Source organism: Hippopotamus amphibius, chromosome 1, assembly GCF_030028045.1.
Source record: "Hippopotamus amphibius kiboko isolate mHipAmp2 chromosome 1, mHipAmp2.hap2, whole genome shotgun sequence".
NCBI lineage: Eukaryota > Metazoa > Chordata > Mammalia > Artiodactyla > Hippopotamidae > Hippopotamus > Hippopotamus amphibius.
In genome coordinates this window covers 127,220,389-127,291,929 of record NC_080186.1, presented here as the reverse complement: position 1 = coordinate 127,291,929, position 71,541 = coordinate 127,220,389, and the positions used below count along the sequence as shown (strand labels likewise).

Genomic DNA, 71,541 nt, shown 5'->3' with positions numbered 1-71,541 from the left:
CCAATCAGAATAGCCATCATCACAAAATCTGGAAACAACAAATGTTGGAGAGGGTGTGGAGAAAAGGGAACTCTCCTGCACTGTTGGTGGGACTGTAAGTTGGTACAGCCACTATGGAAAACAATTTGGAGGTTCCTTAAAAAACTACACATAGAACTACCATATGATCCAGTCATCCCACTCCTGGGCATATACCCAAAGAAAACCATAATCCCAAAAGAAACTTGTACCATAATGTTTATTGCAGCACTATTTACAATAGCCAGGACATGGAAGCAACCGAAATGCCCATCAACAAATGAATGGATAAAGAAGATGTGGCATATATATACAATGGAATATTACTCAGCTATAAAAAGGGATGAGATGGAGCTATATGTAATGAGGTGGATAGAACTACAGTCTGTCATACAGAGTGAAGTAAGTCAGAAAGAGAAAGACAAATATTGTATGCTAACTCACACATACAGAATCTAAAAATGGTACTGATGAACTCAGTGACAAGAACAAGGACGCAGGTACAGAGATTGGACTGGAGAACTCGAGGTTTGGGAGGGGGTGGGGGTGAAGGGGAAACTGAGACGAAGCGAGAGAGTAGCACAGACATATATATACTACCAGCTGTAAAATAGTCAATGGGAAGTTGTTGCATAACAAAGGGAGTCCAACTCGAGGATGGAAGATGCGTTAGAGGACTGGGGCAGGGAGGGTGGGGGGGGACTCGAGGGGGGGGGGAGTCAAGGAAGGGAGGGAATATGGGGATATGTGTATAAAAACAGATGATTGAACTTGGTATACCCCCCCAAAAATAATAAATAAATAAATTAATTTAAAAAAAAGTACAAAAAATGTTAGCTATGAATCAGATATTACAGTATAAATTCACTAATTTATAACTAACAGTTAGAATAATTTAAATTTAAAAGGCCTCTTTTCCTTTTTTTTCCTCTCAGTCCCAAGAATTGGATATGGACTAGATAAGATATGAGTTCCTGAGAGCCCTGGTAGAGCATGAACATTTCAAGGCATAGGGAGAGAAAAACAAGTTCTTAAGGTCAGAATTCTGAAAAGATGTTTTATCAAGCTGGCAAAAGCAGTTTGGGATTGCCATATGAGCCTCATCTTGGGCATTTTTCTCCAGAGTCTAAAGAATATTGTGGTCATGCAGTCTCTCTCTCTCTCTTTCTCTCTCTGTACACACATACACACACACACACACACACACACACACACACACACACACACACACACACACACACACACACACCCCATTATGGCTTTCATCATAAAACTGTAACTAAAGGTGGTCTGATTTGGTAGGATAGATCCTAAAGGGCTATTTTTAGGAGCTGAACTCTTGTTTCCCACCTCTGCAAATTAACACATAATTGACCAGGGGATTTTTGCAGAAACCAATGCCTGTGGCCATAATATGTCTCTGGTCAAAAATGTGTTGGAACTTCCCTGGCGGCTCAGTGGCTAAGAATCTGCCTACCAATGCAGGAGACATGGGTTCAATCCCTGGTCTGGGAAGATCCCACATGCTACGGAGCAACTAAGCCCGTGTGTTGCAACTACTAAGCCTGCACTCTAGAGCCTGTGAGCTGCAACTACTGAAGCCTTTGCACCTGGAGCCTGTGCTCTGCAGCAAGAGAAGCCACTACAATGAGAAGCTCACACAATGAAACAAAGAGTAGCTCCCCCTCGCTGCAACTAGAGAAAGCCCACATGTAGCAACGAAGACCCAAAGCAGCCAATAAATTAAAAATAAATAAATTTAAAAAATGTGTTCATACTGTGCCTTCTCTAACACAAATACGCACACACGCACAAGACAAAGGCCAAACCAATTCCAAAAGCAACCTTAGGCTTTTACCTTTCTCAAATCCAATCCCTCCCCAAATGACCAGCAATGGGCCTAGGAGGGCACCAATATACAAGGATAAGTTTTCAGCCCACAGCATCATACTGGTTGCTTGCTGATAGATGTCTTCCAATCCAGAAACCATTCCTTTACTGCAAGCCTAAAATATTGTCTACGGTTGCTGATGCTTGGCTGAGAAGTGAACTCCCCAGCTGGATGCCTGGGCCAAAGGGGCCTGGGCAGCTGCTGGATCTGCAAAGGGAAAGCCCTGCACTGGCAGAGGGCCAGCAGACCACAGGCACTGACCTCGGAGAAACTGAGAAGTGTCTTCATGGTCGCCAAGTTGAGCAAGGGTTCTTACACCCATGGTACAGAAAGCCAAACTCTGACAACGGGTGTTTGCAGAAAAGTAAAGGTTTATTTGCAGGATGCCAAGCCAGGGAGTGGGAGACAAGCTTCAGATCCACTCTAACCTGGTCTTTAAGTTGGGGATGTTTTTAAAGGGGAAGAACAAATAAGCTGGGAATAATCATCCTGTGACATTTCTTTTTTTTTGTTTTCTTTAAAATTTTTAAAAATTGAAGTATAGCTGATTTACAGTGTCTCAGGTGTACAGCAAAGTGATACACATATGTATATGTGTATATGTATTTTTTCTTTTTTAAAAAATTCTTTCCGTTATAGATATTGAATATAGTTCCCTGTGCTATACAGTAGGTCCTTGTTTATCTATTTTATATATAGTAGTGTGTATCTGTTAAATCCAAATTCCCAATTTATCCCTTGCCCCTCCTTTCCCCTTTGGTAACTGTAGGTTTGTTTTCTATATCTGTGAGTCCATTTCTCTTTTGTAAATAAGTTCATTTGTATCATTTTTTTATGTTCCATATATAAGTGATATCATATATTTGTCTTTCTCCGTCTGACTCACTTCACTTAGTATGATAATCTATAGGTCCATCCATTTTGCTGCAAATGGCATTATTTCATTCTTATATATATATATACATAACTCAGCCATAAAAAGGAATAACACACCCTTGTATATATATGCGCCACATCTTCTTTATTTATTCATCTGTTGATGAGCATTTAGGTCGCTTCCCTGTCTTGGCTATTTTAAATACTGGTGCTATGAACATTGGGATGCATATATCTTTTTGAATTAGAGTTTTCATCTTTTTGGTATATATGCGCAGGAGTGGGATTGCTGGATCATATGGCAACTCTATTTTTAGTTTTTTAAGGATCTGTGACATTTCTTAATCGTAGTTTCAGGGATCAGGATGTCTCCAGTTTACGATTCTCTAGCCAGGTGGTCCATGACTCGGGAGCCGGTTCACTCATCTTGCCCTGGAGAAGCAACCTGAGTTTGTACATTAATGGTAATATCTACAACAGCAATATTAGTATACGAGTGCTGTTATTGACAATAGCAATTTTAGTCATCTGACTCTGGTTGATTAGTGTTCAGTTAGCACAGCATTGTGGTCGGAGGGGACAAGAAAGGTTTAGGATAGAGAGATTAATCATAAACTCAGTAAGGGACTCGGTTTTAGGGGAGCTCAGTTTCACATATGCAACATATGGTCTTTTGTGTGTGGCTGCTTTCTCTTAGAATAATCTTTTAAGGTTCATGTGGCATGTATTTGTACTTCCCTTCTTTCTTTCTCTTTTTCTCCACGCCACGCAGCTTGTGGGATCTTAGTTCCCCGACCAGGGATCAAACCCATGCCCACTGCAGTGGAAGCACGGAGTCCTAACCACTGGACCACCAGGGAATTCCCAGTACTTCATTTCTTTTAATGGCAGATTAATACTCCATTGTGTAGACAGACCACATCTTATTTATCTGTTCATCAGTTGGACATTTGGGTTGTTTCCACTTTTTAGTTAGTATAAATAATGCTGCTGTAAAGAAAAGAATGTTGGCTGCCAGTCCAGTTCCATGAGGATCAAATCATTAGCCACTGCTGTTTCCCACCAACAGTGCACCTTGAGATGAAGTCAGGATGGAGAAAAATGGGACGCATTCTGTCCTTTGGGATACTGGCCCTAGGTAGTTGTATGATCAGGCCCCCAGGATGGCTGTTCTCTCTGTACATCCCCTGCTCAGCCAGTCCCTGCTTCACATACACTCTACTCACCTGACTGACTGACCTTTCCTCTTTATCATAGAGCCTAATCAGTAAATGCTTAATCAGCACCTTGCCCCCGGCCCCGGCCCGGCTGGTGAGTGTTCTAATCTTTATATCAGAATGTCTCCACTGTGATAGTTCATTAAAGCGGCAGTGAGGGGGCATGCCCCTCTGATGGTTTCCCTTGTAACCGATGACCCAACCTGATGTCATTTCCCCCATCACTGGTCACCCCCACCCCCCGCTGCAGCAAAGACGGCTGCCATGTCCTGCCTGCTGTCTGCCGTCTATGGTGGGGTGTCACTCGATGGCCCTTTTGCTTTGGACGTGTAGGACTCCCCTGTCCATTGATGTCTCTGTCATTATCTCTGGGCTCTTTCTGCAGTCTTGAGACTGGACAATTACAAGACTTGTAAGCCTGGAGAATGCAGTCCAGTAATAGTTAAGATGCAAATCTACTGAAAAATTTCAGTGATCCCAGATTCTTGCATCTTCCCATATGTAGAAAAGCACTCCCCCCAAAAAATAAAAAAATTAAAAAATAAATAATTTTCCAATAGTAAAAAAAAAAGAAAAAGAAAAAAAGAAAAGCACTAGAGGAAATTCCCTGGAAGTCCAGTGGTTAGGACTCTGCACTCTCACTGCCAAGAGCCCAGGTTTGACCCCTGGATGGAGAACTAAAATCCTATAAGCCAAGCAACATGGAAAAAAAAACCAAAAAACCAAACCAAACCAAACAAAAAAACCGCTAGAATCATCAACTTGAGATGTCTGTTCTTTTTGGTTAGCAGTAATCTTTTGAGGTTTGACTACCTATTTTTTCCAGGAAAAAAATTCATATATATCCTGGTTCCTTCCCTACCTCTTTGGAGCAGTTCCTCAGAGCTGAGAGGCTATCTCCTGGGCTATAGTCCTCAGCGAGATCATCTCAAAGTATTGTCTACTATCTCTTGTGATTTATTTGACTAATCGGTTATTTAAGCATGTGTTGTTTAATTTCCACGTCTGTGAAATCCCTAACTTTCTATCTGTTACTAATGTCTGCTTCACCCCCACTGTGATCAGAGAATATACTCTTTACAACTCAAGTCCTTTTAAACTTACTGAGGCTTATTTTATGGTCCAGGATATGGTCTCTCCTGGATAAGGTTCCGTGTGCACTGGAGAAGAATGTATGTTCTGCTGTCATTGAGCAATTCTGTCATGTTTTTAACCCACAGCACACGTGGACTCCTTGGACACTTAAAAACAATTAGTGTTTACCTAAACTAATTTCACACCCTTCCAGATATTTACAAACTCTCAGAATCACCTCCCTTCCTTCCTTCCTTTCTTTTTTTGGCAGGAAAGTGGGGTTTGTTGGTGGGAATGAGAAAGGAGGAACAATGCCAAGGCTCTCATGAGTGCAGGGCCCACCATTTGTCCAGGGGGCCATGATTAGGGATGTATTTGACCCCACAGTCATCCGGGCTGAGCTGTTTTTCTGCCACCATGTTTTCAAATTCATCCACGTTGAACTTGGTAAGTCCCCACTTCTTGGAGATGTGAATCTTCTGGCAGCCAGGGAACTTGAAGTTGGCCCTGCATAGGACTTCAATAACACACTCCTTTTTCTCAGCTTGATGGGTGGACACTGTGTCGTGGCCATTGTGGACCCTGGCCATTGTGCCCTGGGGCTTCCCAAAGGCACAACGCACACCTGTTGGAGACTAGATTGGGGACAGCATGCCAGACATGAATATCCACTGGCAAAGGCTGTCTCCAAGGTCCCTTAGGGCAACCCGTACAGGCAGCAGGCTGCATATATTACCGAGGAGGCTGGTGTCTGCAGCCTTCGAACACTGGGCCCCCACGGGGAAAGAGCATGGTCGGCTTAATTGGCTGCAAACAGAATCACTTTTCATACAAGGATTTATCCAAGTGTCCAGTAAAGTCAAATGAATCCTGTTCAAAAAGTCCTAGGATGCTCCTCTGTTAATTGCAGGAATATCATTGAGAAACGTAGCTATCTCCTAACTCTAGTGAATTCTAACACACAATACTGTACAAGCTTTCTGATCTTGAGTGGATTACTTAACCTCCATCTTCAGCTTCCTCATCTCAAAAATGTTGCAACTTTGCTTCAAGGATCATAAACGCTGCATAAAACACCCATCTCGATGTCTGGTATGTGGTAATGCTCAGTAAACAGTAACTATATATATATAATCACTATTAGGCTGTTTATATGCATACTGTCTAGCTTAATATGTATTATACTGTAAACTAGATATTATTAAATAAATGACATTATTTAATCTGTATTTTCTTCCTTCATAAACTAGATATTGGAAAAACAGAGTGTTTCGTTAAGTGACTTGCTGGCGTTATCTACCCAGAGAGTAAATGGCAGAGGCTAAATTTAAACTTTTGTTGATTTGATTGAAGAGACAATTTTCCTACCGCCGTTTTGAAAGTCTTTTCCTCTAGCACTTCTTTGCATTTGGAGTTTGAAAGTGGATAGAGGAGAAACTTCAAACAAACCAAACTGAATTACTAGGGGAGAAGATTACCAGCGTGTAGGAGCCCTTTCTTACTCCAAAGACGTCCAAAGGCCATTATAACTCCACTTAACCACCTTCATGCAGACTTTTTTTGGCCATGCCGCACAGCTTGCAGGATCTTAGTTCCCCGACCAGGAATCGAACCTGTGCCCCAGCAGTGAAACTGCTGAGTCCTAACCACTAGACCGCCAGGAAATTCCCCTTAATACAAATTTAAGTGGCATTTGGTAACTACTTATCTTCAGTGGTTAGTAAAGTTTCCACAGTAACTAGAGTATCTACATGTAAGGAAGATGAATTACTGAAAGAAGTGATTTCCACGAGGGTCTCTGACTTCAGGCAACCCTTCACCTACTACATATCCACCAGCATTGACCTTGATTCAAAGGACTCCTCCACACCAGCCCCTGTGAAAGCTCTTCTGTAACCCACTGGTGATAGTGGAATGCTTTATAAGTATAGAACAGTGATTCTCAACCTAGGGTGATCTTGTTTCTCAGGGGACATTTGGCACTATCTGAAGACATTTTTGTTGTCACAACCAAGGGGATGCTACTGGTATCTAGTGGATTTATGCCAGGGATGCTGCCAAAGACCATACAATGCACAGGACAGCCCCACAACAAAGAATTATCCAGGCCAAAATGTTAGTAAGACTGAGGTTGAAAAACCCTAGTCGAGAATCCCAGCCTTGCTGTTCACCAATTATATGACTTTCCCTCTCTGAGCTTCAGTCTCCTTATCTGTAAAGGTAAATAATATGATGTAGATATGAAGTACCTAGCACAGATAATAGGTGCTCAAATTTAGTTACTTTTGACATATGCTGAGATGTTGGGGGCCTAATTGTTCGTGAAAAGTGAGAAAACTTTTTTTCTTTTGAGATCTTTTCTTGCTTGCATTTCACAGCTTCTGCTAGTCAAGGCACTATTATAGCTGTTGAGAATTAAAGGGTGTTGACATTTGTTTCTCACTCAGAACAGCTCAGAGCCAGTACATTCCTCCACTGCTCCTGAATGATTTACACAATTTGGACGAGCTAAACACAAAGGGAAGCCTGGCTAAGTTGGGTCCAGATGTCTAGATAAATGCGGAGATTAGAACATAAGATATTTCTGGCTTTTAGGTCTGAACTCAGACCTCTACTGTAGAGGGGTTTTCTTACATTGTACGCTCTCATGAGTAAATAATACCAATAACTACAGCATTTCCCTTACTGAGTGCCAGGAAACACCCTCCCCACTCACTCTGCAGTTGGGTGAACAGGTTCAGGGAAGATAAGTTCCTTCCTTGCCCAAGTTACCGACCACTAATGAGTGGTAGGGGCTGGGATTCCAACCCAGCTGTCCTGCACTTTTCTACGGCTCTGTGTTATGTGTCTTTACCTAAGACTTAGGCCCTGACTCATCAGTCGGGAGATATCCCCCGGTAACAGGGCCCTGTGTTGGATATGTTCTCTTTGATAGACCCTCACGTTGGCTTTCCTTTTCACCACTTCTGCTCTCTTCCAGAGAGGCTACCTGATGGGATTAAGTATGTTCCAAACAGAAAGAAACTCTACGGAGAGTTTATTTTTCTGGAACAAATGGAAAAAAATTCTAAATTTGTTGGTCAAAATTAATTCTACTTACAATGTCCTATACTTTTAGTTAGTTAACTAAACTGTAGAGAGTCCAGGGTGACTGTAGACAGACTATACCAGAGGAAAGTGGTCGCCTTCAGGTATTTAATTTGACCACATGAGGTTTTTGGTTTTGAGGGTTTGGGGTTTTTTGTTTTTTGTTTTTGATTTTGATTTTGAATGCCTTTCTGTAGGGCACTACCACTCCCTGTATTGTATAACCCAGCTGCTTCATATTTTCTAAAGCCATTTGAGTTTTCAACCCTAAGCTACCTTTTTTTTTTTTTTTTTTTTTTTGCTGCGTTGGGTCTTAGCTGCAGCATGTGGGATCTTCACTGAGGCAAAAAGATCTTTTGTTTCGATGCAGGGGCTCCTCATTGCGGTGCACGGGCTTCTCTTTAGTTGGGGTATGTGGGTTTTCTCTCTCTGGTTGTGGTGCACGGGCTCCAGAGCGCATGGGCTCTGTAGTTTACAGCATGCAGGCGCTCTTGTTTGAGGCACAGGAGCTCAGTAGCTGTGGCACGCGGCCTTAGTTGCCCTGCGGCATATGGGATCTTAGTTCCCTGACCAGGGATCGAACCTGGGCCCCCTGCATTGGGAGTGCAGAGTCACCCACTGGACCACCAGGGATGTCCCATAAGCTACCCATTTTCTGAGGAAGCATTAAATAGAGGCTTGGAAGGCCCCGCTTCATTTCTAGAAGAGATTCAGAGTCAAACTTTTTTGTTTCGGCAATTTCTCACAAAGCTGAAATTTTGTTGATTTTGAGTAGGTTTGAGGCTCTGGGGAACACTGACATATATGTCTTGGCTGTGTGTTGTGCATGGGATAGTAAAACAGCTGGTTTTTGTAGAACAGCTCCTCCTGGTGGCCCTCTGACCTGAGTGTCTACAGCAAGAAAGTCTGTAGGACCCTAAACCTCTTCCAGGAAGAACAAAAGGAGGCAGCCCTCTTTCTGGAGGCCTTGCTGAGGCTGATCTGCACCTTCCTGAAGAATGGAATTTGAGTATGCCCTTCAAGCATCATGTACTCACTTTTGTGGTTTAGTTGAGACATGGTTATTTGAATGCAGTAGCAATTACCCAGAGCTAAGAGACAAAAAAAAAAAAAACCCCTACAAAAACTGATTGAGGTCAACGGGGTGGGGGAGGGTTGCAGGGGATGACGGCAGATTGGGATTGCCATATATACATTACTAATAAGAAAAAAAATCAAACTGTACACTTTGGATACATGCAGTTTATTGTATGTCAATAAAAGTTCTTAAAGAAAAAAATAAAGTAATAATGTAGAATAAAAAAAAAAAGAGGTCAACAGGACCCAGTTTTAATCTCTTTAGATAAAATGAGAGTACAAATGAGAGGTTTTCAATGAGAAAAGGAAAGTGAGCCATTAGGACACGTCCTTACATAGAGGTTCTGGTTTGGTTGGCCAACAAGAACAACAACAACGGAAGACGTTTTTACCGTTTCCGAGTAAAAACAGCAGCTCTCCAGGTGTCCCTATGACTCTGCACCTTTCAACGAACCCACGCACCTCACATAACACATGCCCAGCAACCCAGGATGGCAAGTTACAGCTTCTCTGAGTGTTGGCAGTAGGTGTCTCAGACCCGACTGGGTGTCCTGCCTGCTCCAGCTGTGTTCCTGATTGGCTTCTCACTCTTGATTATTTTCTTCATTGAAAGAGAAGGGCCGCCTATGTCCTTGCAGAATTACAGGACGTATTTGGACTCCACGGATCACCTTCACAGACTTGCCCTCCTGTTTCCAACACCTTTAGTAGATCAGGTTGTCCTCCCTGTCGGCTCAGGAACCAACCCCAGTGTGTGACTCAGGCCCTAACTAACCTGCTTAGTCTCTTACCAGCGGAAAGATTCAGAAACCTGCCGCTTTTCAAGGCCACCGGGCTCCATTTTTGCTCAAGGAGAGTGAAAGAAGCAGGTAATGGTTATTCCTTCAGTAAATGTTTGTTGAACGAAACACTGCATTTGGCCCTGGAGGTGAGCAGAGTGCCTGACCCACCTGATGAAGAGGGCAGCCTGATGAAGACTGAGGATGTCACACATTTTCACCAAGGTGCCCATGGTTACAGAAGGGAAGTATGGGTCCATGGGCTCATATGATGAGTGCAGCTAGTCTAGGAGGTAAGGAAGCCCTTTTCTCTGACTAACTTGCCCTTCCTCTGACTAACTTGAATTTCTTCATAAAGAGCAGACCCAGTGAGAGAGCTGTCACAAGCTAAATACTGAATCTTAAGCAAGTGGGTAACTCAGATAATTTATCTAAAATGGTTCAAGGTAGGGACTTCCCTGGAGGTCCAGGGGTTAGAACTCTGAGGTCCCACTGCAGGGGGCACGGGTTCAATCCCTGGTCAGGGAACTAAGATCCCACATGCAGGGCAGCGTGGCCAAAAAGAAAAAAAAAATGGTTCAAGGTATAGCAAGGGTCATGATGGGGACCCTAAAGTATGTCCCACCTGAGGGGCTCTGGGCCTGCGAAATCAGACAACTGAGCTTGCATGAAGACCCCCTCACCCCCGCCGACTTCTTAGTGGAAAAGGTATACTGCACGTTTGTGTGTCCGCTTCTCAGCATCCGATTCCTATCCTCCTCCAGCAACATACAGGAGTTCTTTTAGGGACTCTTCCTCTTTTCTCAGTCATGTGGTGTGAGGTGAACTGACCCTGCCGTCCTCTCTAGGGATAGGCCCTGATTGGTCTAAGCTCATCTGTATACACTGTTAACTTGGCCACAAAGATTGATTCAGACAAGGGCTATAACCTAATTTGGGCAAGTGAAAGAAGCTTCTCTATTCTGTGAGGGCTGATAGAAAAGAGCTCTCTGCTTGTGAGCATGTGAGGAGTGGAGGTGACTATGCTGGTCACTTTCTGCAGGCCACTTTTAGACCCAGAATACTGCGCTCCTCTGGGGAGCAGAGGCTGACAGAGGTAAGGGCAGCAGGAAAGCTTCAGTGACCAAGAAGCAACAAGTAGCCTCCCTGGGCCTGACTGGAAGGGCATTCCAGGCTCTCTTTTCGGGTGTTATTACTCTAAGACCGGGGTATAATTTGGAGCAACGAGGATTGCAGTTTCAAGTTTTTTCCGTAGCAGGCCCTCAGAGAGTTTTGAATAACTCTGTGGAATTATCTTTTGATGAACCGATAGAGTCTTCCGAGTAAATTGGAGTCTGTCCCCCAGGCCGGCGAGGTTCCTGGACTCCAAGCCTTCAGAGATTTCTTAGGTGGGAATCCATTAAGACTGCCGTCGTCCAAGGGCACCCAGTCAATTTTGACTAGCTTGGTGATGGCAGGATTTTTTTAAAATTATTCTCTCCAAGATAGGAATATTCCAGAAGACAGCGTCTGTCTTTAGGCACTATATATATATATATATATTTCAGTGATTGTGAGTCTGATCTTTGGTAGAAGAAAATTATATTTATTCTCATCTTCAAATACTACCTGTAAGCTGATGACTCATATCTTTCTACATCTCAACACTCTCCCCTGAGCTCCAGGCCCATACATCCAACAGTTTATTTGGAGTCTCCACGTGGATAGCTAACAGGCATCTCAAATTCAGCATGTCCAAAACTGAACTCAGGATCAGCTTCTTACAAGTTTTCTGCCTCCAGCCAGCGCTGACGAGCACAGTACCCCTCTCCACTTTGTCTACGTTGTGTCATCCGTGACGTTTCTTTCTCCCTTGGCTCCCACATTCAACAAATTTTGCCTCTTAAACTTCAGTTCCATCCACCTTTTCATTTCCATGTCCCCAATCCTACGCTAGACCATACGTGTAAGTTCCTTTTCCCCAACATGCACTGTTACCCCACCTCTACACAGCAGTGAAAGGGATCTTTTAAAGACCGAAAATTCAGCTATGTCACTCCCCTGTCCCAGCCCTTTATAAGTTCCCATTGTACCTAGAATACAACCTCAAATCCTTGTTACGTGGCTTAGAAGACCTCGCATAGTCTGGCCCCTGCCTGTGTCTGCAGCCTTCTCCCACACTCTGTTCCTGTTGCTCCAGCTGCCTTACTGCTGCTTGATCTCACCAAGCTTCTTCCAGTGTCTTCCTTCTGCCTGAAACTCTTCATTCTTCTACTGGCAACCCTTGTCCATCCTTCAGACTCAGCTTAGTGCTATCACTTCTTTGCGGAAGGCTTCCCTGACACCCTCCCCATCTCAGACTAGGTTTAGTCTCACTTTTATAAATACCCTCTATTGTTCCACAATTTCGTTTACACACTTGCTTAATTTTTCAAATGTCTATCATCTCCTTCTCTGGGCTCTAAGCTCTTGAGGGCAAGGTCTGTCTCTCTACCATCTAGGACCACACAGGCACACAGTAAGGACTTGGAAGCTATTTTTTGAAAAAATGAATGTATTAGAAGAGCATAGTTTCAAAAGAGGGGAAATATAGTGTTAAACTAATTTTAAAGAAAAGTTGGAGGGGGAGACGCTGGACAGATATGAAATAGATCGCTCCTGTTGATTCCTGTAACTCCAAGTGATCTGTCAGCCTTGCTTGCTTTACCTATGGGCTCACAGCTCTGGCTCTTTTATGTGTGGACATCATGTCCAGGCACAGATCCAGAATCTATTAGAATGATCTTTTTTGTTTGTATAAAACGTACGTTCTGACGAATGTACTCTCCTTAGATGGAGAGCATAGGTTTTAAGAGCCACTTACTACCGGAAGAAGCCTGGTCAGATTTTTTGATTCCTATGACCTTCAGTTTTTCCTTCTATAGTAGGTGATATTATCTGTCCTGCACATTTGACATGAAGGTTGTAATGAACTGCGTGGTGCACACAGGCATTCAGTACATACTGTCAGTACCGTCATCGTCATGTTAGGAATTTGTTTCTACCTACATAGCAATATTGTCCTGGTGACACGAAGCTAACAGTACTGATTTCCTTTGTGTATAGCCAAGGAGTGAAACACATTGCCCACGAGAAAAATGCTTTACCCCATACCTGACTATGAGTCCACCGAGGGCTGTGCAGCAACCGATACACCATGCTAACGTATATAACAAAGTCTGATACGACTTTGGCAAGCATTGGTTCAGAGATACTCAGTCTGAGGGACAGGGCATGATAACCTTTGCAGGAATTTGTTTCTCCATTCCTTCACTCAGGAGATGTTTGCTGACCCTTACTCTCTGCCAGGCATTTTCTTAGACATTAGGTACAGTGGTGCATAAGGCACTCGCTACTCTCAGGGAGCTTACAGTTGACCAGGGAGGCAGAGAGTATTGTTACCCACTGGTGGATGGTTGAGGTCAGCTGAGACCATTGCCTAGTTCACGCGTCTTTTGCCTTCTTGCTGTCACGAATGCGATTCTTCCTTGAGCATTGCCCCCACCCCTTTTACCTGGCTAACTCCTGCTTCAAGACTCACTTTGAGTGACACTTCCTCTTGAGGCATTTCCAGATTCCCCTCCTTCCCCCACCCCCATGTGAGGCTGGTTATGTGCTCTCTTCACACGTTATGCTTCTAGTATCCTGGCGCTTTCCTAGCTCATTGTAACCATCTATTTGCTCTCTACAGTAGCTGTTCCTCAAGCGCAAGAAGGTGTTTTATATAACCATATGTAACTGAAGTACGAGTTATATATAGTCTTAAGCTTTCCAGACTTTAGAAATCAGTCTTTTTTTTTCCCCCTGTGGCATGTGGAACTTCCTCAACTAGGGATTGAACCCATGTCCCCTGCATTGGAAGTGAGGAGTCTTAACCACTGGACCACGAGGGAAGTCTAGGAATCACTTTTTCTTTAAACCCCAGTAGTAACAGTCCAGATCCACGAACTCACTAGTCCGCACTCACTCCCTGTGGGTCATGTTGCCACTGCTTTGCCTGAGTATGGACATGAGACTCTCTTCTGATTTCCCCAAATACAAACAAGAACAGGACTTCAACAATTTGAAGTAATTTAATGAATACTTTAGGATAACAGAAAGGAACTTCAGTACAAAAAAGTTAACTTAAAAATAATAGATAGGGGGCTTCGCTGGTGGCACAGTGCTTAAGAATCTCTCTCCCAATGCGGGGGACACGTGTTCGATCCCTGGTCCGGGAAGATCCCACATGCCAAGGAGCAAATAAGCCCGTGCGCCACAGCTACTGAGCCTGCGCTCTAGAGCCCATGAACCACAACTATTGAGCCCATGTGCCACAACTACTGAAGCCCATGGGCCTAGAGCCCCTGCTCTGCAACAAGAGAGGCTGCCACAAAGAGAAGCCCGTGCACCACAACGAAGAGTAGTCCCCACTCACTGCAACTAGAGAAAGTCCCTGCTCAGCAACAAAGATCCAATGCAGTCAATAAATAAATAAATAAATAAATAAATAAAAATAATAGATAGGGGGCCTCCCTGGTGGCGCAGTGGTTAAGAGTCCGCCTGCCAATGCAGAGGACATGGGTTTGATCCCTGGTCCAGGAAGATCCCACATTGCCTCGGAACAACTAAGCTGGTGCACCACGACTACTGAGCCTGTGCTCTAGAGCCCATGAGCCACAACTATTGAGCCGGCATGCCACAATTACTGAAGCCCGAGCGCCGTAGAGCCCGCGCACTGCAACGAAGAGTAGCCCCTGCTCGCCGCAACTAAAGAAAGCCCGCCCACAGCAACGAAGACCCAACACAGCCAACAAATAAATAAATGAATAAAAATTTAAAAAATAATAGATATCCATTATTTTATTCAACACATTTAAAAATCTTTTGTGTCAAGCACTTTTGAAGACCTCGAGAAAATAGCTGTAAGCAAGACAGACAAAATGTCCCTACTTTCAGGCACTTGCATTCTTATGAGGAGAGAGATAGAAAACGAATACACTGCGATTTCAGAGAGTGATAAAAGCTATAGCTATGCTAAACCAGATTGATGAAATGGAGGGTAACAGAAATGGGAGTGCTTCTGTGGGGTGGGAGGAGGGATCTCTGGCCAGAGTTTCTCTTCAACCAAGATTTGAGAGCCACTTTGCCTGATGGTAGTAGCTTTGAGATAGGATCATTAAAAATTTGTTGGGCACACAGTTAAACTCCTATGGGGGGGTGAGGAGCAGGAGCAAATGCAGGAGAAAAAGGGTGGTCGGTAGGATTTTCACCCCAGCTGCTATCCAGACTGATGGGAAGGGAGACGTGGGTACAACTCATTAATGAGCATGGAGCTCAGAGCCTCTTAAAGACCGGCTGCCCTTGTGTGCTTGAGTCATCCATTTGACTCACCTTTCCTGAAAGCTATACAGAACACCTTCTAAAAACATCCTATGGCCAGCTCTCTACCTCTCCAGAGAAGTCAGCCGAGGTTACTTTAAGTGGTATCGGGAGCGGAGCTTGTTTTTGATTAAGTACCATCCCTATGTTAATTACAATTCTGTTCCCCAGGAATCCCAGACAGAGGAACAGAGAGAAGTGAACTGGCTTGGTTCTGCTCTCTATTTATACACAGTCCCACCCATGGCAAATCACAGCGTTTTTGCTTGAAAAAATATCTTAGTTATTCCTCTGATGTCTTCAAAAAATGACAGCCACCATCTTGAGAGATGATATGCTTTTGGGACTTTCCTGGCAGTCCAGTGGTTGGGACTTTGCCTTTCAGTGCAAGGGGTGCAGGTTCGATCCCTGGTCAGGGAGCTGGGATCCCACATGCCTCGCACCCAAAAAAACCAAAACATAAAACAGAAGGAATATTGTAACAAATTCAATAAAGACTTTAAAAATGGTCCATGTCAAAAAAAAAAACAAAAAAAAACATAAAAAACATGATATGCTTCTCACATGCAAATCAATGACTCATCTGTGACAGTTTTTCTTCTAATTCAGAGAGAACTTTGCATTTTAATTCTATTCTTTTCCTCTGTTGGTTCCAGCCTCATTTTTGGTTAAATACTATCCTGGACTACAAAAGAGGATGGACCTTTGAGATTCAGTGATTTAGGCATTTATCCAACTAGACTATTAAACATCTGCTCCTCAAGTTTCCTCCTTTCTACGTGAGATAATAGTATCTCTCAAAGTTCTGAGGATTAAACAAGACACCTATGATATAGAAAGTCTACCTACCTCTTTTCATGCCAATGAGCCCAGAGGTTCACATTCTGTTCCACAAAAAGGACTGAATGTAACTTTATATACAACATAAAGTGAAATGGAATTACATAGTTTTTCCAGTAACTGCAAACAAGTGAAGAAGAGATTTCTCAAAAAGCTACATATGGAATTACCACATGACCCAGCAATTCCACTCCTAAGTATATACCCAAAAGAAAATGAGGCCCCAAACAGACACCTGCACATGACTGTTCATAGTGGCACTATTCACAATAGCCAAAAGGTGGAAACAACCCAAGCGTCTCTCAACAGATGTGATCTGTCCATACAATGGAATATTAGCCGTAAAAGGAATAAAGTTCTGATACATGCTTCCAAATGGATGAACCTTAGAAACATTATGCTAAGTGATAGAAGCCAGACACAAAAGGACAAATATTGTGTGATTCCACTTACACAAAATATCTAGAAAAGGCAAAGTCATGGAGACAAAAAGTAGGTTAGAGGTTTCCAGGGCCTGGGAGTGGGGTAGGGAGAGGAAATGGAGAGCTATGGCTTAATGGTTACAGAGTTTCTGTTTGGGGTGATGAGAAAGTTTTGGAAGCAGGTGATGATTCCCCAACAATGTGAATGTAATTAATGACACTCAGCTGTATTCTTGAAAATGGCCAATTGTATGTTATGTGTATTTTACACATACACACACACACAGGGTTGCTTTAAAAAAGTAAGGAAGATAGGGGAATTAGGATGATTTAAAATTGGCTGCTGTATTTAGTTCTCATTTCACTTCTTCTGAGTACCGATTGTTCCTAAGAGGTATGGTTACATTCGCCTTTCTGCTATCCCAGTAGCATGGATAGATAGTGGGTTTTCTTTCCATATTTAATAAATGGACAGAGTGTTTGAATCATAGGCTCAAGGAGTGATGTGCTCATTCCTGTTGCGATACAAAGAGTTTGGAATAGAATTGAGACTAGGATTCAAATGCCATATTTTATTGATTTTTTTTAGATTTATTTTATTATTTATTTTTTAATTATTTTTGGCTGCATTGGGTCTTCATTGCTGCACATTGGCTTTCTCTAGTTGTGGTGAGCAGGGGCTACTCTTTACGGCGATGCGGTGGTTTCTCATTGCAGTGGATCCTCTTGTTGCGGAGCACGGGCTCTAGCTGCTCAGGCTTCAGTAGTTGTAGTGCACGGGCTTAGTTGCTCCGAGACATGTGGGATCTTCCCCGCCCAGGGATCAAACCCGTGTCCCCAGCATTGGCAGGCAGATTCTTAACCACCGCGCAACCAGGGAAGCCCTTATTGATTTCTTAAAAGTTATACAAGTAATATGTTAATTTCTCATTGAAAACCTATGCGTTTTTCTAGGAAGATTCAGTAGTAACAAATTTCCAGATCTCTCTGGATATTTGAGGTTTGATGAGCTTTGATCATCTGAAACCAGATTCTACCTTTCAATTTCCTTATTTTTTATTCAGTTGAGCTCCAAACCTCAGGACATCGTCAATGTGTTCCTCTCCTTGGCTTCACACTACAGTCAGTTCATAAACTCTTCCTTTGAAATGATTGGTCCTTAAGCTCCCCCCTCCTGAGGTGCCCCATCCTCACCACCTTGTGGCTCAGTCCTTTAAAAATTTTTTTAATTGAAGTATAGTTGATTTACAATGTTGTGTTAGTTTCTGCTGTAGAGCATAGTGGTTCAGTTATATATGTATAAATTCTTTTTCATATTCTTTTCCATTATGGTTTATTACAGGATATTGAATATAGGTCCCTGTGCTATACAATAGGACTTTGTTGTTTATCTATTTGATATATAATAGTTTGTGTCTGCAAATCCCAAACTCCTAATTTTCCCCTATCCCAGCCCCTTCCCCCTTTGGTAACCATAAATTTGTTTTCTATGTCTGTAAATCTGTTTCTGTTTTATAACTAAGTTCATTTGTATCATATTTTAGATTCCACATACAAGTGATATTATATGGTATTTGTTTTTTTCTCTTTCTGACTTGCTTCATTTAGTATGATAATCTCTAGGTCCATCCATGTTGCTGCAAATGGCATTATTTCATTCTTTTTTATGGCTGAGTAGTATTCCATTCATCTGTTGATGGACATTTGGTTGCTTCCATGTCTTGGCTATTATAAATAGTGCTGCTATGAACATTGGGGTGCATGTATCTTTTTGAATTAGAGTTTTCTCCGGATATGTGCCCAGGAGTGGGATTGCTGGATCATATGGCAACTCTACTTCTAGTTTTTTAAGGAATCTTCATATTGTTTACCATAGTGGCTGCACCAATTTATATTCCCACCAACAGTGCAGGAGGCTTCCCTTTTCTGCAAACCCTCTCCAGCATTTATTATTTGTAGGCTTTTTGATGATGGTCATTCTGACCAGTGTGAGGTGATACCTCACTGTACTTTTGATTTGCCTTTTTCTAATAGTGGGTGATGTTGAGCATCTCTTCGTGTGCTTATTAGCCATCTATATGTCTTCTTTGGAGAAATATCTATTTAGGTCTTCTGCCCATTTTTAAAAAAGTATATTTTTGGCCATGCCATGTAGCATGCGAGATCTTTGTTCTCCAACCAGGGATTGAATCTGTGACCTCTGCAGTGGAAGCATGGAGTCTTAATCACTGGGCTGCCAGGAATTCCCCTGCCCATTTTTTGATTGGGCTGTTTGTTTGTTTGTTTTGTAATTGAGTTGTATGAGCTGTTTGTATATTTTGGAAATTAAGCCCTTGTTGATCACATTGTTTGCAAATATTTTCTTCCAGGCAGTAGGTTGTCTTTTCATTTTGTTTATGGTTTCCTTTGCTGTATAAAAGCTTATAAACTTGATTAGGTCCCATTTGTTTATTTTTGCTTCTATTTCTATTGCTTTGGGAGACTGACCTAAGGAAACATTGGTAAGCAATGTTTTATGTCAGAGAATGTTTTGCCTATGTTCTCATCTAGGAGTTTTATGGTGTCATGTCTTATATTTAAGTCTTTAAGTCATTTTGGGTTTATTTTTGTGTATGGTGTGAGGGAGTGTTCTAACTTCTTTGACTTATATGCGCTGCGTGATTTTCCCAACACCACTTGCTAAAGGGACTCTCTTTTCTCCATTGTATATTCTCATGTGTTTTGTCAAAGATTAATTGGCCATAGGTGAGTGGGTTTATTTCTGGGCTCTCTGTTCTGTTCAATTGATCCATATGTCTATTTTTGTGCCAATACCATGTTTTGTTTACTGTAGTTTTGTAGTCTGAAGTCTGGGTGGGTTATGCCCCCAGCTTTGTTCTTTTTCCTCAGGATTACTTTGGGAATTCTGGGTCTTTTATGGTTCCATATAAATTTTGGAATTATTTGTCCTAGTTCTGTGAAAAATGTCATCGGTAATTTGATAGGGATCGCATTAAATCTGTGAATTGCTTTGGGTAGTATGGTCATTTTAACAATATTAATTCTTCCCATCCAAAAGCATGGGGTATCTTTCCATGTCTTTGTATCATCTTCAGTTTCCTTTATCAATGTTTTATAGTTCTCAGCATATAAGTCTTTCACCTCCTTGGTCAGGTTTATTCCTAAGTATTTTTTGATGCAATTTTAAAGGGGATATATTTTTTTTTAATTTCCCTTCTGATATTTCATTGCTAGTGTAAAGAAATACAACTGATCTCTGTATGTTAATCTTGCATCCTGCTACCTTGATGAATTCATTTATCAGTTCTAGCAGTTTTGGGGCAGAGTCTTTAGGGTTTTCTATATATAGTAACATGTCATCTGCATATAAAGACAATTTTACCTCTTCCCTTCCAATTTGGATACCTTTTATTTCTTTTTCTTGTCTGATTACTGTGTCTAGGACTTCCAGTACTATGTTGAATAGAAGTGGTGAGGGTGGTGAGAATAGAAATTATCATGAATGGATGTTGAATTTTAGCAAATGCTTTTTCTGCATCTATTAAGATGATCATATGGTCTTTGTCTTATGTGTTGTTGGATTTGGATTGCTAATTTGGTCTGCAATTTTCTTTTTTTGGTAGTGTCTTTGTCTGGTTTTGGTATCAGTGTTATGGTGGCTTCATAGAATGCCTTCGAAAGTGTTCCCTCCTTTTCAGTCTTTTGGAAGAGTTTGAGAAGATTGGTATAAATTCTTCTCTGTATGTTTGGTAGAATTCCCCAACGAAGCCATCTGGTCCTGGACTTTGGTTTGCAGGGAGTTTTATAATTATTGTTATTATTATTATTATTACAAATTCTATTTCACTTCTATTGATCAATCTGTTCAAATTATCTATTTCTTCTTGATTCAGTTTTGGTGGGCTGTATGTTTCTAGAAACTTCTCCATTTCTTCCAGGTTGTTCAGTTTGTTGGTGTATAATTGTTCATAGTTTTCTCTCTCTCTCTCTCTTTCTTTTTTTAATATTTTTGTGGTATTGGTTGTTATTTCTCCTCTTTCATTTCTTATTTTGTTTATTTTGGTCCTCTCTCTTTTCTTCTTGGTGAGTCTGGCCAGAGGTCTATTGATTTGTTTACCCTTTCAAAGAACAAGCTCTTTGTTTTATTGATTTTTCTATTGTTTTTTAATCTCTATTTTATTTATTTCTCAGAGAGATGCCTCTTAAGATGTCTGCAATGACTAACCTCATCCTCATGTGTTGATTCTTCCAAGATTCAGTCTTCAACCTTGGAGACCCTCTCAAGTTTGGAGGTTAATTCACTTTTACCTCATCTTTATTGACTACATTGTATTATATGTTTCACATGCCTAATAGAAATGTAAAATGGAGAAAAGAGGTGTCAAACTTATCTCCTCACCACAGACCTATTAAATCACATATGCATTTTGACATCTCTGGCAATTTGTAGGCACAATTTTTTTTAAGAACTTTTATTGAGATACAGTTAACATACAATAAACTGCACATATTTAGAGTGTACAATTTGGTATTTTTTTTCTTATTAGTAATGTATATATGGCAATCCCAATCTCCCAATTCATCCCCCCCAATCCTCCCCACTTTCCCCACTTGATGTCCATATGTTTGTTCTCTACATCTGTGTCTATTTCTCTGTAGGCACAATTTTTAATAGCTTTATTGAGATATAATTCATTTACATATCAATTTGAAGTATGCAATTCAGTGACTTCCCTTGGTGGTTAAGAATCTGTCTTGTGATGCAGGATACGCCAGTTCAATCACTGGTCAGGGAATTAAAATCCCACATGCCGTGGAACAACTAAGCCTGCGCACTGCAACTAATGTGCCTACGCACTCTGGAGCCTGCACACCACAACTGGAGAGAAGCCCACACATCACAACAAAGAGCTTGTGCGCTGCAACTAAGACCCATTGCAGCCAATAAATAAATAAATAATAAATATTTTGAAAATAAAGTATGCAATACAATGGTTTTTAGTATGTTTACACAGTTGTACAACCATCACCAAATCTAATTTTAGAATGTTTTCATCACCCCCCAAAAAGCTCCTTATCCATTAATAATCACTCTGCATTTTCTCCCCGCCATTCTCACTAGTCCTTGGCAAGCAATAATCTATTTTCTGTCTCTTCCTATTCACCTATTTTGGATACTTAATATATAGATATATAATATTTGGTCTTGGGTGACTGCCTTCTTTCACTCAGCATAATGTTTGAAAGATTCATCTGTGTTGCAGTATGTTTCAGTACTAAATTCTTTTCAGGACTGAATAATATTCTATTGTATGAATGGACAGAGCTGTCCATTCATCAGCTGATGGATATTTGTCTTCACAAAGCTATCATAAATAGTGCTGCTATAAGCATGTGTGTACATGTATTTGAACACCTGTGTTCAGTTCTCTTGGGTATGTAACTAGGAGTGGAATGGCAGGGCCATATGACAACTCTGTGTCTGACTTTGTGAGGATCTGTCAAACTGTTTTCCAGCAGCTGCACCATTTTACATTCCCACGAGCAATGCACAAAGGTGCTAATTTCTCCAAATCCTCACCATAATTTTTCTTATCTGTTGTTTGTTTTGTTTTGTTTTGTTTGCTGTGTCACACAGCTTGTGAGATCTTAGTTCCCCAACCAGGGAATGAACCCAGGCCACTCCAGTAAAAGCACTGAGTCCTAACCATTGGACCACCTGGGAATTCCCTTATCTTTATTTCTTTTTTTATAAATATTTATTTACTTGGCTGTGCTGAGTTTTAGTTGCAGCACACGGGATCTTAGTTGTGGCATGCGGGATCTAGTTCCCTGACCAGGGATCAAATCCAGGCCCCCTGCATTAGGATTGCAGAGTCTTATCCTCTGGACCGCTAGGGAAGTCCCCCCTTATTTTTCTTTTTGATTGTAGTCAACCTAGTGAGTGCAAAGTGGTATCTCATAGTGGTTTTTGATTTGTTGTTCCCTAATGATTAATAATGTTAAGCATCTTTTCATGTGCTTATTGGCAGTATGTGTATTTTCTTTGGAGAAAATCTATTTCAGGTATTTTCCTTTGCCTATTTTCAAATTAGCTTTTTATTATTGAGTTGTAAGAGTTCTTTATGTAGTCTTGATACTAAACACTTATCAGATGTATGATTTGTAAATATTTTCTTTCATTCTGTTGATTGTATTTTCACTTTTTTTTTTTAGGCCACACATGTGGGCTGCGGGGTCTTAGCTCCCCGAAAAGTGATCAAACCCATGCCCCCTGCATTGGGAGCATGGAGTCTTAACCACTGGAATATTACTCAGCCATAAACAAGAATGAAATAATGCCATTTGCAGCAACATGGATGGACCTAGAGATTATCATACTAAGTGAAGTAACTCAGAAAGAGAAAGACAAATACCACATGATATCACTTATACGTGGAATCTAAAATAAGACACAAATGAACATATCTATGAAACAGAAACAGACTCACAGACATAGAGAACAGACTTGTGGTTACCAAGGGGGGGGGAGGGGGAGGGAAGGACTGGGAGTTTGGAATTAGCAGATGCAAACTTTTATAAATAGGGTGGATAAACAACAAGGTCTTATAGTATAGCACAGGAATCTATATTCAATATTCTGTGACAAATCATAATGGAAAAGAATATGAAAAACTATATATATGCACATATATATGTAACTGAACCACTTTGCTGTACATTAGAAATTAACACAGCATTGTAAATGAATTATACTTCAATAAAATTAAATTTAAAAAAGGATACTACTCCATTCCTGACTGTATCTTTATTATTTTTCTAACCAATCACGACTTTTAAATGGTATTGTTGCAGAAATCGATCCGTCGAGAAACCAAGCCCCACACTCGGAGGGTTGGAGAACTCAGATTTATTAAGCCGGCGGCACCAGACCAGCTAACGCTCCAAAGTTCTGGGCCCCGAACTCAGGGTGAGCTTTACGTTTATAGTGCACATGTTTACAGAGCATGGAAGTTTCCAAACAGAAACTTACAAGAGCAGGTGTAGAACATTCCATTTTTTAGCAAAACATCTTAAAGTTACATTGAATTGTTAGGTCATCCTGTTTTTGTGTTTTTCTCAGCACAGCAAGCATATTTCACAAAAGCAAAACAAGCATGGAGTTGTTTTTAGCTGAGTGTAAGTTTCTAACTTTCTTCTTCAGTATGGTATCTCATTTTGATAAGATGTCTGAGAGTTTAAATCCAGAAAATAAGATAGAAAATGGGTGTTTTGACTGTTTTTACCCACGTTTGAAAAACACTTTGGGACTCTAATTTTAAGTTTTATAAATCTGAAATTCTTTTATGTATTAATACTTCACTTTTTTTTCTATCACCCAGAGTCATCTGTGCTTTCTGTTTGATCTAAAAACCAATTTTCACCATTGACAAACAGGCTATTGCAAGAGTAAATCTGTTTTAAATACAGGGCTGTTATTCATCAAGGCCTTAATAATATAAATTAGAACAGCATAATTTACAGTAAACATTGTAATACTATGTCACAAATCAAATTAAATCCTCATTATAGAGCTAATTTACCTGTTCAATTGGACAGAAAATTAAATGTTTCTGTTCATAAATACAGATTATTTCTGTATAAGTTTTCTCAGATAATGCTTTGAAAATTAATAATAGTTTTTTAACCCACAAATTTGGAATTTTTAAAATGCTTTAAAACATGCTCTGTGCCAAGTAAGACATACTAATGGAAATTATAAAATAATCTAAAGCGTAAATTAGAATGAAAATACTATATTTTAAAATCTGTGACTATAGTTAAAGTGGTACTTAGGGAAGTATCAGAAAAAAAATGTCTGAAAGCTATTAAGCTGAGTATCCAATTTTGTAACCAAGAAGGACCCCATGGGGGCCTTCCTGGGACAGACCCCTCCCCAACATCCTCTGCTTTAGCTCGTTTCTGAAGTAGCTAGATAACAGTATCTGCTGCACATTTCCTGAGCTGTTTTACAGATGCTAAAACCCCCACCAAATGGAAGACTTAACTACTTGATGAGCCTGAGCACACAGCCCCCAGTCCTGCTGGAGCCTAAGGGTTAACAATGTTAACTCCTGTGACATCTCCCTTTACCTCACCATCAACCAATCAGAGAATTGTGCCCAAGCTGATCACATACCCTGAGACTCCCCTCCCTTACCTGGTCTTTAAAAAAGGCTTTCCTGAAACCCACTGGGGAGTTTGGGTGTTGTGAGCACTAGCTGTCCTGGACTCCTTGCTTGGTGCCCTGCAATAAACGCTGCACTTTCCTTCACTACAACCTAGTGTCAGTAGATTGACTTTACTATGTGTGGGCAAGCAAACCCACACAGTTTGGTTTGGTAACAATTTCAGAGATTGGAAAGGAAAAACAGCAGTGGAAGGAAGAAAAAATAAAGAGAAGGGCCAGAAAATGAGAGAAGAAAAACAAGCAGTTGAGGATCAAAAGAGCCAAGAAAGATAGTTCTTTGAAAAAACTAATAAAATCTACATACTTTTTGGCAAAACTGAACAAGGGGGAAAAAAGTCTAAAGCTGAGATTAAAGGTAAAGTTGAGATTAAAAAGATCATAGACTTCTGATTTGAACATGGCAACTTAAAGTCAGAATTTCCCTCTTTTCTTCCTTTAATCATGTAAAACAGCCATAAAAAGAACGAGAAACAAAACACAAATGACATTTTCAGTGAAACCAGGAGGCAACGAAAAACCCAGGCACCCACACAGGTAGCAAAGTAATGGATCTAAAGAGATAAGACACAGTGAAGAAAGGACACAATAGCTACAAATCTAAGAAAGACCCAACAAAAGTACACCTCTCAGAGTTGGGAGACACACCTGTAGTGGAAATCCTCAATCCCTCACTTCAATAGTATGAACTCAGTGATGACTAGTGGCAGGAGATTCCAGACCAGGTTCTGAGAAGCAGAGGATTTAGGTCTGTATGGGTTTATGTTTAGAATAAGGTTTATGTTTAGAAGGTAATCTCTCTCTGTAACAGTGAAGAAGAGATTTTGAATTGTGAAAACACCAAAACTCCCTATTCACTACTGGAATAGTGAATAGGGAGTTTTGGAGTGTTCCTGGAGTGAAAAAAAAGTTTCACACGTAAGACTTTAGATTCTAAGGAAAATTCCAGCTACCTTGAAATAAGGCCCAGGCATCCCCTCCACTACAGACCTCTGCAAATTCTGGTTTGGAAACATCTCTTTCAAAAGTGATTAATTAAAAGAAGGATCCTACAGTATCTCTATAAAGATAAAAGAAAAGGGAGGAAAAGGAGAAGAAAAAAAAAAAAGCAGGTGATAAACTCTCACTAGAAAAAAAAAGTTGCAACAGAACAGATAAAACTTTAGGGCAAACATTTTGCTCTAAAATTAACAACAAGCATTGCCTCTATGAAGCAAAAGAACAATGAAGAAAAATAGCAGTTGGGGCAGAAATTGTGAGCAGATGGGATGAGATAAAGAATAATTTGTCTAAGTTTAGGAAAGAAGTGGAGGAAAATAAATTCATCACTGAAATGATACTGAATTCAAAGATCTCAAAAGAAAATAAAGACTGTAAAGGACTCTAAGAGAGGACACACATGAAGAAGCAATCAGGTACCCGGGGACGGGGGCGCAGGGTGGGAGTGGGAGGTGGGTTGAATTGGGAGATTGGGATTGACATATATACACTACTATGTATAAAATAGATAACTAATGAGAACCCACTGTATAGCACAGAGAACTCTACTCAATGCTCTGTGGTGACTTAAATGGGAAGGAAATCCAAAAAAGAGGGGATATATGTATAATAGAGAGAGGATTCACTTTGCTGTACAGCAGAAACTAACGCAACATTGTAAAGCAATGTTAATTTTAAAAAGTTCCCCCCCTTTGTTAAAATACTTTTGCAAAATTATGAACTAAATATAATTTTAAACAGCCAAAAAAAAAAAAAAAAAAAAAGAAGAAGAAGAAGAGGAAGAGGAAGAGGCAATCAGGAAAAGTTGAAACAAGAGTATTGAGTGTTACTGAGTCCAAGCTTGAACTGCTCACCGCATGAATTAAGAGGCGAGGTGTTGGGGAAGAAATAATGACTTTATCAAAAAGCCAGCAGACTCAGAAGATGGCAGACCAGTGTCCTAAAGAACCATCTTACCCAAGTTAGAATTCAGGCTTCTTTTATACTTAATGGGGAGGGAGTGTGGCTAGTTGTTGCAGACGTCTTGGTGCAGGCCAGACCCCAGAGGGGATGTGATGGTCCTTTGCTCTTGAAGCTGTCCACATAAACCTGGTCAGGATGCTCCTGTAAACCTCCAAGAAGACAGATGTTATTTTCTGTTCTGCAATTTTTTATCTCTATATGAATGAAACAGTATTAGGGCTTTAGGGCTCAAGCCTGGGAGGCAGAGCCTTGGGAAAGGGCTATTATGTATATTTCAGATTACAGGCAACATTCTTTTATGAAGCTGCAGAGCCAGAATGACTTAGCACGGGCAACAGTGCACAAAGTTTAGAGCTCCAATATGGAGTCAGGTTTGTTCTTCTCTGTGAAAAAAGAACTAGAGAGAAAATTATAACTGCGGAGGATAGACAGAGAGATCTATCATGCATGTAATGAGAGTCCCTGAAGAAGAAAATCAAAATAAGGTAATAGAATACTTGAATATTTTAAAAGATAAGAACCAGGCTTCCTAGGTGGCGCAGTGGTTAAGAGTCTGCCTGCCAATGCAGAGGTCACGGGTTCGATCCTAGCTCCAGGAAGATCCCACATGCCGCGGAGCAACTAAGCCCGTGTGCCAAAAAAAAAATAATAATAAAATAAAACATAAGAACATTATAAGAAACAAAATTTCAGACTGTACTATTCAATACAATAGCCACTAGCCACATGTGGCTATTTAAATTATAATGAAATAAAATGTAAAATTCAGTTCTTCAGACACACTAGCCACATTCAACTGCTCAGTAGCCACAGGTGGTGTGTGGCTGCAGAATTGGGCAGCATAGATATAGAACATCATGTTGTCACCAAAAGTTCTATTGGGCAGCACTGTTCCAGACCAATAACTCTTCATGAATGTAAATGCAAAATTCCTTAAAAAAAATTAGCAAATCAAATACACTGATATACAAAAAGGATGAGATATCAGCCAATCACCATGTTAACAGAATAAAGGATAAAAAGCATGAGATTAACTCATTAAATGCGGGAAAGCATTTGACAAAATTTAAAAGCGATTAATGATGGAAACAAACAAACAAAAAATCAGTGAATTAGGAGCTGAAGGGAATTTCTGAAACCTAGTAAAAGTCATCAACAAAAAAATCTACAACTAACATGGTTAACAGTGAAATACTAAATAACTTTCTCTGAAGATTAGGAACAACATAAGGAATGTCTTCTCTTGCCATCTCTACTCAACAATACACTGGAGATCCCAGCAGAGCCATATGTCAAGAAAAATAAATAGGACTTCCTAGGTGGCGCAGTGGTTAAGAATCCACCTGCCAATGCAGGGGACATGGGTTCCATCCCTGCTCCAGGAAGATTCCACATGTGGCGGAGCAACTAAGCCTGTGCGCCACAACAATTGAGCCTGCACTCTAGAGCCTATGAGCCACAACTGTTGAGCCTATGTGCTGCAACTACTGAAGCCCATGCTCCTAGAGCCGGTGCTCCACAACAAGAGAGGCCACGGCAATGAGGAGCCCCCACACCACAACAAAGAGTAGTCCCTGCTTGCTGCAACTAGAGAAAGCCCGTGTGCCTCAATGAAGACCCAATACAACCAATAAATAAATACATTAAAAAAAAAAGAAAGAAAAAGAAATAGAAGACATAAAGAAAGAAAATGGAGAAGTATAGTGGTCTTTATTTACAAAAGACACAGTTGTAAATGTAGACAATCCTAAGGAACTTGAATTGATAAGTGAATTTAATAAGGTCACAAGACCAATTTACAGATTCAACTGTATTTCTATATATTACCAACAAGTAAGTGAAAAATAGAAAGTTAAAAATATATTTTATAATAGCATCAAAACCCATAGAATACTTAGAAATAAGCTTACAAAACATATGTACTTTTCTATACTTAAAACTATAAAATGTTTCTGAGAGCATTTAAAGGCTGAAATACACACCTATGGTCAATTAATCTTTGACAAAGGAGATGACAAAGGAGATACAATGAAGAAAAGACACTCTTTAGCAAGTGGTGTTGGGAAAGCCACACAGTGCATGTAAGTCAATGAAGTTGGAACACTCCTTTACACCATACACAAAAACTCAAAATGGCTTAAAGACTTAAATATAAGACAAGACACCACAAAACTCCTAGATGAGAACATAGGCAAAACATTCTCTGACAATGTTTTGACATTGCTACCAATATTTTCTTAGGTCAGTCTTCCAAGGCAATAGAAATAAAAGCAAAAATAAACAAATGGGACCTAAACAAATTTATAAACTTTTGCACAGCAAAAGAAATCATAAACAAAATAAAAAGACAACCTACAGACTGGGGGAAAATATTTGCAAACAATGTGACCAACAAAGGCTTAATTTCCAAAATATACAAACAGCTCACACAAGTCAGTAACAACAACAATAAGTATAGCCCAATCAAGTAACGGACAGAAGACCTAAACAGGCGTTTCTCCAAAGAAGACATACAGATGGCCAAGAGGCATGTGAAAAGATGCTCATCATCAAAATGCAAATCAAAACTAGGATGAGGTACCACCTCACACTGGTCAGAATGACCATCATCAAAAAGTCTGCACATAACAAATGCTGGTGAGGGTGCGGAGAAAAGGGAGCCCTCCTACACTGTTGGTGGGAATGTAAACTGGTGCAGCCACTGTGGAAAACAATATGGAGGTTCCTTAAGAAACTAGAAACAGAGTTGCCATATGATCCAGCAATCCCATTCCTGGGCATATACCTGGACAAAACTCTAATTCAAAAAGATGCATGCACCCCTGTGTTCGTCACATTATTTACAATAGCCAAGACATGGAAACAATCTAAATGTCCATGGATAGAAGAATGTATAAAAAAAGATGTGGTAGGGAATTCCCTGGGAGTCCAGTGGTTAGGACTCTGCACTTTCACTGTCAGGAGCCTGGGTTCAATCCTTGGTTGGGGAACTAAGATCCTGCAAACTGCGTGGCACAGCCAGAAAGAAAAAAGAAAAAAAAAAAGATTTTGGTGTACACACACACACACACACACACACACAATGGAATATTACTCAACCATAAACAAGATTGAAATAATGCCATGTGCAGCAACTTGGATGGACCTAGAGATTATCATACTAAGTGAAGTAAGTCAGACAAAGACAGATATCATATGATATCACTTATATGTGGAATCTAAAATACAACACAAATGACCATATCTATGAAACAAAAACAGACTCACGGACATAGAGAACAAGTTTATGGTTACCAAAGGGGGAAGAGGGTGAGAGAGGATAAATTAGGAATGTGGGTTTAACAGATATACACTACAATATATAAAATAGATAAACGAGATATTGTGGAGCCCTATGTCAAAGACACGGAACAAAAGAAGCCCCTGGACTGAACACGATAGCAGCTGTCGGCAAAGGCTCTCTTGACCTTGGCCAAACAGCCCCTCCCCACCCCAAGACCTTGGCTGAATAGAGCACCTGCCCCCCTCCCCCGCCATTACTAGGTAAAGTATCCAACATTTAGCAACCTGACCAATCACCGAATAAGACACTTTGCCTTATGGTGTACTGAGCAATCAATTAATGCCATTTTTCTAGCAAGAATTTTCTTTGTCTTGAGGATATAAAAATTAGCTACAATCCCACAAAAGCGTTGGCTCTCCCTGGTCTGCCAGGAAGTCATCCTGCTGTCTTTACAGCATCCCTTTGCTCTAATAAAGTCTATCTTCCTTACATTCTGCTTTGTGTCTGGAAATTCTTTTCCAACCCACTCTTGGACCTCAACAGATATATAGCACAGGGAACTATATTCAGTATCCTATAATAAAACATAATGGAAAAGAAAAGAAAAAAAAAGCGATGCTGTGGCAGTTACAGGACTAGCCTTTAAGAGGACTAGCAGAGTCTACTCCCTTTCTTAGAGGTCTACCACCATATAAGAACTCCAACCTCCCTGAGACCATCAAGCTGAGAGGAACACCAAGCTAGCCATGTGGAGAGGCCACATAAGAAGAAAGAGATGCCTGGCCAGGTCTCAGATACTCTAGCCATCTGACTGAGGCACCAGACTTGTGAGTGAAGATGCCCTCCTGTATATTCCAGAATCAGGAGATACTCCATGCAGCTCAAGAATTGCCCAGTGGACCCTGGCCCACGTTGTAGAATCATGAAATATAATAAATTGTTTTAAGCTACTAAGTTTTGGGGTCATGCACCAATAGAAAATGATCTCCATGAAAGAAAGGTATAGAACAATGTATACAGTATGCTATCTCATGTTATAAAGGTGGAAGGGTAATATGAATGCATGAATTACATGTGCAAAAAGAAATGAGGAAGAAAAAATTTTAAATGAAAAATTACCTATGGAGAAGAGATGGAACAAGGACAAATACGGGAATGAGTCTTTGTTATATAGTTTTCACCCAGGGATTGTGTAAATTATTTGCACATTCAAAAATTAAATAAAAAAAGTGAAAAGCAGTCTCTAAAAATTGAAAAATAAAACTGAAACAAAGGAACCCAGCTAGATATAACAAATTGGAGATATAACCACATAAAGAAAAGAAATATTTGAAGTCACTTTGGAGAAAGTATTTTGATTATACATCTATAATGGAACTATTCTAAGGACAAATAGAGCTGCAATGGAATGTTAAAGTTCAATCAGGAACTTGCCTGGTGGCACAGGGGTTAAGAATCTGCCTGCCAATGCAGGGGACACGGGTTCAATCCCTGGTCCAGGAAGATCCCACATGCCGTGGAGCAACTGAGCCTGTGCTCCACAACTACTGAACCTGCACTCTAGAGCCCAAGAGCCACAGCTACTGAGCCTGCATGCTGCAACTACTGAAGCTCACTTGCCTAGAGCCCGTGCTCCACAGTAAGGTAAGCCACCGCAGTGAGAAGCCTGTGCACTGCAACGAAGAGTAACTCCCACTCGCCACAACTAGAGAAAGCCCGAGTGCAACAACAGACCCAACACAGCCAAAAAAAAAAAAATTTCAATCAGTAGTTTTATTGTAAGTAATATTGATATTATTTTCAAACTATTTTGTATGCATTAAAGGATAAGACAAATAATTGTGTTAAAAGACTTGCAAGTGTAAAATTTGCATTTAAAAATCTGTGAAGTGACTTTTTCTGCTATAGTCCTGAGTGGTTGCTGCTGAAATGGGCAAGTTCAAGAAACCGGGGAAGGTGGTGCTGGTCCTGGCTGTAGCTACTCTGGATGCCAAGTGGTCATTGTGAAGAACATTGATGACGGCACATCAGACTGACCCTATAGCCATGCTCTAGTGGCTGGAATCGATCGCTATCCCCGCAAAGTGACAGCTGCATGGGCAAGAAGAAAATCGCCAAGAGGTCAAAGGTCCTCTGTGAAAGTTTATAATTATAATCATCTCATGCCCACAAGGTACTCTGGATATTCCCTCAGACAAAACTGTTGTCAACAAGGAGGTCTTCAGAGACCCTGCTCTCAAAGGCAAGGTCTGATGAGAGGCCAAGGTCAAGTTCGAGGAGAGATACAAGACTGGCAAGAACAAATGATTCTTCCAGAAGCTGCAGTTTCAGGTCTGTCTTGTTTTGGTCGTTAAAAGTACCACAAAAAAAAAAGAGAAAAGAAAAAAAAATCTGTAAAGTGAAATTTGAATTGAAAATATCAGTGTGAACTAATGACTTCAATTTTCACAATACTTTTTCCCTAACTCTGCCCACTGAAATGGCTTCAATGCAGTGATTACTCAGTGGCAAAGAGCACTCCAGCACTCAGATTATGGTCTATAAATATCATTTCCCGCCATAAGAAACTAGGACTCCCCCCACCACCACCACCACAAACCACCAGAAGAATAGCTAACACAAGGGCTGACTCAAGAAACAGATAAGATGAGCCTGGGATTTTTCTTTGTGCCAAAAAGTAAGGAAGACTTGAAAGATTTTTAGGTTCATCTCAAAAAGACACAGGAAATCCCACTAGAAAACATAGTACAATAAAAGCATTAAAAAAAATGCACAGCAATAAAACATATCAAGCAGATAGTCCTGAGACTTAGAATGGTTCAACTTATGATTTTTCAACTTTATGATGGTGTGAAAGTGATACACATTCAGTAGAAACTGTACTTCAGATTGTGAATTTTGATTTTCTGTTTTTCACTTTCAGTAGTGTTCGATAAGTTATATGAGTGTTCAATAAATTATATGAGCTATTCAACACTTCAATATAAAATAGACTTTGTGTTAGCCAATTGTAGGCTAATGTATGCATTCTGAGCACAGTTAAGGTAGGCTAGGTGAAGCTATGATGTTCAGTAGGTTAGGTGTTTTTTTAATAAATTTATTTAATTTATTGGCTGCATTGGATCTTTGTTGCTGTGCGCGGGCTTTCTCTAGTTGCAGGGAGCAAAGGCTGCTCTTCATTGTGATGTGCAGACTTCTCAGTACGGTGGCTCCTTTTGTTGCAGAGCGTGGACTCTATGTGCATGGGCTTCAGTAGTTGTGGCATGTGGGCTCAACAGTTGTGGCTCATGGGCTCTAGAGCACAGGCTCAGTAGCTGTGGTGCACAGGCTTAGTTGCTCCACGGCATGTGGGATCTTCCTGGACCAGGGACTGAACTGGTGTCCCCTGCATTGGCAGGCAGATTCTTAACCACTGTGCCACCAGGGAAGTCCAGGTTAGGTGTTTTAAACGCATTTTCAACTTACAATATTTTCAACTTGCAATGAGTTTATCAGAATGTAACTCTGCTGTAAGTCAAGGAAGATGTGTACATGTAATATGTGAACTCATATCCAATGCAGGGGGTGGGGAGGAGTGGGGGACAGAGAGAAGGAGAGGTTGGTCATTGGTTACCATTGGAGATAAGTGGAGAAGGCATGGAATCTTTAAAAAATTGACAAGTAAAGGGAAATATTTAAGCATTTATTCTGTGTGTCTTGTATGAGCAGTATTACATTATAATCAAATAATGCTAATCAATGAGGGAAAGGTGATCTTTACAAGGAATGACAGAATTAGAATCATATTGCAACTCTTCATGAAGTAGTTCATTAAGGTAAATCCATCAATGGATGAAACCATTGGACAAAAGTTTGTTACAGAAGTTTTTTTAAAATATTTATTATTTGGCTGAGGTGGGTCTTAGTTGTGGCTTGCGGGATCTAGTTCCCCGATGAGGGATGGAACCCAGGCCCCCTGCATTGGGAGCGAGGAGTCTTAACCACTGGACCACCAGGGAAGTCCCTGTTACAGAACTTTTCAATGGGGATATTATACTGTACCTACTGATCAAATTTGGCATCACTGAGAGTGGGAAAATCTACTGATGGGATGAAATCTGAAGCCACAGTGCCAACTATGAAATATCCTTGCAAAAGAAAAAGTTGAAATGAATCTGAATCTAGTCAAGACATAATTTATAGGCAATATGGAGAATGGCAGAACAAGTTGAATGACACTATAAGGTAGCAAGTGACACCACCAGATCAAATGACCTGGTTTCTTCAACATAGCAATGGCATAAAAGTGTGTATGTTGGGGTCAGGGTATTGCTCTAGATTAAGAGACTAAAAGAACATAACCAAATACAACTCGTGGTCTTTATTAGAAACCTGATTTCTAAATCCAGCCAAGAAAAGTTACTTTTAAGATGGTCAGGGAAATATGATCATGGACTAGATAGTAGATAACAGCAAGGATACATTATTAATTTTGCCTGGTGTGAAAATGGCATTGTAGTTATGTAACAAAATGTCCATGTATTTCAGAAGTGCATATTGATGTATTTAGGAATAAAATGACATGAAGTTTGAGATTTGCTTTAAAATAATTCATTGATGATAAAAAGAAAGATAGGTAAAACAAGTAGGACAAAAAATTTTAATTTGTTGAAACTGGATGATAGATATGGATGGAACTGTTCATTCTCCTATTGCATTTATTTGAATATTGCATTTATTTGAAACATATTAAAATAGAACCTTTAGGGACTTTTCTGGTGGTGCAGTGGTTAAGAATATGCCTGCCAATGCAGGGGACACGGGTTTGATCCCTGGTCTGGGAAGATCCCACATGCTGTGGAGCAACTAAGCCTGGGTGCCACAACTACTGAATCTGTGCTCTAGAGCCTGTGAGCTACAACTACTGAAGCCCGAGTGCCTAGAGACCGTGCTCCACAACAAGAAATCCACCACAATGAGAAGCCTGCACACCCCAAAGAAGAGTAGTCCCTGCTCGCTGCAACTAGAGGAAAGCCAGTGCAGCAACTGAGACTCAACGCAGCCAAAAAAGTAAATTAAAAAAATTTAAAAATAAAATGTTAGAAGCTTTAAGTAAATAAATAAATAAATAAATATAAAAATTTAAAATTAAACAGGACACTTCCTTAATCTGAAAAGAAGTATGTACAAAAAAATTGTATACAAACATAATATTTAATGATGATGCTTTAAAAATATTCCATGTAAGTGAGAAACTGCTAACCACCATTTCTCTAAAGCATTTAACTGGAAGTCCCAGCCAGCAGGAGTGTGTGTGCGTGTGTGTGTGTGTGTTGGGGTGAGCGGTCAGTGGAGAGGGAAGACAAGAAAAAGAATAGTATAAGTATTTGAAAAGATGAAACAGAACTGCCATTGTTTATGGGCAATATGATTGCCTAAAGAGAAAATCCCCAAATATTTTGTAGTCAAAGTATTAGAACTAATGAGAGTTTAAAGTTGCTAGATATAAAATTAATATACAAAAGTGAATTGTATTTCTATACATAAACCACAAACAGAAAATGCAACTCAAAAAAGAAAAAACAGTCTTTTATACTAACATGAGAAAAGAAGGTACTTAGAAATAAATCTAACAAGCAAAAACGATATAACTTCATTGTAAACATTAAAGAAAACCTAAATCAATGGGCGAGGTAAACTATGTTAATGACTCAAATAATACTGTGTTAACAACTCAGCAGGATAATGAATTAGGTTCTCCCCAAACTCATCTATAAATTCAGTGCAATTCCAGGCAAATTTCCAAAAAAGGCTTTTCACAGAACTTGATAAGCTAATTCTAAAATTTACATGGTAAAACAAAGGCAAAGAATATCCAAGGCGCTCCTGAGGAAGTAAAGAGTGGGGAGTTTGCTTACCAGATATCAAGACTTATTATAAACCCATGGTATCACAGTGTAGTATTGGCACAGGGATAGAGAAATAGATTGACAGAACAAAAGAGAAAACCCCAGATAAATGGAAGTATGATATATGACAGAAAGGGCACTGCAGTTTAATGAAGAAAGAAAATTCAATAAAAAGTGTTGGAACACTGACTTCCCTGGTGGTCCAGTGGCTAGACTCTGTGCTCCCAAAGCAAGGGGCCTGGGTTCAATTCCTGGTCAGGGAATTGTTCTCACATGCAGCAACTAGGATTCATATGCCACAGCTAAGTTCACATGCCACAACTAAAGATCACATATGCCGCAACTAAGACCAAGCACAGCCAAATAAATAAATAAATAAAATATTTTAAAAAAATATGTATTTAAAAAAATAAGTATTGGAACAACTGGTTTTCAAATGGAAGAAATGAAAGTGGATCTGTATCTCACGTACTATATAAAAAATAAATTTCAGATAGCTGAAAGGTTTAAAGTGAAAGGCAAAACTTTACAAAGTCAATATGGAGAAATATCTTTAAGATTTTAGGGTAGGAAATAATTCACTAAACAAGATATAAACAGTAAAAACTGCAAATGAAAAGTTTGATAAATTTGGCTATATTAAAATTAGAAATATCTTATTCATCAAATATGTGTTCTTTTTCATTTTCTTCCCTTTCTCCATCTTTCCACTTCCTTCCTTTCCCTTCCCTTCCCTTCCTGAAACATTCTGTACTAAAAAATTGTGCAGTTTATCAGATTGGAGGGTGAAGGGAGAACAATGGCGGGTCAGAGGGGGCGTCAGAGTCCACGCAGCATGGAGGCATCTGCACAGGAGATGCGTCAGAGCCCGAACAGTGTAACAGGGGACCTGTACAGGGGCAGCATCCCGGAATGGGCTGCTAGAGCACAAGGGAAGTGGGGAAGGCATCCAGACAGGTGGTGCATCCTTTTAAATATACGAATATACATATGAAAATATATGATGTCTGTGATTTGCTTCCAAATAACACGGGAAGTAAAGGAAACAGCTGTGGGTAGAAGAGGCAGGATCAGCCAAGGGTTGAAGTTTGGTGAGTCTGGATGATGGGTACACTAGGCTGTGTTATCTATGTTTTCAGATGTCCAAAATTCTCTATCATAAGCATTTTTCAGGGTAAATACACACACACCATAATAAAAATGAAAAGATAAGCTACAAACCAGTAGAAGAATTGTGCTAGGCATATAACTGATGCAGGATTAGAATCCATGACATATAATTGAAGAAAAAATATCCCTCCATGTCAACAATAGACAAATAATCTGCTTCTCAGGGAAGGAAACACAAAGGCCAAAAAAACCTGAAAAAATTCCTAACTATATTAATCAGAAAAATGCAAATCAAAACCACAATTAGATACTAATTTATCTTCATCAGATTGACACAAACTAAAAGCCAATGATTTGCTGTGTTGTTAAGTCTCATGCAGGAGTGTAAATTCATCAACCATTTTGGCACCATTTAGCCAAGTATAAGCTCTTATACACGTGCACCAGGGCATGGGAGTAAGAAGACTCAAGGTAAACTTGCTTGTAATTTAAAAAACAAAACCCAGAAACTGGAAACAAGCCGCATGTCCAATGCAGCAATGGATTAGTAAGCTGTGATGCACGATGAGAGGCCACAAGCAGCGCCAATGTACTGCATACATCAACATGAGTGAATCCTGCAGACATGATGTTGAGTGAGAAAGGCAAATCACAGAATACAAAAATGTAATACCTTTTTATAAAGTTCAAAAACAAGCAAAACTAAACAACATATTCTTCAACAACACACATACATACATATGTGGTAAAATATAAAGGAAAGCAAGGAATGATAAAAAATTCAGGGCAGGTTTACCATGGAGGATGAGGAGGGAGAGGAGGGAGAGGCTTCAGAGATATTCTTAGAGTTCCATTTCTTAAGTTGGGCACATAAGGGCCCATTTTATTATATTTATACCTTATATACACATGTATACACATATATGATTTGTATTGATGAAATATAAAATCTCCTAATAAAATTTTTTAATTGAAACAGAAGGCTATTGATATCTGTAGCAGTTTTGTGCAATGAAGATGCTTTTGTTGGTGCTCTGTGACAGCCAGGGCAAGCACAGGTGCAGTTTATGCCTGTGGTCTCAGCATCCTTTTCACTCTTGGAAGTTCTGCAGATGCGATCTACTAGCAAGAGGACCCGGTGTTCTTGGGGACAGCTGCTGTCAGCACTGCTTGTCCCAAGGTAACCAGAAATGCTAAGGAAAAACAAACAGGTCCTGTGGAATCAAGTAGGTAAAACCTTCTGATTAAATAGTCACTTCTAGTTATTTGGAAAGCCTCCCTCAAACTTATTTTCATCATCTGTAAAATGGGCATAAATGCTACCTTGTTAGGTTGATGTGAGAATTAAATGAGATTATCTACGCTCAACATGCAAGGAATGGAAATCTCCTTTCTCTTTCAAATTGCATTAGAAGAACTCCAGCATTTGGTGGGGATCTGCTATTACCCTGGGAGAAGGGGGGTCCCACCCCCTTGCTGCACCATCCTAAGACTATCCCAGACTTACACAGCCGCACTGTAGATTAAAATAGACCTAAGAGAAAAATACATAAAATATATGGTATGTCAGATGGTGAAAATGATAAGAAGAAAGAGCAGGAAGGATTTTGGGAGGATGACGGGAGAAATGGTGGTAAACTGTATCTTCAAATTAAGATGTGCTCTATGTAAGATATGCTTAGGTCACTGACGATCAGTATTTTTTTTAAATAAATTTATTTATTTATTTATTTATTTATTTATTTATTTATTTATTTATTTTGCTGTGTTGGGTCTTTTTTACTGTGCGCAGGCTTTCTTTTAATTGCAGTGAGTGGGGGCTACTCTTCGTTGTGGTGCACAGGCTCCTCATTGCTGTGGCTTCTCTTGTTGAGGAGCACGGACTCTAGGCGCATAGGCTTCACTAGTTGCAGCACATGTGCTCAATGGTTGTGGCGCATGGGCTTAGTTGCTCTGCCACATGTGGAATCTTCCTGGAGCAGGAATCGAACCCAAGTCCCCTGCATTGGCAAGCAGATTCTTAACCACTGCACCACCTAGGAAGCCCACGATTAGTATTTTTATTCCTTAAATAGAATAAAAATATTTGAATTATTTGAATTCAAAATCAATTGTATTCTAATATTTGAATAGTGAATATTAAAATGCAGATTAATTGTAAACAAAATAAATCTTTACTCACCTTCTCTCCAGATGGACAGGATATACTTACATAAAGATGATCAAGAAAATTTGCACTTTGACCTGAACCAAGTATCTTGTATGGTAGCTGGAGAGTGAAATGTGCCAAATGGCTGAGTTGTCCAGCTAAATTTATTCATTTCTTTATTTAGGCTGCACCAGGTCTTAGTTGCAGCACGTGGGATCTTTGTTGTGGCATGTGGGCTTCTTAGCTGCGGCATGCAGACTCTGAGTTGTGGCATGTGGGATCTAGTTCCCCGAACAAGGATCAAACCCAGGCCCCCTGCATTGCGAACGCAAAGTCTTACCCACTGGACCACCAGGGAAGTCCCTAAACTTATTTTTTAAAAAAGAACACATCTTTGGAAATATTATTCTCATCAAATATTAGAATAATAAAATGTTTTTTAAAAAAGAGAGAGCGAGAGACCTAAGAGACATATCCACCAAACGTAAAGTGTGGATTTTAGGTGGATCCTGATTTGAACCAATCAACTATAGAAATACATTCTTGAGAAAATGAGGAAAACATGAATAAGGATTGGGTATTAAAGATGCCAAGTTGTGATAATGGTACTGCGATTGGATTAAAAAAATTCTTATCCTTTAGAGATGAAGCCTAAAATGTATGGATAAATGTTATAACAGCTAGAATTTGTTTTAAAATAATCCAGTGGTGGGAGTGGAGGGGAGGGATAAAGATGGAACAAGAGTGGTCATGAGATGTTTACTGTAGCTGGCTGGTAGGTACAAGGGTACATTGTTCTCTTTCCTCTACTCTTGCGTCTGTGTGAGATTTTCCATGGGAGAAGGGAAAGATGGGAGAGGAGGGAGGGAGGGAAGCAGGAAGGAAGCTCCTCAGAATGAAGCCTTGTAACTCTCAGAGCAAGGGTCCAGCTCTGAGCTCTGCCGGTGGTTTCTGCGGCCCTCATGCAGAAACTGACCCGCGAGAACTTCAGAGAAGGATAGTTTCACACACTATGCCAATTTCACCATTCTGCTGGAGCCAAAACCTACCCAAAGGGCTGCTGTATCACAACGCAGGGTCTGAGCAGGCCCAAGCATCCATTCCTCGTGGGTTTCACAACCCTGGCCTTTCTCAGTCCCAGGAAACCATGCACCAGAAGTGGGGCCACTTTCCTTGTTCAACCTCCTGAAAGACCACAGCAGCTCCGATCTCAGGTGGTCTCGGCCTGCAGCAGGATTTTGGTTCCGAGGCCAGACCACCAGGGCCGGTGGCCAGTGACAAGATCCTGGCAGACTGGTTTTGTAGAAATGAATTCCCACGAAGAGACAGAAAGTAGTGAAACAAGGAAAGTGTTTATTAGGTGGAAAAAGGGTACATGTGGATAGACACACGTGCGGGCTCAGAGAAAGAGTCGCACCCTCGTGGTAGTCTGAATCACGTATATGGGGCATTTCTTCTGGGTTTCCTTTGGCCGGTCATCTTGCTTTGCCTGGCTCTGAGTCTGTATTTGGTGTATCTCCGGGTCTTCGCCAGTGTGTAGGCGCATCTCTTAGCCAAGGTGGATTCAGGTGAAGAGGTCTGTGGGTAGGCTGACATCACCTACTATGAGGTGGGCCCCCTCCCATTTGGCCCCAGAGGAGACTTTCTGTGCTTGTGTGGTCGGGAAGGTCTCCTTGACCTCGAGAATGGGAAATATGTGGTCTCTCTATCTTTTATCCAGGCAGGGCTCAGCTTCTCCTCCCTCCTGCTATTATTTTCATCTTGGAGTATCTGTCCACAGGGCACAAACTCAAGCTGCTCATCCTGGGGCCCATCTATCTCCTGCCTCAGTTCCTCTTGAAAAACACCAGACATTTTCATTCCACTCCTTCTGGCACAGCCTGGACCGCCTTTGAGGAGTTCAGATCTAAGAAGAAGAGCCTGGCCACCGTCCACACCCACCCCAGGCCTCTCCTTCTGGGAAGGGGAAGGACATGGTGTGGACTGGGTGGGAAAAATGTTTCCTGATAACTCCTGTTCCTCCCTTATTCCACTTCCCCCAACAAATATAGACAAGGAGATGTCTCACTATAGAGGTGCCAGGATAAAAGTTAAGTGCCCTTTGTCCCTGTGTATAAGTAAAGGGAAGCTTTCCCGGAGACTCCAGGCGCTGAATGGGGCTGTTCGTTCCCCATCCCAGCAAGTACTCCTCACTCATCCACTGGCTTTTACTGCCCCCTTTTGGTCATTTGCTTCCTATAGACGATCCTGAAATACAGATTTCCCACCCACACTGCCAAGTTGGTCCCTTGCAAACCTTGCATTGGGCCGGTCTTCATTAAGGGGCAGACACTTCACTCAGTAGTGAGAAAACTTTCTTCCAAAGCAAATAAGTACATAAATATCTTCCAGACAATTTCTTTGCCTTTTTTTTTTTTTTTTTGGCCACTCCCTGCGACTTGTGAGATCTTAGTTCCCTGACAAGGGATTGAACCTGGACCCACAGCAGTGAAAGCACCAAGTCTTAACCACTGACTGCCAGGGAATTCCCTCTTTGCTTTTTAAAATCTTTACTGGTTGAATTTTTTTTAATAAATTTATTTATTTATTTATTGGCTGCATTGGGTCTTCTCTAGTTGCTTTCTCTAGTTGCAGTGAGCAGGGGCTACTCTTCATTGTGGTGCACGGGCTCCTCTTGGCAGTGGCTTCTCTTGTTGTGGAGCTCAGCCTCTACGCACACGGGCTTCAGTAGCTGCAGCACATGGGCTCAATAGTTGTGGCTCACGGGCTTAGTTGCTCCGTGGCATGTGGGATCTTCCTGGGGCAGGGATCGAACCCATGTCCCCTGCATTGGCAGGAGGATTCTTAACCACTGCACCACCGGGGAAGTCCCTACTGGTTGAAATTTTAAAACAAAAATTTGGGGAGAAAGAAACCTCATGAGGTGGCTATAGAGAAAGCAGATCAGGAAAATGTTCCTGTTGCCAGAAGGGGGACCCCTTTCAGGGCCCGAGAGGGTGCTCTCGTCTAACACTCAGAAATGAATTGTCCGGGTCTTCCTAAGTGGTGCAGTGGTTAAGAATCCGCCTGCCAATGCAGGGGACACAGGTTCGATCCCTGCCCGAGGAAGATCCCACATACCGCAGAGCAACTAAGCCCATGAGCCACAACTATTGAGCCCATGTGCCACAACTACTGAAGCCCATGTGCCTAGAGCCAGTGGTCTGCAACAAGAGAGGCTACCACAATGAGGAGCCCGCACACCACAATGAAGAGTAGCCCCCCCCCCACTGCAACTAGAGAAAGCCCGTGTACACAATGAAGACCCAACACAGCCAATAAAATAAACAAACAAATAAATAAGTAAATAAGTAAATAAATAAATAACAGAAATGAAATGTCTGAGGAGACACAGGTGCTGACAAAGCAGGAGACTTTATTGAGAAGGGGTGCCTAGGCGGAGAGCAGGAGGGTAAGGGAAACCATGAGGACTGCTCTGCCATGTGGCTTGCAGTCTTGAGTTTTATGGTGATGGGATTAATTTCTGGGTGATCTTGTTACCGAGTCTAAGCTCACTCTGCTCACCACAAGACAGGCCAATGAATCGGAGACAAGGTGTTGAGGCAAGGAATATGACTTTATTCAGAAAGCCAGCAGACCAAGAAGATGGCAGACTCGTATCTGTCAAAAAACCATCTTGCCTGTGTTAGAATTCAGGCTTCTTTTATAGTAAAAAGGGAAGGGGGTGTTGTTGGTTGTTGCAGACTTCTTGGTGCCAGAATCCTTTGTTCTTTCAGCTGTCCATCTAGGTCAGGTCATGATATTCCTGTAAACCTCCAACAAGACGAATGTTATTCTCTGTTCTGCAACTTTATATGAATGGAAAAGTGTTACACCCTCAAAGGTCAGAGGCTCAGAGAATGGGCTATCCTGTATATTTCAGGCTATAAAGCAACATTCTAAACTTGTAGCAAAACCAATAGAATACAAAGGTTAATGTAAAATAAACAGATCCAACATTGAGTCCAATTTAGCTCTTCCCTGTTACAGTCTCTAGCCAAGCATTCTGACTCAGGGTCCTTTCTGGTGGCACACGCAACCGTTCAGCCGAGGGTTCCAGCAAGGAGGATTCTGGAAGGTGGGTAGGATATGTGAACTGGTGTCCCTTCTCTCCTTTTGACCTTTCCTATTTTCTTCTGGGTGGTGGTGGCTTGTTAGTTTCATGTTCCTTACCAGGATTTCCTTGTTGTAAAATAACTCATGCAAATTGTTACTGTCTTTGCCTGGCCAGGGTGAGCTGTTTCAGTCAGGATTTCCCCTAACAACTCCCCTCTGAGAGACTTCATACTCAAGATACTTCTTGGGAATTGGGGTGGAGGTTTCCTTCTGTAACTACTTCCTGCTGAGAGTGGATGTCCTAGTAGAGTAGAATCTCTCTCCACCTGACCTAAACTGAAGTATTTTGTGCCCAAACCAACATTCACCCTCATAGTAACAACAATTTAGCCTGAAACTGTTGGACCCTGTCGGAGTTGAAACAGACAGGGGCCAAACAGAAGGCCAAACAGGATGGTCATCACTGGGCCCAGAAAAGGAAGGCAAAATTTGGGGTGAGGGCTGCAGGATGTGTGACTTTCTTCTGATTGGTTGGTGGTAGAGTGACAGGGTGGTGCTCAGGAATCCTGAGCTCAGCCTGAAGTTACCATCCTCCATCTGGGTGGGGGCCCTAGTTCTGCAGAAGAGCTCAGAGATATTGTTATGCATGTTCCTTGAGGAGGAGCCAGGACCTGCCCCAAGGCTGCACCACCATTGATGACTCCTCCTCTGCTTCTGCATCCCCTCCCTTCCCTGATTAGCCACTGTTTGAACCTGCCCTTTGGAACTCAGGGAAGGAAGGTCCAGGAGGCTGAATGAAGCCTGTATCCTACAGACAAGAAATAGGGGACACAGAAAGGATTTGATTAAGAAGCCCCAGAGTCCTGCTCAGTTTTTACTTCAGGAAACTGGGCAATGATGGCTCTGGCCACTTCCTGCTAAAATGGGGCATAGTCCTACCTCAATTTGGAGAATAGACACTGAATTGTGAATATTTCTGAGTTCGAAGTCCTGGATCTGAGTTCAGAATGATTAAAATCTCAATCCCTTGGTCTGTCATTTTAGCATAACAGACCAAATTAGAAGTAGTTGGAAGAGTGAAAATTGGAATTTTAATAGGCAAAGTAAAACTCATTTCTTTTCACGAGAATAAGCTTGAAACCCAGTCTGGACCTGACACTTCTCAAGGGAGACTTGTAGCCAGGTAGCCAGTTGTCTAGTTTTAGCTAAATAGTGTCAACTTTAAAAAAAAGCACAAGGTGAGAGTTGCGAGTTGAGTTTATTTGGGGCAAAATGAGGACTGCAGCCTGGGAGACAGCATCCCAGATAGCTCTGAGAAACTGTTCCAAAAAGGCAAGGGGGAAGATTAGTATATATGTATTCTTGGTAAAGGAAGAGTACATGCAACCAAACACATTTCTTTGTAAGGGGGTTTCTGCTAGTCATGAGGAGCAGATGTCACCATGTAGGGATTTAGTGCTTTCTAGATATGAGGAGATGCAAGGGTTGGGCTCATAAAATCAGCTCCTGAAAACGTCTAACTATCTGAAGACCTGTTCCATCCGGCCCAGTTTTCCAAAGCACAGAGCGCCTCATTCCTGGTCTCCACCCTGAATTCCCTTCAGGGGATGTGGAAGGTCAGCAGCTGCAGGAGCACCTGTGATTTCATAACTGCAGGAGAGGTAGATGGCAAGTGCCAATTTATAGTTGACAGGGCCCCCTCGTGATCATAAATTTGACCATGCTTTGGGAGGCGTTTCATGACCATTTCGTCCGTCCCACAGTGCTAGGAAGGCTCATTCCTAGGTTTGGCAAAGATTTCGTTAATAGGCCACTCAGTGTGCTATTTCTGGACTGGACTAGGTCTTTTCAACAAAAGTCAAAGGTCTCTGGACCACCTGTATTCCTAGTCTGTTACAGTCCAGGAAAAATTCCCTCCTGTTGCATCTTCCCATATCCAGAGTTACACTATTACAATCATTGATCACATACAGAACTATATATTTGATCAACTGCTTCAAGTCGCCTAGTCATCATTATTTTTGTTGGCGGTTCAGTCACACATTTGTAATACAAGAAACAATAATCTTGTGAAACAGGCAAAATACAATATAGCTAATAACATTATTCGAGTTATAAGTAAATATTTAAGCCAAGAGCTTCCCACCCCAAACCAGTTTTTGAAGAGGTCAAGACTTGGGAATGGGTTGCTTAAGGCGGAAATCTGATTTTTCATGTGCTTCATTAAATGTGCTACATTAGAGGATTCATCAAGTATGAAAACACAGCATTCAGTCTGAAATATGGTGCAGGTGCCTCCCTGATATGTTGTAAGGATGTTGAGGGCCATGCGGTTTATAGCACCGCTTTTCTCATCATAGAGACCTCAGAATTCAATAGGCCGATAGCCTGCTTACTATCATTTTAAGGCCTGTTCAGTGAATTTTGTTAAGGTTTCAATATGGCCTATTAGAAGGCACAAAAATAGCTGCTAATGGTCATACCAGCAGAATACAGATCTCTTGAACCAACAGCTCATGCCAGTGGTCTCTAATTTGTTACATATATGACCTTGAGTCCATGGGAATCCTAGGGTATAACTTCCTACCCAACCCAGTGGAAGCCAAGGCCATAAATTAGTAACACAAATCCAATGAGTTCCATTAGGTGCAACCCGGTGAGTCATCCGACTCAGTCAGTTCCACACCAATCACTGTCTCTCAGGGTAATAACATGTAGGCATTGTTCATAAGGCACCCAGCCTAATTTCCTGATGTTACTGGGCTGATCATCCTTAGTATGATTTAATCATTCCCAACATAGAAGTGTTTTAGACTTAAATGATCATAGCCTGGTGTTAACCACATAAACCCATCCCATAATTGTGGGAAGTTTCCCTTTAATAGATGAGAGGTAACAGTTTTTGTTTGAGACTTAGCTGTCATTCTGATTGAGCCTGAGTGATCTTATAAGAAAATTTGAATTTATGGCCAGGGTCAGAGCAGGTATTATCATTTGGCAAGGTTAGGGGATCCCCTGAACAGGACTATAATTTTTTTCTCTTTCTCTAGAGTAAATTTCCTAAGGGCCATCCAATTAGAGCCTTGGAGGGGAGAAATCCCCCAAGGCAACCCCAAAGTACTAGTTATAGGTAATTGGCCACAACCCAACAATTGGATTGATTTTTAAAATTAACCTAGGATTTGTGCCCATGATAGAAAAACATTTGATTTGTATGTAAAGGTCCAAGAAGTCAAGAAAACATTATAAATGCTCATACAAGTCAGGTCCAGCATCTTGGGCTAGCTGTTGACTTCTGACGTCGGCTTCTCACCTTGGTGTGAGTGTAGTGTGTCCTCTGATAAGTGTCCTTCTGTCTAGGTTGGAGATTATCCTTTAAATTACGTCCTTTTTAGTATGCATAATTCCCTGGTTGCAGGTTGTGGGGCATCTGATTTTCATCCAAAGGTAGATTACTGATATAAGCTTCAGAAACCAACTTAGAGTGTCTTTTTAAAAATTTAGTTAGACTTTACATTAATATAGCGTAACAGCAAGGAACTATCCAGGGAGTGAATCTCAGTAAATACAGACCTCCATCAGCAAAACTGGCACTTAATTTTCATTTAAATATAATCTTCTTCTCTCTAAAATTACTCTCATTTTTACCAAATACAATGATATTAGGACTAATTTGTTTGCAAAATGTCTGGTCTCAAAAGAAACTTGGCCTGATAATTTACATAACTATAATTGATCACATAGGCTTTCTGCTTTGCTGAAACTTTTATAGAGTGTCAGACTGGACTTTTAAAAGATCTTGCAGGGCTAGGAAATCCATGCCAAGGGCTTGTCCTTGTCACAGATTTTTGCCTAACAGATGTAGATGAATTCCTCCCTTTTCAAGGTTCTCAAAATACTTTGAGTTTTCTATACCTGTTAGTGAGGAGGCCCTCCTAATTTATCTGATAAAGCTCCTGGGAACCTGAGTTTCCAATGTCTGGAAGGAACAGATAGAGAGAAAAGATAAATGTTTCAGTCCTGCTTTACAGAGGTATAATTTACCAAATTACTGTAAATCATAATTAGTTTGAGAGGCAGGTTTTCCTTACACCTGGAAAACACAGATTTAAACCAGTAATTTTTCAGATAGAAACCATAAAATTTATAACCATATTCACCAGTTTACTCAGTCCTACGTAACTTACCCTTTTTGTTAGCAGCTTATGAAGCCATCAGGTTTCTCATTAGGATTCTTCAATTTCTTACTGAGTTCAGCATTATGGTCTGAAAGTCAGAAACTTGTATTTATCCAAAAGTCCTTTTTATAAATCTTCTTGAAAAGAAAGCATTTTTGCAAAGGCATCAGAATAAAACCATAGCTGTCTATAATGACATAAGGCTTAAGAAGACATGTTTAAAATCTGATTGCAATGTCAAGCAACAAATTTGGTTACTGCTGTGACATACAGTACTTTAAGATAATAACTAGAATTATGACTGATAACATTTTACCAGGACATATCAGAATTTTAGGAACTCCATATAATTTCTAGAATATCTATATTAATAATTACCATATGCTAAAATCTAAGATCTAGTATTCATTTGACAATATGTTCCATGTAACTGAATGTACTAAATGAACCTGGTTTATATCTCTCTTTGGGATGTTTCAGGGGCCCTTGGAAGCATCCCAAAGTTAGTTAGAGGTCAAAAGGATGTCATCAGAATTTGTTTTAGGAAGTTTTGTCAAAAAATACCAAAAAGGGTTTAGAACACTCAGTCAGATAGGCTCATAGGTCACTGTGAAACAATAGTCATTCACTTAGCCAAAGTAACAATAACAGATTTCAAAGGCAAACAAAACAGATCACTTAAAAAGTAAGGAAACTTAAAATCTGTTATCAAAGGCAGTTCAGCACTTCAAGAAAAGAAAAATCTGTCCTCTTAACAGAGAGAAAAGACAAATTCAAGTTTTGCGCAAGCTTACTTTTAAAATTTATTTACTCAGCTAAATTTATTTTAAACTTAGTCAATCCTGACCATGTACAAAACTCTTTTCTCAGGGTCCACTTTCCACAAACCTTCTGTGTCACTTTCTGTATCCATTATTTTATTTTCCCATCTAGAAACAGTCACCTGTAAGTTAGACCTATGTCCTTTTCCCTTAATGTGATTTCATTCCTCATGCCTTCTTTACTGACAACACACATCCTATTTAACCATGTCCTTTAGGTTCTCATTTTGTAGATTGGTGAATATAAATACCAGTGATAATTTCTAAAAACATTTGCTTACTTTAGAGAACATGGCACCAAACATGTTCATTCATAGTCCAAATTATCTTTAGTTTCTCTGTAAGAGGAAGTCAGTGTTCAGTAATTAATGTTTTAGTATCTTGTATTTGGGAATGACCTAGCTATTCAATAAGCTTTAGACAGACATTCCTAAAGCATGATTAATCTCAATAGAGTTTATCTAAAAGCTCTTATCTCATTTACATTTTCTTTCCTTAAAAGTTTCTTCACATCGAGTTACTTTCCTTGCTGACAAATTTGTAACAGATATAATAAGGTCTTATTTAACTTCTATTAAACCTAGGTACAATAAAAGTATTATACTTAATGTTGATGACTGTAAAGAAATCTACATTAATTAGATCAATAAATGTAAACATTAATACCAGGTATTAATTTAATACTGAATATTTCCCAATTCATGTGAACCTGAAATTCATTTAGCTTAATTTCTCTTGTTTTTAGAATTGTTTGATTTGTAAGCACTTACTTTTCTTTAAGCGAATTAATAGAGTTTATTTACAAATTGACCTTTGTAATATTATCAATATTATCCAAAGACAAAGACACACACCAAAACATACATATATCCAGACAGACACAATGAGAGATGTAACTTCATTTTCTAAACTTAGTCATGAATCAGATATCACAATATACAATTCACTAGTTTATAAATAACAGCTGGAATAAATAAATTTTTAAAGGCATCTTCCTGTTTTTCTCTCAATCTCAGGAATTAGAGATGGTCTAGATAAGTGTTCCTGAGAGCCCTGGTCTCAAGGCACAGGGAGAGAAAATCAAGTTCTCCTAGTAGGACTTGTTCTCTCTGAGTCAGAATTCTGAAAAGACGTTTGATCAAGCTTGCTTTTACTAACTGTATATGCAAAAGAACCAGTTTTGGAATTTTCAAGAGTTTTACCTAGATCAACTTTCTCTGGAGTCTAAAAAAATGTTGGCCACACAATGTTATCCCATTTCACAAGACAGAATGATCATCACAAATCACAACGCAGAACACAAAGTATAAAACACACACAGGCCCGGCCATCCTAATCAGACGTTTCCTTAAATACAAGACTGCAGTCTCTCAGAAAACCTCCTACAGTGAAACAGAACTTCAGATCCAAGTACTAACAGAGTAAATGGAAATATCTCAGGTTTTCAAATATTTCAAAGGGAGGATAGGAGGCCAGGTAAGAGGGGAGGGAGGAGGGACAAAATGGGTGGTCTTACAGATGTCAGATGTCTCTTGCCACCTGCAGATGTCCAGGCATTACAGGACTTTCCCCTGGGCTTCCAGGAAGGGAGGGCAGGAACTCGGCCCTACCAGAAATCAGATACCAGACCAGAACTAGAATTCGTGTTCTCTGCCCACCAGAGGTGATCAGGCTGCAACCTCAGATCAGGCTGAGGCCCTTCAACCAGGCTCCTGCACCAGGACCAGGACAGAAGAAAAAAAGTGTAGGATAGAAGGAGTTAAACAGCAAAGAGAGAGGGTAGGGGAAAGAGGTCAATAAAGTCTCTTGTTCTTTATCCAGTTGGGGCACTCTGGCCAGTTGTCCATGTCAGGAGGAGACCAGGGGAAAAAGGCTCCCAGTTGCAGCTGATGGGCCTGGTCTGTAGGTGGGTGAGCTGGTCCCTGAGTACCCCCAAGTAGTCAAGATGTCAGTCATAGTGAAGAGGCCCCACCAGAGTCACCATTTGTTGCTGGAAGGAGGACCCCTTCCAGGGCCCAAGAGGGGTCTCTTGTCTAACACTCAGAAATGAATTATCCGAGGAGACACAGGTGCTGGCAAAGCAGGAGACTTTATTGGGAAGTGGCGCCCGGGTGGAGAGCAGGAGGGGTAGGGAACCCAGGAGGATGGCTCTGCCACGTGACTCACAGTCTTTGGTTTTATGGTGATGGGATCAGTTTCTGGGTTGTCTCTGGCCAAGCATTCTGACTCAGAGTCCTTTCTGGTGGTGCACACACTGCTCAGCCAAGAAGGATTCCAGTGAGGAGGATTCTGGGAGGTGGGTAGGACATGTGGACTGGTGTCCCTTCTCTCCTTTTGACCTTAGCCATATTCTTCTGGGTGGTGGTGGCTTGTTAGTTCCATGTTCCTCACCAGGATCTCCTGTCAAAAAATAACTCATGGAAATTGTTACTGTCTTTGCCTGGCCAGGGTGGGATCTTTCAGTGTTTGCCCTAACATTCCCAGCCTCTATATGTAACAGAGAAGAGCTAAACTGGACCCACGTTGGATCTGTTTCTTTGACTTTAACCTCTGCTCTTCACTGCTCTTGTTATTATGATCACACATAATGGCCAGCCTCAGAGAACCCTGACCAGCTGTGAATGGCTGCAGAAAAGAAGAAATGAACACATCCCCTCCCCGAAGCTAGTCATTCCAGGAGATGTTTTGTAAGACTGATATCCCTTTTTACTTTACTTCCTCACCGCCTCTCCCTCTCTGATCCTATAAGAGAAACTGGCATCCAGACCCCGATAAGAGGGTTTTTTGGAGACACTAGTCTGCCATCTTCTGAGCTTTCTGAATGAAGTCGTATTCCTTGCCTCAACACCTCATCTCCGATTCATTGGCCTGTGGTGCAGCGAGCAGAGAGAGCTTGGACTCGGTAACATATGTGGGTGAAGAAAGCTCTGTGATTCCTGTAAAACGTGATGCCCCTCCAGACACTGTGCTTGTTCCTGGCAGGGTCATGGCTGGATCTAACTTAAACTGAGTCCCCCTAAAACCAAGTTTCCCTGACAAGTTTATGATTAACCTCTCTGTCCAAAACTGTATTCCCTTTCTTGCCCTGCCTCTGTTCCTCTCAGGATTGAGGAGTATCAAAGGAAAGAGGGGACTGAAACTGAGCAGGATCCAGCAGGGCCCTCCTGGGTACAAAGGGCCCTCTGTGTCCCCCATTTCTTGTTTGTGGGAAAAGGCTTTAGTCCCCTAGGCCTTCCCTGAGTTCCACAGAGCAGACTCAGTTACTAATCAGGGAAGTGAGGGAATGCAGAAACAAAGGAAAAGCAGTCAAGAATCAACAGTTCAATGATAAAGCAAAGTCCTAGCTTCTTCTCAAGGGATATACATAGCAATCTGACAGACACCTTTGAGCAGTTCTGTAGAAACTAAGACTCCTCCCCCAGGTGGAGGATGGTGACCACATGCTGACCACAAGCACTAGACCCCAGACTGGTTGGAACCAGAAGGTTGATGATTAAGATTCTGAAAACATCACCCTGTTACCTCATCATCAACCAATCAGAAGAAAGTCATATACCCTGCAGTCCTCACCCCAAATGTCGTCTTTAGAAACCCTTCCCTGAAAGCCACTGGGGAGTTTGGATCTTTTGAGCACAAGCTGCCCCTTCTCCCTGCCTGGTGTCCTACAAATAAATGCTGAACTTTCCTTCACTACAACCAGGTGTTGGTGATTAACTCTGGTGCATGTCAGGTTGAAACAGGAGGGAAAGAGGCAGGGCACAACCTTTAAGAGAATGACATAGCCGTTGAGGACATGACAAAGCCTGGTTAGAACTGATTAGGCCCAAGATGGCAGGAGATTTGACTTCCAGTATACCTTGAGCCTCATTATATGCTCACTGTAATTCTTCCTCCTTCCTCTCCCACCCTGCTTCCTCCCCACCCCCCCAGTCCCTCTCTGTCTCTCTTTCTCTTTCTGGCTGTGTTCAGTCTTCATTGTTGTGCATGGGCTTTTCTCTAGTTCTGGCAAGTGGGGGGCTTCTGACTGCAGTGGCTTCTCTGGTTGTGGAGCATGGGCTCTAGGCTTGCATGCTTCAGTAGTTGCGGCACATGGGCTCAGTAGTTGTGGCACACAGGCTCAGCTGCTCTGTGGCACCTGGGATCTTCCCAGACCAGGGATTGAACCTATGTCTCCTGCATTCGCAGGCGGGTTCTTAACCACTGCGCCACCAGGAAAGTCCCTCATTGTAATACATTAGCAAGCTAAATGACACACAATGCACCACGACAGTTCCAAAGCCAAAAAGTGGGGGGTGGCCCAGTTCCTGGAAATCCCCACACCTTCTCCAAAATAGTTGGAATCATCCTCCTGCTCATTAGCCTATGAAATTACTCAGCCCATAAAAACTAATCACCACATATTTCGGGGTCTCTTGCCTTCTGAGATAGCCCATACTCTGTCTGTGGAATGTGCATCTCTCTAAATAAATCCACTTCTTACCTATCACCTTGTCTCTCACTGAATTCTTTCTGCGACGAGACATAAATAACCGGAATTTCAGCAAGTCCTGAGGCCAGGTGTGCAATCTCAATTAAAAGACAGTGGGTGCAGGGACTTCCCTGGTGGTCCAGTGGTTAAGACTCTGCACTGCCAATGCAGGGGCCCCGGTTCGATCCCAGGTCAGGGAACTAGAGCCCGCATGCCGCAACTAAAGATCCTACACACAGCAAAAAAGATCCCTGTGTTGCAACTAAGACCTGGTGCAGCCAAATAAATAAATAAATATTAAAAAAAAAAAAAAAAAAGACAATGGGTTCAAGTCCCAGTCTGGGTTTTGACTGGATTCAAGTCCCATCTGAGTTGTGCGGTTTCAGGGTGAGAAGATCCAAGTTCAGTTTGGTAATGTAACTCCCCAGAGTCTTTTTCTGAGCCCCGATCATTCTGAGTGACTTTACCCCTGGTCACAGAAGAACAGCATTTGGAGGCATAAACAGCATGAACCAGAGACAAAAGACTCATCCCAGCTTTGGCAAGCCACTTAACCCGCCTGCTTCTCTGTGACGAGGCTATGACTACAGCATCCACTTCAGAGGTTTCAGGAGTGAGGTTATAGAACCCAGGGTGAGGACACAGGCAAATGATTTGATGAAACCTTTTTGTGGCCTGCTGCTTTCAGTCCTGTGTGGGCTGATTCTCAGAACACCAAAAAGCAGGACTATCCCTGACCATCCCATACATATGACTCCTGAGCAGATAGTGCCAGAACATTGCAAATTGTTCCAATTTATACCCAGAGGCCCTTGACTAGAAACAGATCCTTCTTCATAACTGTAAGTGTAAGTGTCTGACAGTTGGGTTTTTTTTTTTTTTTAACTGTAATGCAAGCGCCTGGCTTACGCGTTTGATTGCATCCATTCCAAAGACTGCCATGTGAACAAATACTGCCAGCCACGATTAGATAAAAGCTAGGCTGACCCCATTAAGTTCCCCCTCTGTTTTAAAGACCTTTGGTTTGGCCACTTGTTTTTCTCTCCCTGAGCTTTAATTCTTGCTCTTATGTTTTACATTCCCTAATGAAGAGTGCACCCAAGAAACCCTAGGCCCCCCACCTTCGACCCCAATAAAAGCAGAACAAGCCCATGTGCTCTGGCATGTGCTCTCTCTCTTCAACCCCTGCCAGGACCTCCTGTGGCCTCAGCCATGCTGTGTACCCTCCAGAACTTGTAAGTAATAAACCTGGTTTACTTGTTTCACAGTTTCTTGATGGTTATTGCTGACGGCGTCTTGCACCCATAATAAGAACCACAAAGGCTGGTCCAGCCACATTAAGGACAGGAGGCTGAGACCTGCACAAAACAATGGCTTGGCCCAAAGGTGACTTCTCTCTAAGCTTCTGATATTCACCATCAGCACTGTGTGCCTGTAAGCAGTGCTTACCCATGACTTGGAGGAAATCTTGTCTTTCTGACTCTTCCTGCCACAGCAATCTTGGAGGGACCAAGCTAGAGAGACTGGAACCTCAGGAGGGAGCCCAGTAAAGTGGAGATGCTCAGGCTGGGCAGCTGGACAGTCCCAGATGCATAACTCCATGTCCTTGGGAAACCAATTTACCTCCAAAGAGTCTTTCATCATCTCTAAAAGAGTGAGAACACCAGCACCCATCCCAAGGAGTCCTGGGGTGACACATGTGGAGAATGGTTGAGATCCGCTCACACCACTGCTTAGACATGTAGAGAAAATATGGTCAAGAGCATCTTCTTTAGAACTCATGGGGCTTGGGTTGCCAAGACTATATCTTGGCATCTCGGTCTCCTCTGGTCCAAACCTTCTCTTCCAAGTTCCTTTCCAAGCACAACGTTGGGGTTTTTTGTTTTGTTTTGTTTTGTTTTCCAAGTGCAATCAGGAATTGTTTAACAGTCTCTTTTGAACAACGGTCTCTTTCAAATCAATTTTCTGTCATTTGGGTGGAAATGATACTTATCCCATCCTTGTGCGCCTCTCCAAAATGGTACCTGGGTATACATGAAGGTGCGAGAAGGGCCAGGGATCCACCAGAGGTCCCCAGGTCCATGCTGACTCCTGCAATGGAGAGTCAATCCGGTTTGATCTGGCTGTGAACAAGTGACCACTGTAGGGTGACTGGTCCCATCTGATCTTTGGGCCACCACTGAAGTCTCTGTGTCCAGCCATTTGCCTGTGACAATGAAGGCTATGCATCTTGCGGCTCATCTGTCCTCATCCCAGATCTTGACTGACCCACTGGCCCCTCGTGTTCTCCCTACAAGGCATGTGGTAACTTCTGCATCCCTGCATGCCTCCCCCAGGCAACAGGGAGCCAGGAACACTGCCTCAGCTGCTTCCCTCTATGTTGTGTTACAAATGGAATATTAGTGTTCCCCCACCATTCATATGTTGAAATCCTAAGCCCCAATGTGACATATAGGAGATGGGGGTAATTAGGTCATAAAGGTGCAGCCCCCATGAATGGAATTAGTGCCCTTATAAAAGAGACCCCAGGGAGCTCTCTTGCCCTCTCCACCAAGTGAGGACACTGCAAGAAAACAGCCATCTGCAACATGGAAGAGGGCTCTCACCAGAACCTGACTGTGCTAGCCCCTGATCTTGGACTTCCAGCCTCCAGAACTGTTGTTGACAAAGCCACCAGTCTATGGTATTCTGTCATAGCAGCCTGAACAGACTAAGATACATGCTTCTGCTCTCCTAAATCACTCTGGATGTATCTATCAGGTTCCCCTATTGTGGTTTTACCCTCAAAATGAAGGAAACAGAACATATGTCTGTTAAGTCCCTGCTCTCTCTCTGCTCCCCTTCCCTATTCTATGAGGGCAGGAGGAAGGCACATCCTGGACCTCCCTGGCCATAGTCCCTTCTGCCCTGGAGTCTTAGGGGGATCTCTGTGCACTGTGGGAGAATCTCTATGATCTGGCCCACTGTTCTCCAAACTGAGGCTGTTCATCAGGTATTCCCAGCCCTCTGCCTTTTGGGACTACACTCCCTGTCTCCTGTGCTGAGTGCGCCATGTGACTATTCTGGCAGTTGCAAGAGCAAAACATGTGTCACTTCCTCTCACAATGCAGAACCACCCACCAACCCATAATGGAGGTGAAGCGTGACTGCGAAACCCTTGTTATAAGCACTAAGTTATTGGGATTGTTTGTTATTACAGCACAGCCTAGATGATCCTGACTGATATACTTATGTAGCTCCTAAAAGAAGTTTTTAAAAACTGTGTACTCTCTTGCACATTTTTAAGATGACATCCAAAATTTCACTAAACAAATTGTTGCAGGGGATATAATTTCCCACCTATTGTAAATACTAATATTTTAAATAAAAACTGTTACATCAGCCTTTTAAAATATCCAATGGAATCTAAATATCAAAACACTTTCTTACCCACTATCATCAGTTTTTTTAAATCCATGAACAAGCTCTTCTTCAACATTTGGAAATTTTACATTTTTTCCTTTTTCTCCTTGAATTTGTGTTTCCATTCCACATCCTTTGTATAACTTCACCATGAGGCAATATATTCTTAGGCTTTAAAGTCTTTTATCGAGGTGGTGATAAATCTTATCAAGCTTACCTATAACAAAACAGGTATATAAATTGACATTTTGAAGTTTATTTTATTCCCTGTCAACCATAAGTCCTAAGTGTTAAACATATCTTCTGAACTGAATTATTATTACAAATAGAATTAATACACAATTGACCAAAATAATAAATATAAGTTTTGATGAACAATTCTTAAACATAGAGAGCATCTTTTTGCAGGGAGGGGCAAGATAGCTGGAGGGGATTAGGAGGTACAAACTACTATGTATAAAATAAATAAGCTACAAGGATATATTGCCATATTGCACAGGGAACATAGCCAACATTTTATAATAACTATGAATAGCGTATAACCTTTAAAAATTTTGAATCATTATGTTGTACACCTGAAACATATAATATTGTAAATCAACTATACCTCAATTTAAAAAAAAGAAAGCATCTTTTATTGAGGTATCTACAGTCATCCCTCAGTACCTGTGGGAAATTGGTTCTAGGATGCCCACAGATACCAACACTTGAGGGTGCTCAAGTCCCTTATACGAAGTGTATTTGCATACAATCTATGCACATCCTCCATCTTCCCTCCCATATACTTTAAATCATCTCTAGATTACTTATAATACCTGATACAATGCAAATGCTATGTAAATAGTTGCCGATGCAGCAAATTCAAGTTTTGCTTTTTGGCACTTTCTGGAATTTTTTTTTCTCTTGAATATTTTTGATCAGTAGCTGGGTGAATCTACAGATGTGTAACCCATGAATACAGAGGGCTGACTATACTGCAAAAAAACTAATTGACCTGGTGCTAAAATTCTTTCTTATAAGAGAAATAGAAACTATCAAACATTTTATAAGATGAAGACTGTGATTAGGATATTCTATACAATTTGATAAAACAGGTTGACTCCATTTTTTAACAACACAAAGAACCTGAAAGAAATATCGTAGAAATATCATCTGTGAGTTTCAGCCAACATGTCCTGAAAATGTCGGTATTCCTGGAGAACGTGAGCATGGCTTAGAATCACGACCCTCTGCTGTACACGATGTTCAGAGGCCTGTCCCCCAGCTGAGGACGCTTCCAAGGCTGAGCACTGAGAACACTAGGGCTGCTTCCTAGGGACGTGTATTTCCTACCGTGCTCTCTTTGCTTCACTCCTGGGGGATTCCCTCAAGTGCAAAGCATTTTAGACAAAAGGAGAGGCGGATAAGAGGTGGATAGATCTTGAAAGTTCTCATCACAGGAAAAAAGAATTGTAACTGTATGGTGACAGATGTTAACTAGATTTGTGGTGATCATTTTGTAATACACACAAATATTGAAATGTTGACACCTGAAACTAATATAATGTTAAAATCATATCTCAATTTACAGAAAAAAAAAGGTAGAAAAAGCAAAGCAATTAAAAATCGCCACAACTCCCTGAACCCAAAGCTCACATACATCTTTCTCCAGAACTTCCCAATATGACCAAATTTCCTTACCTTATGTTTAAGAGAAGTATGTGTAAGGGAAGAAGCCCTGCAGAACCCTTGTAATCATCAGAGGAGCAACCCCACAGAGGGAGATCTGGGGTGGGTGTCACATGCGAGAGGAGTGGTTGTCACCTCCGATGCTGTTACAGGCAGATCAGCTTTAGGAAAGAAGTCACATGGAAGCTGAGAGTCTGAAAACTGATTCCCTTGAAACTATGCATGTACCTAGGATACAATTCAGTTACATAGAATCCGATGTAATTGGGATATTTTCTGGCACTGACTACCCAAATTTTCAAGGTACAATGACTAAAAACTCATGGATATATCTTTTACAAGATATTTTTCAGATTCCATGTATTAGTCGAAGTAGTGAAAACTATTTTCTGGTGTCCCTGCCCATGCCCCCTTCCTGGAAAGACTTTGTACACCCCAGGAGTTTGTGTACCTTGTTTGAAGACACCTGAGCTTGTCTACCTGGCCTGGGAACTAAAGAAATTTACAAAATCCTTCTTCCTTTCTACCTGTTGGCTCTCGGCTCTGGGCTGGAGTTAAAGCTTTGCATTCCAGCAGCAGGACCAAGGCAAAAAATGCCTTTGGCAGGAGTTCGCATCCAAGGGGATGCAAGAGAAAAAAAATCACAATGATACAATTCAAAACTCTTGTCCCCATTCCAGCTGTAAGGTGCTTCCTGCAGTGAACAGCAAGTAGAAAGTAGTAAATAAAGGAGAGCGTCAAGCAGACACATCTCACATACATGCATCTCAGTCCCAGCCTGGTTCTGAAGCTCAAATGCCATTGCAGGCATTTAGGAATTTGGTGCAGAGTTGCTGCCACTGAGCTAACAAGATAAGGCTTGTGTGAACTGTGTACACACCGCATGCCAGTCCCAATGCCCATTCTGTTGTTTAACTGCTCGAGGACATCTCTGTGGCTTCAGGCTCGATGAGATAGAGGTGGAGAGTCCTTGGTGGGTGGGCTAGGAGGCTGCCAGCCATCCTGGGTGGTCACTCAAGTCCCCTTTCCCAGGTGGGAAGCTGAAATCTGGGGAAGAAAAGGCAGAGAAAGGCTCAGAGCAGAGGAAGACCTCCCTTCTGCCCAACCCCACTCGAAGTCCCTGGAGAGCAGGCCCCCTCTTTGCTAATTCACAGCAACCAGCAGGTGAAGGATCTGCAGCCAGGCAGACCTGGGCACCCACATGTCCCGGCCCTGCCCATTATCATGATCAGGCCAGTCACTGACCGCTCTGCCGTGGAGGTCTGTGCTGGCATGTGGGATTAGACGCACCTTGTCTGATTATCACAGCCATTGACCGATTGATGAACCAGGACGCCCAGTGAAGAGCTGCCCCCTGGCTCGTCCTGGCTGCTCCGGATTTGTGGCCCCCACGCCCTCCTCCCTTGGGAGGAATTTTATAACCCAGCTCACGTTGAGACAGCCTCTTCCCACATCTGATTTCATCCTCACCACCATCTGGAGAGGTACTTTTTCCATTATCTCCTCTGGATGAAGGCGGGACTCTCTCTGGTTAAGACATCTGTCTGTAGAGGCACCTCTAGAGCTCTAACATCATTCTGTCCCACTGTGGAAACTGTCCTTTCCACTGGCCCATGACTGAATCATGAGAAAGACAAAAACTTTATGAGTGCAGATATCTTCTCCCATAAAAGCCGGGGGAAGGAGGAGGATCCAAGTTTTGGTGTCAGAAAAACTGTAATTTGCAATAAACACGCAAGAGCTGTATGAAGGAGTGGGGGAGGCAGGCGCTCAGCAAACATCATCCTGCAGGGGGCGCTGTCCATTCAGGAACCTGCAACCTCTGTGGGGGTGGGGGTGAGGTTCGGGCTGTTTTCACAGCCTGGGGCAATCCCAAGTGCTGTGTTATTTGGTGTGTATCTACTTTTAAAATATTTGCTTTGCTATAAACAGTCCCAAAGAGCTCAAGCAAATAACACTCCTTTAGTCACAAGATAAGAGACTTCCCTGATGGTCCAGTGGGTAAGACTCTGTGCTCCCAATGCAGGGAGCCCGGGTTCAATTCCTGGTCAGGAAACTAGATCTCACATGTGTGCTGCAACTAAGAGTTCACATGCTGCAACTAAAGATCCGGCATGCCACAACTAAGACCTAGTGCAGCCAAGATAAATAAATAAGATTTTTAAATAAATAAATAAAAATAAAATCATAAGATTAATACATGTACCCTACACACATGGAGAACCCTTTCAGAAATACACACCCAAACCACTTCTTCAACAAGCCTCCCAAGCAAAGGTCAGGGTTTTTGGTTACTTCTTTTTAGCCTTAGAAAATGTCCCGTTATTGGAGTCAAAGTTACTTACGTGTGTGTGGTTGGTTATGTTATTCATTTGATACATAACTGGGTGTAATTTCTATTCATATTCTGTTTCAGGTTTGCTTTTTCTTTTTTTTAATCTTTTTTGGTTTAACTTTACTTTTTGAATATGTAAAACATTTTCATGATTCAGAAGTCAAAACTATATAAAAATGGTAGGGGAGGCACTTCCCTGGTGGTGCAGTGGTTAAGAATCCACCTGCCAATGCAGGGGACATGGGTTCAAGCCCTGCTCTGGGAAGATCCCACATGCTGCCGAGCAAGTAAGCCCGTGTGCCACAATTACTGAGCCTGTGCTCTAGAGCCCGCGAGCCACAACTACTGAGCCCACGTGCCACAACTACTGAAGCCTGCACACCTAGAGCCCATGCTCCGCAACAAGAGAAGTCACTGCAATGAGAAGCCCATGCACTGCAACAAAGAGTAGCCTCCGCTTGCCACAACTACAGAAAGCCCGTGCGCAGCAATTAAGACCCAATGCAGCCAATAAATAAATTAATTAAATTTTAAAAAAATGTTAGGGGAACCACTGATCAAAACCTAGCCAGGCCCAATAGCAACCACCACCTGTTATCTTACAACAGGAAGTCCTGGTAAGGAATGTGGAACTAATAAGCTACCCCAACTGGGAGAATTTGGGAAAGCTCAAAAGGAGAGAGGAGATGCCAGTCCATATGTCCTACAAACATCCCAGATCCTTCTCGCTGGAATCCACCTTGACTGAGCAATGCGCACACCACTAGGAAGGACCTTGAGTCAGAACGATTGGCCAGAGACAACCCGGAAACTAACCCCATTACCGTAAAACCCAAGACTGTGAGCCACGTGGCAGAGCAGTTCTCCTGGGTTCTCTTACCCCGCTGCTCTCTACCCTGGCGCCCCTTTTCAATAACGTCTCTTGTTTTGTCAGCACTTGTGTTTCCTCAGACAATTCATTTCCAAGTGTTAGATAAGAGCCCACTCTAGGCCCTTTCCTGCAACAAATGGCGACTCTGGTGGACCTCTTCTTCACTATGACTGACATCCTGCCCACTCGGGGTACTCGGGGACCAGTTTGCCTGCCGACTGACCAGACCCAGCGGCTGACACTGGAACCCTTTTGTCCTTGGTCTCCTCCTGACACAGACAACCGGCCAGAGTGCCCCGACCAGGTAAGGAACAAAAGACTTTGTTGACTTCTTTCCCCTTCTTCCCTTTCCCTTTCCTCTTTTCAACCCCTCCCATCCTACCCTTTTTTCTTCTGTCCTGGTCCTGGATGCAGGAGTCTGGTTAAAGGCCCTCAGCCCGATCTGAGGTTGCAGCCTCATCACCTCTGGTGGGCAGGGAACTCAAATTCTGGTTCTGGTCTGGTCTCTGGTCTCTGGTAGGGCCGAGTTCCTGTCCTCCCTTCCTGGAAGCCCAGGAAAAGGTCCCATAATGCCTCGGCATATGCAGGTGGCAGGGGACGTCCGTAAGTCCACCGCTTTGTCCCTCCTCCTTTCAACCTGGCCTCCTTTCCTCCCTTTGAAATCTCTGAAGGCCCAAGATATTTCCGTTTGCTCTGTTAGTACTCAGATCTGAAGTTCTGTGTCTCTGTAGGAGGTTTTCTGAGAGACTGAAGTTCTGTGTCTCTGTAGGAGGTTTTCTGAGAGACTGTAGGAGGTTTTCTGAGAGACTGCAGTCTTGTATTCAAGGGAGTGTCTGATTAGGATGGCCTTGCCTGTTTGTATTTTATACTTTGTGTTCTGTGTTGTGACTTCTGATGGCCATTCTGCCTTGTGAAATGGGAAATTCTGGTTCTATTCTACTGTGAAGCCCTCTTGGGTGAAGTCATGGGCTCACACCTAAAAAGATTTTAGGTGTGAGCCCACAACTAAGAAAAAGATGATATTTTATTATAACATTGCGAGGCCACCGTATTGTTTACATTCCAGAGAAAATTGGTTTAGGTAGAACTCTTGAAAATTCCAAAACTGGTACTTTTTGCATACACAGTTAGAAAAGGCAAGTTTGATAAGACGTCTTTTCAGAATTCTGACCCTGAGGGAATAAGTCCTTCTAGGAGAACTTGCTTTCTTCAACCCATGCCTTGAGACCAGGACTCTCAAGATCACCTATCTTATCTAGACCATCTCTCATTTCTGAGACTGAGGGGAGAAACAAAACAAAACAAACAAACAAAAAATGGGTAAGAAGCCTTTTTAAATTTTGCCTATTCTAACTGTTATTTATAAGCTAGTGAGTTTTATATTGTAATACCTGATTCATGACTAAGTTTAGAAAATGAACCTATGAGATCTCTGGTTGTGTCTGTCCATGTGTCTGTGTGTACTGTATATATGTTCTTTGAGTGGTATTATCAAAATTAATTTGTCAATGAGCTCTACTTACTTGGCTTAAAGGAAGTTAAGTGCTTCTATAAATTCTCAAAAATATAGAAGGTAACTGGCCAGAAGTAATTTCAGGTACATTTCAGGTACAAGTGAACTGGGAAATATTCTGTATTAAATTAATATCTGGTACTAAATTTAGTTTAAGCTTCTTAATTTAATTAATATAGACATGTCTTTAGAGTTATCAACTTTAAGTATATCTTTATTGTACCTAGGTCTAATAGAAGTCAAATAAAACCTTATTATATCTGTTACAAATCTGTCAACAAGAAAAGTAGATAAAAAGTAAAACTTTTGAGAAAAGTAAATGTGAGATAAGAGCTTTTAGGTGAACTTTATAGGAATAATCATGTTTTAGGAATGTCTACTTGAGGATGATCTCTCCAGATATTCGGTAACATAAAATTTCAGAGTTATGTTAAGTTAAATGATGAAAGTTTGTTGAATAGCTGGGTCATTCCCAAATAAAATAAGATATGGAGACATCAATTACTAAACAGAAAAACTAAAGGTATTTAGGACTACTAATGAATATGTTTGGTGCCACCCTCAAATGTTCTTTATAAGAAAGCAACTGTTTTTTAGAAATTATCACTGGTATTTATGTTCATCAATCTGCAGAGTGCTAATGTAAAAGACAGTTCATAATTGCTTATTTCTTAGTTTTCACTAGAAATTAAGGTTTTTAAGTGTTGAAGACTAATTTAAACAGGCAATTAAAGCTAATAAAAATAATAAAGGAAACATTTCAGTATACACTAGGAAAGTAGAATGTGTATTTTCAGTGAAGATATGAGGAATGGAATTGCATTTTAATAAGGGAAAAGAAAGTGAGTCTGTCATAGAGCTGGTTGTTTCTGGATGGAGAAGAGAATGGGGGACAGACTAATATGGATACAGAAACTGATGGAAGGTTTGTGGATGGTCAGGATTGGCTAGGTTTAGATTGAAGTTAATTGAGTAAATGAATTTTAAAAGTAAGCTGGTACAAAACTTGAATTTGTTTTTTATCTCTGTTAAGAAGACAAGTTTTCTTAAAATGTTGAGTTGACTCGTAACAGATATTATTTCTTTACCTTTTAAGTGATCTGGTCCATATTTGCCTTTGAAATCTTTTATTGTCACTTTGGCTAAGTGAATAACTATTGTCTCTCAGTGACCTATGATCTTATATGCCCAAGTGTTTTGAAACTTTTTGACAAACTTCCCAAATATCCAATTTTAATTACAGTTCCTTTGACATCCAGCTTACTTTGAGATGCTTTAGAAGGCCCATGAGGCATCTCAGAGAGAAATATTTAATTAGTATGTTAAATTACATGGAAAGCATTATTACATGAGTGATAAACCTTTTAAAAATATACTGTATGGGTAAATATTATTAATATAGGTATTCTAGAAATTACATGGAATTCTTAAAAATCTAGTATGTCCTGGTAAAATATTACGAATCAAAGTTCTAGCTACTTTAAAATGTTGCATGTCACAGCAGTAAGTTTCTTTTGTCAATTACATTGCGATCAGATGTTTAACCATGACTTTTTTTTTTTTTTTGGTGGCACCAATTTTTTTTTATTTTTTATTTTATTTATTTATTTTATTTATTTTTGGGGGGGGGGGTACACCAGGTTCAATCAACTGTTTTTATACACATATCCCCGTATTCCCTCCCTTCCTTGACTCCCCCCCCCTCGAGTCCCCCCCACCGTCCCCGCCCCAGTCCTCTAAGGCATCTTCCATCCTCGAGTTGGACTCCCTTTGTTATACAACAACTTCCCACTGACTATTTTACAGTTGGTAGTATATATATGTCTGTGCTACTCTCTCGCTTCGTCTCAGTTTCCCCTTCACCCCCCACCCCCTCCCATACCTCCAGTTCTCTAGTCCATTCTCTGTATCTGCTTCCTTGTTCTTGTCACTGAGTTCATCAGTACCATTTTTAGATTCCGTATATGTGAGTTAGCATACAATATTTGTCTTTCTCTTTCTGACTTACTTCACTCTGTATGACAGACTGTAGTTCTATCCACCTCATTACATATAGCTCCATCTCATCCCTTTTTATAGCTGAGTAATATTCCATTGTATATATATGCCACATCTTCTTTATCCATTCATTTGTTGATGGGCATTTCGGTTGCTTCCATGTCCTGGCTATTGTAAATAGTGCTGCAATAAACATGATGGTACAAGTTTCTTTTGGGATTATGGTTTTCTTTGGGTATATGCCCAGGAGTGGGATTACTGGATCATATGGTAGTTCTATTTGTAGTTTTTTAAGGAACCTCCAAATTGTTTTCCATAGTGGCTGTACCAACTTACAGTCCCACCAACAGTGCAGGAGAGTTCCCTTTTCTCCACACCCTCTCCAACATTTGTGGTTTCCAGATTTTGTGATGATGGCCATTCTGACTGGTGTGAGGTGATACCTCATTGTGGCTTTGACTTGCATTTCTCTGATGATTAGTGATGTGGAGCATCTTTTCATGTGTTTGTTGGCCATCTGTATGTCTTCTTTGGAGAAATGTCTATTTAGGTCTTCTGCCCATTTGTGGATTGGGTTATTTGCTTTTTTGGTATTAAGCTTCATGAGCTGCTTGTCTATTTTGGAGGTTAATCCTTTGTCTGTTGTTTCATAGGCAATTATTTTTTCCTATTCTGAGGGTTACCTTTTAGTCTTGTTTATGGTTTCTTTCACTGTGCAAAAGCTTTCAAGTTTCATGAGGTCCCATTTGTTTATTCTTGATTTTATTTCCATGATTCTAGGAGGTGGGTCAAAAAGGATCTTGCTTTGATGGATGTCATAGAGTGTTCTGCCTATGTTTTCCTCTAGGAGTTTGATAGTGTCTGGCCTTACATGTAGGTCTTTAATCCATTTGGAGTTTATTTTTGTGTATGGTGTTAGGAAGTGTTCTAATTTCATTCTTTTACATGTTGCTGTCCAATTTTCCCAGCACCACTTATTGAAGAGGCTGTCTTTTTTCCATTGTATACTCGTGCCTCCTTTGTCAAAGATAAGGTGCCCATATGTGTTTGGGCTTACTTCGGAGTTCTCTATTCTATTCCATTGATCTTCCTTTCTATTTTTGTGCCAGTACCATACTGTCTTGCTCACTATGGCCTTGTAGTATAGTTTGAAGTCAGGAAGCCTGATTCCACCAACTCCATTTTTCCTTCTCAAGATTGCTTTGGCTATTCGGGGTCTTTTGCATTTCCATACAAATGGTAAGATTTCTTGCTCTAGTTCCGTGAAAAATGCCATTGGTAATTTGATCGGGATTGCATTGAATCTGTAAATTGCTTTGGGTAGTACAGACATTTTCACGATGTTGATTCTTCCAATCCAGGAACATGGTATGTCCCTCCATCTGTTTGTGTCGTCTTTGATTTCTTTCTTCAATGTCTTAAAGTTTTCTGCATACAGATCTTTTGCCTCCTTAGGCAGGTTTATTCCTAGGTATTTTATTCTTTTTGTTGCAATGGTGAATGGGAGAGTTTCCTTAATTTCTCTTTCTGCTCTTCCGTTGTTAGTGTATAGGATAGCCATGACTTTTTAAGCCTTTCTATCATTTATAGACAGTTATTGTTGTACTTTGATAAATCTCAGATTGCACTGGGGAACTTGGTATGAAATTAAAGAATCCTAAGGAAAAACCTGATGGCTTCATAAAACTGTTAACAAAAAGAATTAGTTACTTAGGACTGAGTGAACTGGTGAATATGGTTATAATTTTTACAGTTTCTATCTGAAAAATTACTGGTTTAAATCTGTTTTCCAGATATAAGGAAAACCCTTCCCTTCAAACTAATTATGATTACAGTAACTTGGTAAATTATACCTTTGTAAGCAGAATTGAAACATGTATCTTCTCTCTCTAACTGCTCCCTGCAGAGTATGAAAACCCTTAGGTTCCCAACAGCTTTATCAGATAAATTAGGAAGGCCACTGCCTAACAGGTTAGGAATCTTGAAATTTTGGGGACCTCTAAAAGAGAGAAATTCACCAAGACAAAATTGATGACACACCTTTGGCATGGATTTCCTGGCCCAAAGAGGCCGTTTGGGGAATTCCGTCTGAGACTCCTGAGAAGTTACACCAGAGTCAGTGACCACATAGGAAGAGCCTATGTGGTCAAGGACCAGATTTACTTTAGAAACAAATTAATCTTGATTTGGCTATATTTGATAAAAATGAGGGTAATTTTAGAGAGAAAAAGATGTTTCAGTGGATGTCAAATTCCAATTCTATTTATTGAGGTCTATATTCACTAAGACTCACTTACCAGATAATTCCTTGCTATTATGTTATATTGCTGCAAAGTTTAATTGAATTATTACAAGAACACTCTAAGTTTGTTTCTGAAACTTAACTCAGTAATCTCTCTTTGGATGAACATCAATTGCTCCACGATCTGCAAGCAGGAGGTTAACACTAGCTATGGTCATTTAAATTTAAAGGCTCCCTTATGTTGGCGACAATTAAACCATACCAGGGATAACCAGCCTCATAACCATGGGAAATTGGGCTGGGTGCCTTATGGACAATACCAATACATAATTTCCCTTAAAGATAAGGACTGGTACAGAACAGACTAAGTCAGACGACCTAGGATACTTGAGATGACCTAGGATACTTTCACCTAAGAACTTGAGTTTCACCTCGGGCTTCACCTAATGGAAGTTCTTGACAAATTCTTGCTTATGATTTTACTAATACTGCTAACTGTACTATACTTATATTGTCTGTTTTACAAAAATGTTGTTTCTTTTTCTTTAACTTTTTTTTAATATACCTTATTTATTTATTTACTTACTTATTTGCTGCGTTGGGTCTCCATTGCTTCACACAGGCTTTCTCTAGTTGTGGCGAGCCAGGACTACTGTTCATTGTGGTTTGCAGGCTCCTCATTGTGGTGGCTTCTCTTGTTGTGGAGCATGGGCTCTAGGTGCATGGGCTTCAGTAGTTGCAGCACAGGGGCTCAACAGTTGTGGCACACGGGCTTAGTTGCTCTGCAGCATGTGGGATCTTCCTGGAGTAGGGATCGAACCTATGTCCCCTGCGTTGGCAGGCAGATTCTCAATCACTGTGTCACCATGGAAGTCCCAAAATTGTTGTTTCTTGCATTACCAAATGTGTGATTGAGTCTCTGCTAAAATGAAGATATATAGTTCCATATAAGATCAATGATTGTTATAGTGTAACTCTACATATAGAAAGAAGCAACAAGAGGGAATATTTTCTTGGACGATAGGAGTCTAGTAAGACAGGTGGTCAGAGATTTCTGGCTACTGTTAATAAGGCCTAGTCCAGTAATTACACACTGAGTGCCCTATCAGCAAAATCTTCACCAGATCTGGGAATGAGCATTCCTAGCACCGTGGGATGAAATGGTCATGAAATGCCCCCCAAACAGGGTCAAATTTATGACCCCAAAGAGCTCTGCCAAATGAAAATTGGCACTTGCCATCTGCCTCTGCAAGGATGAGGTCAATGGCCACTGCAGCCACTGACCTTCAACACACCCTGAAAGGGGTTCAGGGTGGAGATCAGGAAAGAGGCACTCTGTGCTCTGCAAAAACTGGCAGAACAGGGCTTCAGATAGTTGGATAGTTTTAGGAATAGGCTTTATGAGCCCAAATTCTTGCATCTTCTCATATCTAGATAAGCACTAAAATCATTAACAGTGACATCTGCTTTGGCCATTAAGGAGAGAAATGCAATTGAAAGTCAAAATGGAATAGCTGTGGTTAACTAGGACATCCAAGGTTATACTAGGTGGCATTATGGACTTGATTTCAGACAAGTCTTTTTATTGCTAAGAACTTGCATTTTCTGAGCTGTGTCAGACTTGGGATGCCACCAGTCATTCTCAAAACAATGTCTGCTGGCAGCTGGTAGCTGCAACCTTATGGTTCCAAGGTACCCTCTTGTAACTATTAAATTTTCAGAAAATAAAATTGCTTTAGATCAAATATTAGTAGAAAAAGGAGACGTGTGGTGGCCAGTAGATCCTGTTATGTATATATTAATACCACATTGGAAGTTAAACCTACTTAGATATAAGTAAACAACTGGCTACCCGACTACAAATCTCCCCAAGGTGTGAGGTCCAGACTGGGTTTCAGGCTTAAAAATTCTTCTGAATTCCTCAGGGAATGAGATTTATTTTGTCTATTAAAATTCTAGTTGTCACTCCTCCAACTACTTCTAATTTGGTCTGTTACACCAAAATGGCAGGCCAAGGGATTGAGATTTTAGTCATACAAGACGAAGGATCCAGGACTTAGAATGCAGAAATATTTCCAATTCGGTGTCTAGTCTCCAAGTTGAAGCAGGACTATGCCCCATTTTAGCGGGAAGTGGCCAGAGCCATTGTTGCCCAGTTCCCTGAGTTGAAATTGAACAGGACTCTGGGGCTTCTTAATCAAATCCTTTCTGTGTCCCCTATTTCTTGTCTGTAGGATACAGGCTTCATTCAGCCTCCTGGACTTTCCTTCCCTGAGTTCCAAAGGGCAGGTTCAAACAGTGGCTAATCAGGGAAGGGAGGGGATGCAGAAGCAGGTGAGGAGCCATCAATGGTGGTGCAGCATTGGGGAGGGTCCTGGCTCCTCCTCAAGGAATATGCATAATAATATTTTTGAGCTCTTCTGTAGAACTGGGGCCCCCACCCAGGTGGAGGATGGTAGCTTCAGGCTGAACTCAAGGTTCCTGGAGCACCACTCTGTTACATCACCACCAACATATCAGAAGAAAGTCACATATCCTGCAGCCCTCACCCCAAATTTTGCCTTCCTTTTCTGGGCCCAGCAATGACCATCCTATTAGACCTCCTATTTGGCCCCTGTCTGTTTCAACTGCTTACAAGGTTCATCTCCAACAGGGTCCAACAGTTTTGGGCTAAATTGTTATTACTACAAGGGTGAATGCTGATTTTGGGCACAGAATACCTTGATTTAAATCAAGTGGAGAGAGACTTATACTCTACTAGGCAGGATGTCCACTCTCAGCAGGAAGTAGTTACAGAAGAAGGTAGACCTCCACCCCAATTCTCAAGTAGTATCTTGAGTATGAAGTCTCTTAGCAAGGAGTTGTTAGGGGAACCACTGACCAAAATTGCCCACCCTGGCCAGTCCCGATAGTAACCACCTGCATGAGTTATCTTAAAATAGGAGGTCCTGGTAAAGAACACGGAACTAATGATGCCAAGCAGGGCCCTGAGGGGCTCCTGGGCATGAAGGCCTTTTTGTTCCCATTTCTTGTAGGCAAGACTCCAGCCTCCGTGACCTTCCCTGAGTTCCAAAGGGTAGATGAACAGTTGCTAACAAAGGGAGGAACAACCATGAAACCACCTAAGGCAAGATTAAAAGGACCAGAGAAGCTCATCAAGATTAGGAAACAGACCACCTGAGACCCTAATCTTGTCAGCAACCCCACCCTTTTGAAACTCTTCAGAAGAAAGAAGAAGGCGAGACTGTTACTGCCTTGATCCTTATCACATGCCTCTGACCATGGGTCCTGACTATAAAACCTCTCCCTCTTTGCAGGGGCAGGGAGGACACAGCTCTTAAGGCGCTAGCCTACTGTGTTCCCCCTTTGCCTGGCAAAGAAATAAAGCCACTCTTTCTTTCTCCTCCATAACTCTGTCTCCGTATTTCTGTTTGGCATCAGAGAGCCCAGATTTTGGCAACTCTAATAAGCTACCATCAACCAGAAGAATTCAGGAAAGGTCAAAAGGAGAGAGGAGACGCCAGTCCATATGTCCTACCAACCTCCCAGAATCCTTCTCACTGGAATCCATCTTGGCTGAGCGATGCCACCAGGAAGGATCTTGAGTCAGAACAATTGGCCAGAGACTAACCCCATTACCATAAAATTGAACACTGCGAGCCACGTGGCAGAGCAGTCCTCCCGGGTTCCCTCATTCGGCTGCTCTCTACCCAGGCACCCCTTTTCAATAAGGTCTCTTGCTTCATCAGCACATGTGTCTCTTCAGACAATTCATTTTCAAGTGTTAGACAAGAGCCCCCTCTTGGGCCCTGGAAGGGGTCCCCCTTCCTGAAACAAAAAGGTGAACTCAGAGAAGTATATGCTTCTCCGATTCTGCACCCCAATTCCAACATGTGGGTCTTTTCCCCACATCACCAAGCAATTGATAAGAGAAATGTTCACATACTGAGGTATGGGGAAGTCCTTCTGGCTTATACATGAGTTAACTTGAATTTTATGCTAACTAGAATAACCAGTTTGTGGCCTGTCAAACATACATTGTACATCAGCTTTAATTATTAAAGAAAAGAGCACGATGACCAGAAGTAAAGAATGTTCACATTAAAAATAAAGATTATCAAAATGGATTAAAGACTTAAATGTAAGGCCAGACACTATAAAACTCCTTGAGGAAAACATAGGCAGAACACTCTATGACATACATCAAAGCAAGATCCTTTTTGACCCACCTCCTAGAATCATGGAAATAAAATCAAGAATAAACAAATGGGACCTCATGAAACTTAAAAGCTTTTGCACAGTGAAAGAAACCATAAACAAGACTAAAAGGCAACCCTCAGAATGGGAAAAAATAATTGCCTATGAAACAACAGACAAAGGATTAACCTCCAAAATAGACAAGCAGCTCATGAAGCTTAGTACCAAAAAAGCAAATAACCCAATCCACAAATGGGCAGAAGACCTAACTAGACATTTCTCCAAAGAAGACATACAGATGGCCAACAAACACATGAAAAGATGCTCCACATCACTAATCATCAGAGAAATGCAAGTCAAAGCCACAATGAGGTATCACCTCACACCAGTCAGAATGGCCATCATCACAAAATCTAGGAACAACAAACGTTGGAGAGGGTGTGGAGAAAAGGGAACTCTCCTGCACTGTTGGTG

General features: G+C 41.3%; 2 non-coding genes and 1 pseudogene across 2 annotated transcripts; 2 read left to right on the top strand and 1 right to left on the bottom strand.

The window, feature by feature from the left end:
* Positions 1-5,755: 5,755 nt before the first annotated feature.
* LOC130842991 (small nucleolar RNA SNORA70) lies at positions 5,756-5,889 on the bottom strand. The gene has a single exon (XR_009050672.1). It is a non-coding gene; the product is annotated as a small nucleolar RNA SNORA70 (small nucleolar RNA).
* Positions 5,890-32,061: 26,172 nt separating this feature from the next.
* Positions 32,062-40,280, top strand: LOC130839681 (60S ribosomal protein L27-like; annotated as a pseudogene).
* Positions 40,281-52,969: 12,689 nt separating this feature from the next.
* Positions 52,970-53,041, top strand: TRNAG-GCC (transfer RNA glycine (anticodon GCC)). Its single transcript has one exon. It is a non-coding gene; the product is annotated as a tRNA-Gly (tRNA).
* The last annotated feature ends 18,500 nt before the right edge of the window (positions 53,042-71,541 follow it).